This window comes from Glycine soja, chromosome 14 (assembly GCF_004193775.1).
Source record: "Glycine soja cultivar W05 chromosome 14, ASM419377v2, whole genome shotgun sequence".
In the NCBI taxonomy this organism is placed as follows: Eukaryota; Viridiplantae; Streptophyta; class Magnoliopsida; order Fabales; family Fabaceae; genus Glycine; species Glycine soja.
This window is the reverse complement of record NC_041015.1, coordinates 33060135-33132223: the sequence shown is the minus strand read 5'-3', so window position 1 is coordinate 33132223 and position 72089 is coordinate 33060135. Positions and strand designations below refer to the sequence as shown.

Sequence of the window (72089 nt, the reverse complement as noted above, 5' to 3'; positions counted from 1 at the left end):
ATGCTCAACATGGCCTCCATCATGGTGGCCATTTGGTCTTTCATGGCCTCCATGTCGGCCTTCATTTGTTCCTGAACTTCCTCTACCTCACTCATGATTCTAGCCTTGGCGCGCGTTCGATAAGGGTGTCGTAAAGTGCAATTGTTCTTTTTTGTTACTATGATTACTTTTTTATGACGATAATGACTGTTAAAAACAAAATGAAAAGAGTAATGCAACAACTTACTAAATGTAAATGCATGAGAATGATAAGTTGTTGAGGTATTGAATCCACACAGAACTTTCAGTAAAGACATAAGGTCGAATCAAATCCCATTTTCATTAAGAAACAACATTGTTTATCTTGCCAAAGAAAAAGCATAAATACAACACAAACGCCTCAACGATTCTTAATTATGTGGGTCATTAGTTCAACCATGTATTGGCAGTAATCGAAAAGACCATGAACTTCATCTGGAGCCGAGTACGCGTCGGCCATTGCCTTGGCTCTGGCTAACAACCTTGGGAGCTCTTGACTCCCATTCAGAGTGAGAGCGAACCTATTCATCCATTTCATAGCTTCCTCGTGAAATGATTCTATCACCCTCTCTCTTGCTTCCCTTTCAATTTGCAGAGCTGATACCTTCGTATGTTCATCCTCCAGCCTCTGCCTATGACTAGCAGCTAGGTTCATCTTCTCCTTATATTGATCAATAATTGTCAACATATTCTCTTCCATTCTGCTCAGTTGTTCTGTCAAACTTCTCTTCGACCTTTGACAAGCCTTTAACTTATCCTCTAACACCATGCTTTCCATCCTTGACTCGTCCCTCTTGGCCTTTCTAAGCTTAAGCCCGTTGCCGTTGTCCCATAGATCCCCTCGGAACTTGTTCCTGCTCCATTCTTCCTTTCGGGCCCTATTTGTTTCCCGCTCTAATTCTTCTACCGTAGTCATGTTGACATCTCTCAGCATATCACACTCTTTCCTGACCCTAGTGACTATCATCTTTAGCTTTTCCTTGACCACTCTTGTTTTTTCAAGCTCCCCTTTCAAAGCTTGCACTTCTTCGCTTTCCTCAGGGACTTCAACTTCTTTCCCACTTAGGCCTTTTAGCTTTGGGAGCCAAGTTATCCCTTACGTCCTAGACTTCAACCACTTGTGATAGCCGCCGATGACGCCATTGCTACTTCCCCTAAGCCTCTTATCTTTCCTTTCCACTATATTCCATGCTTTACGAATTCTCTGAAGTATCTTCGCATTGGCTTCATTGAAACCTCGTGCCACGAAAGGCGTGATGATGTCCTCCGACGGTGCACCTCTCATAGGGTAGCCTAGTTGTCTTATGGTCAGCATGGGATTATAATTAATACAACCCCTTGTTCCCATCAAGGGGATGTTTAGGAATCCTTCACACGAGCATAACACTCATGCCCCTCCTTCTTTCCATCGGGGGAACCAGCTAATGGACGCTCCTACCATACCTGCCAACAGTTCTTCCCAATTTGCTTTTTCCTTTACGACGCATATGCGATGAACTTGTAGAGGACAGACAAGCCTACCTTCATGATGAAAAATGTGGGAGACCAACCACACATAAAGAGCAGGCATACAACAGACAATCCTTGCACTGCTCTTCTCGCATCTCAGGTCGAACGTATCGTATGCATCGGCCAAAACAGTGATGACCGGGCTTTCCTTGTTGTGATGATAAGCGAGAAAGGCATCGATCACTGCTAAGTCCACTAGCCCGTCTACATTTGGAAATAGTATGGTTCCAAACACCAACAGTGCTAAGATGTCAATGAACGAGGTCCACTCCCCTTGATATCCCAACTACCCCATTTCTATTTTGCCTTTGCCTTCTCCTCCAAACGCTTCCTTGGTATCCCAACTACCCCATTTCTATTTTGCTTCAACCTGTCTAGCTCCTGTTTCAAGATCTTGACCACTTTTGCTATTCTCGCCATAGAAGGATAGAACCCAATAAAAGGTATGGCATCCTTCCTCCTAGCGGGCATCCTAAGATCCCTTCGAACGCTTATATGGTCGGTGCCAACTGAAAATCCCTGAAAGTGAAGCATCTGAGCGACTGGTCATAGTATTAAGCGAGGGATGCGATGGCTTCAACGGACACTTCTACCATGGCCAAATCCCAGATTTTCCCATACGCCTTGCTGAAGGCTTGACATCAAACTTGATCCATCCGCTATCCTAGTTCTCGCAAGCTAGCTAGTTCTAGGTTCTTGACTTTGACATGATAGAACCTCCTTTTAAAAGAGGGCGCTTAGTCCAACCCCATGTTTGTGGGAATGAAAGTTCTGATGACCAATATGTCAACAACCTATCATAGAGGATGTATGATGAATGCATCAGGGCATGTTTATGCTATGCGTGACAAACGCGTTTATCTACAGATACAAAAGCTCGGAAGACCACAAGAGCTTGGAAGAACATCTCTTCTTTCCCACAATGTATTGGGTATCATGGTTCGTTTGCAGTCATTACCATGGTGCCCAATGCATGCAATTAAGAAGGTGATGTAGACTTTCTGGCTTCCCATGACGAAGATGACGAAAACAAATGCAAGGCATGAGCAATGACACAACATGAGTATGCATGCATGAAAGTAATGACTAATGACAACAAAGATTATGTGGTTGGCAACACAAAGAGAACATGCTAAACAAATAAGAATGATCACACAATGACTTAATGCCAAAATGCCATGTGTGAACATAATAACATGGTAAACACAGGAATGATGTACACAATCACGACATCATAAAGATATGCATGACTAGATCAAGGAAACAAAACATAGTGTGTTTGTTCTGTGTCCCTAATTTAGGAACTTAATGGAAGGGATTAAAAGTTTGCTATTTAGTGACAACTCCCAAGGGTGGTCGTACATAACTTTCAAAGGTTTCTAGAGATATTATCCTCTTTGATATCAAACATTGTGGTGGTAGAGTCTACCAGCGACAACGTATCATCAAAAGACGAAAACTCTAGATGAGGCTTCACTGTTATCAAGCGAGTCGGAAACCCAGCATGACTACAGATCGACCTCCACTTCCTATGTCTCACATAGACTCGGGTATAGGGCCTAATAACTCATTGTGTGTGCAAAGGTGTAGGTGTCATGTGTGCATAGAACAAATAAATATTTCTAATTATGCATGTAATAGGTAGACAGCCACACACCAAACATAAAAGCATAGAAAAAAGGGTTATGTAAATATAGAAAAAACAAGAACATAAAAGAAAAAGGGAAACTAAATTAAGAAATAGTCACGATAAAAATGCACACTAGTCAAATGTCTTAACTCTCTAACACGTCCCCAATGGAGTAGCCAACTATCGTAACCTACCCTTGGTGGAAGGGTGAGGCGATATAAAGATGTGTGTCTTCCAAAAAGGAGAGCACACGAGAGTCGTCACCAATGTTTATTCAAGGAAAAACGTTAGAAAAACCAAAAAGAAAGGTCTGCGAATTTCAAAAATAAGGGTTCAGGAGTTGTTTACGCGCGGGAAGGTATTAGCACCCCACACGCCCGCCACAAGGGACGGTAGCCTTTAATCGAGTGTGCACAACGTGACTTCAAAATTATTTATTTTCCCTTTTTGTATTTTTTAATTTTTTGGGGTCAACAAGGGTGTTGCCCTTGCTCCTACGTATCCTCAAGTGTGATGAGGAATTCAGACCTACGTGGTTCTTTAAAGTGAGAAAGTTGGGTGTTGAGTTGATTTTAGGCTTTTGAAAGATTCATTTTTAACTAACAAGAACAAAAGAGGCTGCTAAGATGTTGGACCTTGAACGATCTCAAGTGACTTTAATGGAGAAAAAATCAGTTGTATGTTGATTTTATCTTGGTTTTGTTCATTAACTTTCAATCTCTTTAAAAAGATTATTTACGGCACAAACGATCGGTTGAAATTTATTTTACAAGAAGAATAGAAATTACTGATGATAAAAGAAGGAGATGAAGATGCACAAAATAACAAAGAGGAGGGTGCATAGATCGTATCCAAATCCTAAAAACAAAAACTAACCGGATGACAAACGAAGGACACCGAACAAAGAACGATGTAGAAGTTGATTACAGTCACAATTCCGTAGCACCGCGACCTCGTTTTTCTCTTCTTTCTTCTTCTTCTCTCTGATTTCTCTCTAAAACCTCCCAATGTTGAATGACCAACCCCTTCCTTAGCCTCCCTCACACATATTTATAGGAAATAGGGGCATTTGGGACTATGGCAGCTCACCCAGGTGAGCTGATGCTTAATCCTGAAGAAACTGGCTCGCCCAGGTGAGTTGGTTCCTTCAGCCCTAAGCAATTTGTGGGGCCAGGCGAGCCAGGGTCCAGAAAATTGCCTAAAATGAAATTTTTCCCCTCCCCTTAGGTATTTTTCGCATCCTTGACCAAAACATCGAACGATCTCACGCCTTGTGTAGAAACTGGTGTCAACAACACCTTTCAATTAGTGAGAATCAAAACATCAGTGAATAATAGTTCCCGGACGAAATTAGGGTCTAACAGTATTGACTTGTAATATATATGTGCATTGAGATGTTGTGTGCATTGAGTTGTGAGCTATGAATTGTAGCACAATCACACGACTATAAGACCCTTTAAGGGCGACGAGTTAATGCGTGACGAGTATTGCGATGGGAACCACTAAGGGGACCCGACGAGTTTAATCACAAGCGCGAAGAGATAAAATTATTTTGAGAATAATTGAGGAGTCGTGTGTTTTGTACAATTCATAGATAGAGTCTGTGTAATAAAATGTTTTCTGGGTTGGACCTGAATCAGGAGGGAGAGGCCCTGACGGACTCTTCGGAGTGTAGGCCTTGGGGGTAAATACACCTGGTTTGAGTGCTCCTTTAAGAATGTGCCAATCCCACATGGTTGAAACATTCTCGCAAAACAGCGTGACCCCAACTGGTCTCCCTATGATTTTACCTAGTGAGAGTGACCCGACTTACTAGTGTGTGGTTTGTCTTCTCATGTACTCCTAGGCGTCCGACGAGGTTTTTTACTGACATGGTACCACATTGCATATAGGATTGAGTCTTAGTGTATCTATTGCATAACGCTTGTGTATTGATCAATATTAATTGATTTAGTGATATTGTGTTTTGATCCTTGAGTACAGGAATGATGTGAAAATGAATGAGACATGTTGTGTTGTGATGTGATGTTATGCGACAAAGTGATGGAATGACGTGAGCTATGTTTAAGTAAGTTATATTTCATTTATATGATATGTATATCTACATGTTGTCTTGTTTCTCTCTATTAGCTAGGAATATGATAACTTACTCCTCATGTGTTATTTGTGTTTGGATCTTGTGATGATCTCAAACCTTGTGTTCGTGGGAACAAATGGTTAAGTGGATGACTATGAAGAACCTCATGCTAGAGGACATGGGAACACAATACTCTGATAGGATGTGACATTGGGGGATAAGTTTCTATATTAATTGCATGAAATCTTGGACGGCTTTGTTTTGAGCTGAGATGATTTATTATTTATTTGGAAAAGTTTTATTATGATGTTAGAAAAGTAAATGTGAGTCTTTTACCCTTTTGAAAGGCTTGTATTTAAATGTTTTTTAAAAACTTTTAATTAATTCTAATTTCTTATTCCTTTTATTATTAGTACATATATGTGAGGGGTAGAGGGCGTCACACTACACACACTCCTCTACTAAGCTAAGCTCACCTCCTTAAGATGAGAAGTTAGAGCTTAGCTACACATACCCCTCTAATAGCTAAGCTCACCCTCATGCCAAAATACATGAAAATACAAAAAGTCCCTACTACAAAGACTACTCAAAATGCCTTGAAATACAAGGCTAAAACCCTATACTACTAGAATGACCAAAATACAAGGCCCAAAAGAAGGAAAACTTATTCTGATATTTACAAAGAAAAGTGGGCTCATACTTAGCCCATGGGCCCAAAATCTACCCTAAGGCTCATGAGAACCCTGGGGCCTTCTCCTACATCTATGGCCCAATTTTCTTGGAATCTTTTATGTAATGCCCTTGGGGGGTAGGATTGCATCACACTACAAACATAAAATGGTCAAAATACAAGACCCAAAAGAAGGAAAACTTATTTTAATATTTACAAAGAAAAGTGGGTTCATACTTAGCCCATGAACCCAAAATCTATCTTAAGGCTCATACGAACCCTCAGGCCTTCTCCTGCATTTTTGACCCAATCTTCTTGGAGTCTTCTTTCCAATGCCCTTGGGGGTAGGATTACATCACTAATTATAATCGATTACACAATTCAATTGAGACAATGATTGGTTTTTCAGGAGTGAGACTTTAATTGATTACCAAGTGATCGTAATCAACTATTTTGTTATTAAAAGTGTTCCTAGAAGTGATCAAGAATACTTTAATCGATTAAATCAAGAATTTAATCGACTATATTGTTCTTGAAAGCTTTCTAGGTGTAGGAAGAACACAGGAAAATATGAAGAGGCACGAATCCTAAGGAGATGAAGGGAGCTCACTACATTGTGTGGCACTACAACCAAGAAAAGGAGGAGGGACCTCTAGATATCCCCTTATTCCTTTCATTTCATCTCTTTGTTTCTTTCTTCTTTTTTTTCCTTTACTCTTCCTTCCTTCCCTTATCCTCTTTCTTTTGGTCTTTTGTTTGATTCGTTTCAACTCGTTGATGAACCCTTGGCCACTGGTGAGAATCTTAGATTTTTTTTTTAAATATTTGTTGTCCATCTTTTTTTATAATACAAAAAAAATGAAAATAGAAAAAAAAATTGCTATAACACCACCTTTTTCACATATACAGTTTTTTTCCTTTCATTTTGGGTCTAACCCATTTTCAAAAAATAACTGTACATAAAATAAATATCACTAGTCACACCTCCATTTACACGCACATCCCCACTCCTTTTGGGCATAGCCCAAATTAAGTAAAAACTGCTATTATACCACTTTCTTTTTTGGTTTGGCTCTATTATTCATGTTTAGTTTATCATTGTCTGGTTAGTTTGTAATGCATTGTAAATATTCCATCACTTATTCATTTTCCCAATGTTTTAACCTCGCACCCTTAATTATTAAGTGTATTTCTCACTTCTATTATATCCCTTTCTATTCCATTTGATTTATTTGTGTGTGTCTCGTCTATTGATTACTTAATGCTATGTTAATCATTTTGAAATTCTATGTTAGTACTCTTTAGTATGCGCTTACATTCTGTGCACTCCATGCTGGGTCTCCGACTTGCTTGGTAGTATTTCAATAATGTCTGAGTAAATTTTGTGAATGCCATGCTAGGTCTCCGGCTTGCTTGACTTTGCAAAGTTTACCGCAAACCCAAATTTTTTTTTTCACAATCCATGAACTCCATGTTGGGTCTCCAACTTGCTTGGTAGAGTTTCAATAACGTGTGAGTAAAATTTCGTGAAAGTCATGTTGGGTCTCCAACTTGCTTAACTTTACAAAGTAAACTTGAGATTCTCCTTTTTCTCCACAAACTAATAATAACTCAATTCTTCTTCTCCTCCACAAAAATTGCACATTACTCGAGATCATTTCAAGGTCCAATGCCTTAAGCGATTCTCTTCGTTGTTTTCTTAAAATTCAACGTTGTTTCAAGGTCCAATGCCTTAACAACTCTTTGTCACGCAATTAAAACAAATCTTTCAAAAAAAAAAATCAACCCAACACACAGCTATTTTTTACCCAAAAAACTATGTGTCTAATTTCCTCATTGCACCCGAGAATACGTAGGAGCGAGGGCAAATCCCTTGTCGACCTAAAAAACTAAAAAACATACCCTTTTTGCGCTTTCCTTTTCTAAATAAACAAAAAAAAAGCATAACTCATGTTCTCAAGGGAAGATAAATAATTAAAAAGTTACTTTATTTTTTGTACACTCGATTAAAGGTTGTCGTCTTTATGATGGGCGTGTGGGTGCTAACACCTTTCTCATGCGTAAACGACTTCCGAATGCTTTTACTCAAACCATAGACCATTCCTTATCTTTTTTGGTTTTCTTGACGTTTTCCTTAAATAAACGTTGGTGACGACCCCCCTAGTTTTTTTTTGGGAAACTATCTTTTTATCTCTTTATTATTGTCATCCCACCGTGGCTCACATTGCGACAGGAAAAACCGATTTTAACATGAGTTTGTTAACATTAGATTTTGAAAAACTGATGTTAACGAACTCATGTTAACATCGATTTTTTCAAAAATCACATTATTTATAAATATGCCACTGTATTTTTATTAACATCAATTTTATAAAAAACCGATGAGGGTCAAGTGCTTATCTTGAGCAGCATGAAGACTCTTGGTTGATGTCAACTATTATCGCGCAAACAACCCATTAAAGCCTAGGCTGAATCAACATGTGCGCGAGGAAGTGGAGCACTAGACCTTCTTCAAGTATGGCGTGCTAAGACACATTGGGCTAAGAACAGGAACATAGCATTCTTTGGGGTGAAGCATAAGTATCCCAAGTTTGACATGTTTATTGCAGCCGAAAAAGAATTGGATCCACAAAATTTGTTCTCTAGTGAGAATGGTGAGATGGCATACTTTATGGGAGGGAATCAGAAAAATTTGAAGGGTGTGCTTTGGAGGGGCTTTGCATATGTAGTGAAGATAGACATTGTAGCCCTTATAAAGGGTATTACTGAAGCCATGGCCATGTCTACAAGGAAGCTAGAGTCTGTAGATATTTGCCACGCTCCATACTATATCATCCACAGCATGATCATGTGCCTTTATTTCATATCATGATTTTAATTTATGGGTGTAATTAAATAAGAGATTTAAATATGTTTAGAGTTCATTGAATTTGAGATATTTTTAGTTTGCTCCTCAATTAAATTTCTTTTAATCCTTCAAATTTAATAATTATTATTTTTAAGTCTCTCGACTTTATTTTGAATGACTAAAAAGAATAATAAATTCTAATCTATTAAAATAAATTTAAGAGATTAAAAATAATATTTTATAAATTTAAAGGACTAAAAAGAATAATTTTTTAATTGGAGAATCAAAACTAAAAAGGTGTTTGAAATTTAACGGACTAAGAAAATAATTAATCTAGCCATGAATAAATTATGTCAAATTATAGAAAAATAATGTAGTCAATATTCACTGCGGGTTGCTACATTTCAAAAAACTTCTTCATTCTTGTTTCCATAACAATCCATCCGATAATATATAATTATGTCTTCTTGTGAATGTTTACTTGTCAGTGTATGCTCATATTTAATTTCCCACAAGTGGACATGATATATATATATATATATATATATATATATATATATATATATATATATATATATATATATATATATATATATATATGTATATATATATATAAGAAGTATATATTGAGTTAGGCTGCCTAGCTAGAAGAAGAATTTTTTTTTTTTATCTACATGCATGATAAATATTAACTCCTACTTTATCTTATACTCCTACAAAATGGTGCTTGTGTGCGTTTACTCCCCAATCACGCAAATTAAATCTCATGCACCTAGGCCACTACAGGAAGCAATGCTATTTATTAGCAGCGATCATTGTTGTTGGTAATATCTAAAATGTCGTTGCAAAAATAATTTTCACCAGCTAGAAAATAATTTCCAGAAACAAGAAAACAAATCAAACTGCGTGCTTGAGATTATTTAAGTGGAGAAATTATTACATAGTGGCGCTTGTGGAACAAAAGGAGAGAACATACCGAGAAAATTATTACATAGTTCTCAACTATGTAGATAAAAAATAGGATAAAATATATTTTTAGTATTTAAATTATTTAAGATTTTCGGTCCTTCAATCACACATGTTATTCGGTTTTGTTCTCCAAAATATTTTTTCTCACTTTTCATCTATACCGTTAAGTTTTTCTGTTAAATGATGAAATAATAATTGATATGTGATAAAAAAAAAAAAAGTTTCGTACAATTTTTAGCCCTCATTAATTATTTGGTGAAAATATTTTAAATGTGTTGAAGCATTTTATCGCGCTTAATAGCCTCCAAAAATTGCTTTTATTTCTTCAACATGAAGGACAAATGTATGGTCTACCAACTGAATCAACCAATCAAAATTTTCCAACGCACGCTACAACATACATTGTTCAATTACAACAATTGTTGTCGACAACAATAGTTTAATTGCAAATTAATTTTTGAACAATAACACTTCAAACGCGAATTAAGAAATTTGGAGAAAGATGAGCACGTTCCTGATCTTGAAGAAATCTAGAACAGACGTGCGAATCTGACTTAGATCTAACCGGAAAATATGAACAGATTGAGAGATGAGGAGATCTGGAAAATATGAAGCGAGGTCCTCTCCTTCCCCCTCCACTTCCGAGACCTCCCCCCTCCTTCGCAACCACTATCCCGTCCTTTTTGTCTCCGCCGGCGCCAACATGAGGTCGTCGTGCTCCACTGCCTCGGACTCGACACCGTAATCAAATCATCACTGCTCGTCCGCCTCCGTTACCATCAACGTACACAAAGTGAAATTATGAGAGGATTGTCGAGAAAGTGCAGAAACTCTAGGCGAGGTTGCAGCAAAAGTGGAATTGCGATTTGTGAAATTGTTCCACCGCTTCAATAATTAAGAAATTAAAAATATATTTTATCCTAAAAAAATATAGTAGTTCTCGGCCATCACATGACAATAAGTCCTTGTAATTGCTTTTTAAAATTTAAAAACAGATGACAAACCCTCCCAAATCGAATAATACTAATAGTCAAATTGTACATGACACATATTACAAGATTTTTTATTAAAAAAATCAATTATATATCACTGAGAAAAAAATAGCACTAACAACTGGATTAATCTATTATGTGCCTTTGTATTTAACATTAGATAAACCACATATAATATGACATAGTTCTATCCTATCTTTTATTTTATTTCTTTCACAATAATCACAAAAACTTTTTGAATTATGATACAAGAATTCAAATTCAATAGATAATTTTAACATTTAAAGAATTTTTTTCAAAATCTTATTTTCTAGTTATTAAACCCCTATTTTTTTACTATGTTCAATATTGTTCGACAACATGATAATTAAGATTATATAATAATTCTTCTAAAAGATCAAGATGGCGTATCTAGCGGACCAATCACTAAGTGGGGATGCTCCCTCCAGCATGAGTGAACCTTTTTGAAACTGGCTAGGAATGGGCGTCACTATCCCAGCCCTGATCCAGCCAGGTTCTATTGATCATGTCCCCTTTCCCCTTGTCTTGGGGCATCTTTGGCTTTACGAGAGAAAGCCCGCCATAAAAAAAATGTGGTATTCATTCTCGTTTGGCTCTTGGAATCACATGATTCTTTTGATGTCTTCTTTAAATTTTGTAAATGTTTTCAAAATGAAAAAGAAGTATGAATTACTTCAATCAGAAGTCACCATGGAGGAGAATTTGAAAACAATAAGTTTCAACTTTTATGTGAAGAGAATGGTATTCTTCACAATTTTTCAACTCTTAGAACAACTTAACAAGATGGGGTAGTTAAAAGAAAGAACAAATCTCTACAAGACATGGCCAAGACCATGCTCAATGATAATTCATCGCTTAAGCACTTCTAGGCTGAAGTAGTGAATATTGCATGTTATCTCCAAAATAAAATTTACATAAGAACTATTCTTAAAAAGACTCCTTATGAATTGTGGAAAGGACGAAAATCCAACATATCATACTTCCATCCATTTGGATATAAATGTTTCATTCTCAACACAAAGGATAACTTGGGAAAGTTTGACTCGAGAAATGATAATGGAACATTTCTTGGATATTCTAAAACATCTAAGGCATTCAGAGTTTACAACTCAAGAACATTAGTAGTTGAAGAAGCTATTCATGTGAATTTTAACAAAAATAAGTCTGATAAAGATTTACTAGAGCTAGATGAGTCCTTTGTAGATCTCAGACTACACAATGGCACAACAGAAACAAGTTCATCCAATAAGAACCCAGAAACAGAAGACTCCACTCAACAAGAACCCCAAGAAGTGGTAAGGGAACCCAATGGACACATCATGAGAAGAAATCATCCAAAAAGTAAAATCTTGAGTTCAGACAAGATCATCACTTAGATCACGAGGGCATACTGTTTTGATCTTTGAAGTGGAACCCAAACATATTGATGATGCAAATGCAAGATGATAATTGGATCAAAGCCATGCAAGATGAACTTGATTAGTTTTAGAATAATGATGTTTGGAAGTTAGGAAAACTACCAAAAGGGAAGAATGTCGTTGGAGCAAAATGGGTCTTCCAAATAAAACTGGATGAAAATGGTAAAGTTGTGAGATACAAGGCAAGGCTAGTTGCCAAAGGATATCACAACAAGAAAGTATAAATTACAAAAAAACCTATGCACCAGTACCTCGTCTAGAGGCAATACGCATTTTACTTTCATTTGTGACTTATAACAATATGAAGCTATATCAAATGGATGTAAAAAATGCATTCCTTAACGAATTAATCCAAGAGGAAGTTTATGTTGAACAACCTCCTGGATTTGAGAGCGAAGCTCTTCCACATTATGTTTTTAAACTCAGCAACGCCTTATATTGACTCAAGCAAGCTCCAAGAGCTTGGTATGAAAAGCTAAGCTCATTTCTCTTGAAGAATGGCTTTTAGAGAGGAAAAGTTGTCACAACGCTCTTTTGCAAAAATTATGATTCTCAATTTTTATTAGTACAAGTATATGTGGATGAAATTATTTTTGGTACTACTAATGAAATGCTCTATGAAGATTTTTCTAAGCTAATGCAAACAAAATTAAACATGAGCATGATGGGAGAACTGCAATTCCTTCTTGGACTACAAATAAAGCAAACAACCAATGGTATCTATATCCACCAACCAAGTATATGAAGGAACTTCTGGAGAAATTCAACATGAACGATGGAAAAGAAATGAAAACATCCATGCATCCTACAACATACCTTGGACTGGATGAAGAGTCAAGAAAGGTGGATGGGACTCAATATAGAGCAATGATAGGATCACTGCTTTATTTCACAACATCCAAACCTAATATCATGTTCAATGTATACCTTTGTGCGAGATTTCAACAAGAACCAAGGGATGTCCATCTAACTGTAGTTAAACACATTTCTTGATATTTAATTGGAACTTCTAATCTTGGTTTTATGTTTAAAAGAAGAGAAAATTTCAAGTTCACAAGTTTTTGTGATGCTAACTATGCTAGTGACAAAGTTGAAAGAAAGAGCACAAGTGGAAGTTGTCACTTTATTGGTGGTAACTTAGTTACATGGATGTGCAAGAAGCAAGGTTTGACTACATTGTCCACTGTTGAAGTTGTATATATGTCGGGAACAAGCTGTTGTGCTAAACTTCTTTGGATAAAGAACCACTTTGAGGACTACAACATCCATGAGAGTAAAATTCTCTTCTATTGTGATAACAACAAAGCTACTATTAGTCTTTCTAAAAATCCAACATTGCATTCTAGAGCTAAGCATATGGAAATTAAGCACCATTTCATAAGAGACCATGTTCAAAATGGTACAATGGATCTACAGTTTATACCCGTTAAAGATTAGCTTGCTAACATTTTCATAAAACCCTTAACTGAGGAAAGGTTGATTTTGCTAAGAAATCACCTTGGAATGGCATTTATAAAATGAATTAATTAATTTCCATATGTCATCCAATGTTGCATCAAAGGCCATGTTATCCAATGAGTCTTAACACACACCTACAACGTTCAATATATGGACGCTCACTCATGCATTTATAGTTATTAAGTAAAATGCACCATCTTTATATTAGAACATTGTAACGCTTTTTTCCTAAGTTGCCTCCTAAATGTCGGGCTTAATGATTGCATTTCAAAGCACATAATAAACCCTTAAAATAGCAGAGCCTCTTGGTATCACTCTCACGCTACCTTTGAAAATACTTCAACTTCCTCTCTAAAACCAAACCCTATCTCTAAACTTACTCAAAACTCTCTGCAATGGCAACTTCAAACTCATCTGTTGTTGAGATTATTCCAGCCATAGAGATTATTCCAATCGTAGAGATGACTACCATCCATACTAACAATTAGCCCTCTATAAACCTTGAACACTTCTTTGACATCCAACAACTTGAGAAAGTTGGTCTCAAACTCAATGAGACCCTTCTCTTCTGTGGAGTGAGGCACTTCTTCAACGATCCTCAGACAATCTATCCAAAAATCACTAGAACATTCTGGAAAGAATGTTGAGTTTGCAAACCGCAAAGTGATTGTGTCCAAGGTTCTAGGAACCATTCAATGATTTGATTGCCAGGGCCATCAAGTGCCTTTGTGAATGAAACAACTATCAAGAAGGATGGGAGAAGAACTATGACTCCCATGTTGCAAGGGCTTTATACAAGGAAGATGTTGACAAAGTTGGTTATTAGAAGATTATTGTCTACAATCTGATGTTTGAGAGGACCAACATTCTTAACAAGAGTGTTCTCCACAAAGCAGGGTCCAAAGACATCACTATTAGATCTCCACAAGTTTGTGCTCTTCCACTTGATGGAGAATCTTCCATTTTACTTTCCTCACACTATCTACATCAACATCCTGAGGAATCTGAAGGGCTTAGGTGGTATGGACGACATCTATTATGCTGCCATAATCAACAAGGTATTTTGGGATCAAGGTGTCTATCGCATCTTTGACAAGATGGACGATGACTCTAAGTACACCATTATAGCCAAAGGTCCAGTTGTTTCTAAACAATAAAAATTCAGCAAAACTAACCTATAAGCTATCGAGGTTCCCTTAGAACAAAACCTTAAGGAAGCTCCTCAGGTGGACTTGGATGCAATAAACAAGAGGAAGTAGAAAAGGCTTGCCAAGGGCATCACTAATGAAAACAGAGGTCTCAACAACTTTGGCATTGCCAATAAAATTTAGAAGATCATGAATGAACAACAGAAAAAGGAAAGGACAAGAAAGCAATCATGGAGGGAAGAAGAAGAGGAGGAGTTAATTGCAAAGGAACACAAGACCAAGAAAAAACACGAGCAATTTGATGCGTCCAAGGTGATGAGGACATGTTCAAGAGCAAGGGCAAGGATCCACTTGAAGGACTTGGAGGACCTATGACAAGGGCTAGAGCAAGGAAAGCCAAGGAAGCTCTTCAACAAGTGTTGTCCATACTATTTGAATACAAGCCCAAGTTTCAAGGAGAAAAGTCCAAGGTTGTGAGTTGTATCATTTGGTAATCAGAGCTCCGGTTCTAGGATCAACACTTCCTTTGCTGGAAATATTGGGTAACATCCTTCTTTATTCTCTTTGCCATTTATATTACCTTCTTATTCATATATATTTTTTTAGGCTGAACCATTGCAAAAGTTAAGCCTTTTGATCTCTTTGTTATAAAAAAAAAAAAAAAAAGAAGCAGAATTTCGTATAAGCAAAATTAAAAAAAATAAAAAATTGGGCTGAATGGTTCATGCTTGAAGAACTTAAAAAAAAATCTCTTTAAGGTAATATATTGGTTGCATGAAGGATTGTTACTTGAATTCCTAAATTCTGAATTTTATTTCCTTCATTTGTGCCTAAAAACATTGTTAGCCTTTTTCTTGATTAACCTTTTCCTTGTCTCTCTAGCCTTACCTTACACATATTGGTGAATTGTTCTTTGTTGTGGCCATAATCTCTTGAATTGCCTAAGAACTCAAGGGGAATTAGAGTGGTAAAAGGCAAGAGTGTTTCATTAGAGAAAAGCCATAATTGTGTGATACACTTGAGTGGGTGAGGTATTCAAACAGCAACTATAATTGTCTTGTTACGTTTGATTTGTTTGTTTGAGATGTCAGGTACTAATCCTAATGATGGAGTGGGGCTTTCGCAATTCCAAATGCAAGCTTTGATGCAACATTTGGAGAGGTTAATGAAACAACGAGATGATGCGCTCCATGAGAGGTTGGATCAAATGGAGAATAGAGATCATAATGAAGAAGAAAGGAGGAGAAGAGGGAATGATGGTGTTCCTAGACAAAACCGAATTGATGGTATTAAACTCAACATTCCTCCATTTAAAGGAAAGAATGATCCGGAGGCCTACTTGGAGTGGGAGATGAAAATAGAGCATGTTTTCTCATGCAACAACTATGAGGAGGACCAAAAGGTGAAGCTTGCCGCCACGGAGTTTTCCGACTATGCTCTTGTGTGGTGGAACAAGCTACAAAAGGAGAGAGCAAGAAATGAAGAGCCAATGGTTGATACATGGACGGAGATGAAAAAGATCATGAGGAAGCGGTATGTGCCAGCTAGTTACTCAAGGGACTTGAAATTCAAGCTCCAAAAACTAACCCAAGGCAACAAGGGGGTTGAGGAGTATTTCAAGGAAATGGATGTGCTCATGATTCAAGAAAATATTGAAGAAGATGAGGAGGTAACTATGGCTCGATTTCTTAATGGTTTGACTAATGATATCCGTGATATTGTTGAGCTGCAGGAGTTTGTTGAAATGGATGATTTGCTTCACAAAGCAATCCAAGTGGAGCAACAATTAAAAAGGAAGGGAGTGGCTAAGAGGAGTTTTACCAACTTTGGTTCTTCTAGTTGGAAAGACAAAGGTAAGAAAGATGGGGCTGCTACTTCTAGCAGTTCCACACCTATCCCATCAAAAACTCGCTCAAAGTCCCAAGAGGAACCCTCTAAAAGGAGTAGAGATGTGAAGTGTTTCAAGTGCCAAGGCCTAGGACACTATGCTTATGAGTTCCCTAACAAAAGGTCCATGGTTCTTAGAGATGGAGAATATATAAGTGAATCCGATGTTGAAGAGGAAGAGGAGAGTGAGTACGTAGAGGAAGAGGAGACTCCGGAGGGAGATTTGTTGATGATTAGGCGGTTACTTGGTGGTCAATTGAAGCATGAGGAGGAGATCCAAAGAGAAAACATCTTTCACACTAGATGTTTAATCAATGGCAAGGTGTGCATGGTGATCATTGATGGAGGTAGTTGCACCAATTTGGCTAGTGCTAGATTAGTGTCAAAGCTAAATTTAGCTACTAAACCACATCCTAGGCCATACAAACTTCAATGGCTTAGTAAGGATGGGGAGGTGCAAGTGAGGCAGCAAGTTGAAGTGGACGTTTCCATTGGGAAATACAATGATAAGGTACTTTGTGATGTTGTTCCTATGGAGGCCAGTCACTTACTTTTGGGGAGACCATGGCAATTTGATAAAAGAGCCAATCATGACGATTACACCAACAAGATCTCTTTCATGCACCAAGACAAAAAGATTGTGCTCAAGCCATTGAGTCCACAAGAAGTGTGTGAGGATCAAAAGAAAATGAGAGAAAAACTTCTTCAAGAGAAAAGAGAAAAAGAAAAAGTGAGCAAAACACTTGAGAGTGAGAAAAAGAGGGAAACACTTGAGAGGAAAAAAAGTGAACAAAAGAAGAGTGAAACACTTGAAGTGAGGGAGAGCTATTTAGCCACAAAAAGTGAGGTCAAGAGGTTGTTTCGTGCTAAACAGTCACTATATACCTTGTTTTGCAAAAATCAGATTTTGACCACTAACACTTTTGATGATTTTGAAGTGCCTTCTAGTGTTAAAACTCTTTTGCAGGATTTTCAAGACATGTTTCCACCAAATGTGCCAAATGGACTACCACCTTTGAGGGGAATTAAGCATCAAATTGATCTCATTCCGGGAGCTTCTTTGCCCAATAGGCCAGCCTATAGAAGTAATCCACAAGAAACCAAAGAGATTCAAAGACAAGTGGATGAACTCATTAGCAAAGGTTGGGTAAGAGATAGTATGAGTCCTTGTGCTGTCCCAGTGATTTTGGTCCCTAAAAAGGATGGGACATGGCGCATGTGTTCCGATTGTAGAGCCATTAATAACATCACCATTAAATATAGGCATCCTATACCCAGGCTTGATGATTTGCTTGATGAATTGCATGGTGCATGTTACTTCTCTAAAATCGATTTAAAAAGTGGATACAATCAAATTAGGATTAGAGAAGGGGATGAATGGAAAACTGCTTTTAAAACAAAATATGGTTTGTATGAATGGTTGGTTATGCCTTTTGGCCTAACTAACGCTCCTAGCACTTTCATGAGATTAATGAACCATATCTTGAGAGAGTTCATAGGAAAGTTCGTTGTGGTGTACTTTGATGATATTCTTATCTATAGCACTTCACTTGATTTGCATATTGATCATTTAAAATCTGTCTTGACTGTGCTTAGAGAAGAACAATTGTATGCCAATCTTGAAAAATGCATCTTTTGTACTAACCATGTTGTGTTTCTTGGTTTTGTTGTGAGTTCAAAAGGAGTGCAAGTGGATGAGGAGAAGGTTAGGGCTATTCAAGAATGGCCTACACCTATGTCTGTGACCGAGGTGAGGAGTTTTCATGGCTTAGCAAGTTTTTATAGACGATTTGTGAAGGATTTTAGCACATTGGCAGCACCTCTCAATGAAGTGCTCAAGAAAAATGTTGGTTTCAAATGGGGAGAGAAACAAGAAGAAGCTTTCAATGTTCTTAAGCAAAAGCTAACTAATGCCCCCATACTTGCGTTGCCAAACTTTCAAAAATCTTTTGAAATTGAGTGTGATGCTTCAAATGTTGGGATTGGGGCTATGTTGATGCAAGAAGGCCATCCAATTGCTTATTTTAGTGAAAAGTTAAGTGGTCCTACCCTTAACTATTCAACTTATGATAAGGAGTTGTATGCCTTAGTACGGGCTTTGAAAACATGGCAACACTACCTTTATCCCAAGGAATTTGTCATTCATAGTGACCATGAGTCCCTCAAATATATCAAGGGGCAAGGCAAGCTTAACAAAAGGCATGCGAAATGGGTGGAATTCCTAGAGCAATTCCCTTATGTTATCAAACATAAAAAGGGAAAAGGTAATATTGTAGCCGATGCTCTTTCTCGGCGTCATGCATTACTTTCTATGCTTGAAACAAAATTGATTGGTCTTGAATGTTTGAAAAGCATGTATGAAAATGATGAAACTTTTGGAGAAATTTTTAAAAATTGTGAAAAATTTTCAGAAAATGGTTTCTTTAGACATGAAGGCTTTCTTTTCAAAGAAAACAAATTGTGTGTGCCTAAATGTTCTACTAGAAATTTTCTTGTTTGTGAAGCACATGAAGGAGGTTTAATGGGGCATTTTGGGGTCCAAAAGACTCTAGAAACATTACAAGAACATTTTTATTGGCCTCATATGAAAAAGGATGTGCAGAAATTTTGTGAACATTGCATTGTATGTAAAAAGGCAAAGTCTAAGGTAAAGCCTCATGGATTGTATACTCCATTGCCAATTCCGGAGTATCCTTGGATTGATTTATCCATGGATTTTGTTTTGGGGCTGCCAAAAACAAGCAATGGTAGAGATTCCATTTTTGTGGTTGGTGATAGGTTTTCTAAAATGGCTCATTTTATTCCATGTAAAAAAATTGATGATGCTTCCCATGTGGCTGATTTGTTTTTCAAGGAGATTGTGAGACTTCATGGTTTGCCAAGGAGCATTGTTAGTGATAGGGACTCTAAGTTCCTAAGCCATTTTTGGAGGACTTTGTGGAGCAAGTTGGGCACTAAATTGTTATTTTCAACCACTTGTCACCCACAAACCGATGGGCAAACGGAAGTTGTTAATAGGACTTTGGGAACTTTGCTTAGGACAATTTTGAGGAAGAACTTAAAAACTTGGGAAGCTTGTTTACCCCATGTTGAATTTGCTTACAATAGAGCTGTTCATAGCACCACTAATTGTTCTCCTTTTGAAGTTGTTTATGGTTTTAACCCACTAACTCCTCTTGATCTTTTGCCTATGCCTAATGTTTCTGTTTTTAAGCATAAAGAAGGTCAAGCAAAGGCGGACTATGTGAAGAAGCTTCATGAGAGAGTCAAAGATCAAATTGAGAGGAAAAATAAAAGCTATGCTAAACAAGCCAACAAAGGGAGAAAGAAGGTTGTCTTCGAACCCGGAGATTGGGTTTGGGTGCACATGAGAAAAGAAAGGTTTCCGGAACAAAGGAAATCAAAGCTTCAACCAAGGGGAGATGGACCATTTCAAGTGCTTGAAAGAATCAATGACAATGCTTACAAAGTTGAGTTTTATTCAGAAAATTAGAGTTTATCTCTTTTATCTTAGTGAGAGTGATTCTCCTAAATTCTTGAGTGATTCAAGAACACCTTGGCTGTATCAAAGGACTTTCACAACCTTTGTGTGTTGCCCTTGCTGGAAAGAGTGATTCTTTCCTTCCTTTCATCATCACCCTTGTTCTTTCAAACCACAATTCCAGAAAATCCACCTCTGCCCAGAATTATCTCGTGGCCATAACTCCCATTTTACGCACTCAAATTAAGTGATTCTTGAGCCTAAATTGAATTTCAAAACGAGACCTTTCACCTCGTTTTGGAATCACCTCATTTGGAGCCCTGTAGCTTCAGTTATTGTCATTTCTATATTTCTGTCCAGCCACCACTTAACCTACGTTTTACCATCCCATTCATCCATTTTATGCCAAGAACCACCTTATTAAGACCCACGAAATTAGCCACCTTATTTTCCATCCTTTCCTTAATCAATTTCCGCATTTTCCATCAAGGTTTAATCCTAGACGATCCTAAGTCAGCCCTTGTGCCATGTGGGTTCATATCACAAGGGAAGAAAAGACAATACCACAAAGGTTGAGAGAGCTAAGTGAAACTGATAAAGAGTTCGAGGGATTTGTGCAGGTTGCTCTTCAAAAGCGAAAGGCTACTACCCAAGTTGCTCTTACCCCAAAAAGACCAAAAACAGTCCAACCAACTCCTGCAATTAGAGAATCTGTTATTCCATCCACTATCCCTAAACGTATCAAGACACGAGCTACAAAAGCTAATCCCAAGTTTGGTGAGAAGGAATGGACCGTCTCCTTTACTGGCAACAAGGAGAATTTTGCTTCATCCTCTTCAAACAGTGAGTCCACGGATGAAACTCTCATCTCCCCTCTCCAAAAGTGTCCAGTTCCCATACCTAAACAATGTCCACCTCCATCCCACATTCACCTCAAGAAGTTTACCAGATCAACACTACAAAAGGAACCCTTGACAAAGGCTTAGAGGTTTCCTCTAGCACTCATTGAAGGTAATTCATTATTTGTATCTTCCATCTCTAAGATCATCCACACAAAACCCATTCTAAGAGATTACATCACAGTGCAAGCACTAGCATAGACGAAGCATGACTATGTGCACACACCATTTGAGGCCTTCAAAGCCCTTTCATCCGATGCCATAGTTTATTTATAGCCTCCTCAATGGACACGTCTAGTGTATCCATAAGTTATCAAGATGCAACTACACCGGCTCGCACCTAGCACCCAACAATGTTTTCGTTCATCTACTAAAGTTACACCAGTCGTGGCTTGGAGAAACCTTCATAAATGCAAAGACAAGAAGAGCACTCAAAAAGTATCCCTAGGGGTCTATTTGAAAAGCACAGGAGGGACCCTTCACAGGAAGTGGATGTTGGATCAAGTGGCCTCAGAATAATTAAGAAGGGGGGTTGAATTAATTATTAATGTGTCTTTACTAAGTAAAACTTATCCTTCTTAATGTTACTAGATTCAATTAGGCTTTTACTACAAAGTTAAGAAAGTAAAGAACAAAAATAGAAACTTAACCAAAAGTAAAAGCGATAATTAAAGTGCACAGTGGAAATTAAAGAGTGTAGGGAAGAAGAAGACAAACACAAGAATTTATATTGGTTCGGCAACAACCCGTGCCTACATCCAGTCCCCAAGCAACCTGCGGTCCTTGAGATTTCTTTTCAACCTTGTAAAAACCTTTACAAGCAAAGATCCACAAGGGATGTACCCTCCCTTGTTCTCTTTGAACAACCAAGTGGATGTACCCTCCACTTGAACTGATCCTCAAGAGATGTACCCTCTCTTGTTCTCAGTTATAACAACCCAAGTAGATGTACCCTCTACTTGTACCACAAAGGATGTACCCTCCAATGTGTTAAGACAAAGTTCTCAGGCGGTTAGTCCTTTGAAACTTTGTAAAGGGGAAACAAAAGATATCTCAGGCGATTAGTCCTTTGAAATCTTTTGTTTAAGGGAAAGGGAAGAATCAAAAGAATTCTCAGACTGTGTCCTTTTGAATTCTTTGAAAAGGGAGAAGGGAGACACAAAAGAATTCAGGCGGTTAGTCCTTTGTTCTTTTGGAAAAGGGAGAAGAGAGACACAAAAAGAATTCAGGCGATTAGTTCTTGTTGAATTCTTTTTGGCAGAAGGAGAAGAGAATGAAAAAGATGAATAGCACAAGTTTTTGATCAAAGAACTTTTATTGAAAGAAAAAGGTTTGAGTTCAAAACTTTTAGAAAGATGAAGAGAAGATGAATCAGAAAAAAATCTATTGAAAGAGTTGAATGATGTTGAGAGAGAAGATTGAAAGGTAGATTTCTTGATTGTTATTAAAATTCATGCCATGGTCACATATTTATAATTTCTTGATAACTCAAGTCAAAGTTTGTGACTCTTGGCAATTTCTTTTAAAACTAGTTACTTAGAAAAGTTGTGACTTTTGAAAGAATCTTTAGAAACAAGTCACTTGAAGAATTGTGACTTTTGGAAATGTATTTTTCGAAAACAGTCACTGGTAATCGATTACCATTAAGGTGTAATCGATTACACATCAACAGATGTGACTCTTTATTTTGAATTTTGAAAATCTTAACGTTTTAAAAACACTGATAATCGATTACATGTTTATGGTAATCGATTACAACTTTGTAAATCCGTTTGAAAAACAATGCTGACTACTGGTAATCGATTACCAGAGAGTAAAACTCTTTGATAAAAGATTTTGTGAAAACTTCATGTGCTACTCAATGTTTTGAAAAACTTTTTTAGTACTTATCTTGATTGAGTCTTCTCTTGATTCTTGAATCTTGAGTCTTGAATCTTGATCTTGATTTTTCTTGAATCTTGATTCTTGAAACTTGATTCTTGAATCTTGAATCTTGATTCTTTAAACTTGATTCTTGAATCTTTGGATTTTGCTTGACTCTTGATTCTTTGGCATCATCAAAATAACCTTGGAAGGCATTGCTTCCACAGTGGAACCACCTAAGAGTGAGTTAAAAAGAAAGTTGTCGTTGCCATGAAGGACTCAACTCGGTGATGCTCAAAAAGAGAAGAAGGCTTGAGAAGAAGAACAATTGGTTGTTATTGCCATGAAGGACAAGGCTATCTCTACCCAAGATGAAGCTTCTACTAAAGTTGTGGACAATATCATTGTGCATGGGGGTTACTAACACTGGTGTCATGGACGAAATTATGGAAGCGTCCAATGAAACCATAGCTGATGAGATTATCCCTCAAGGCAAGGAACCTACCTCCAAGCAATCTACAACCTCTAATGAAGCTACATCAAGAGAGAAGGGTGAATCTGATGTTGTTGTTGTTTACTCCACAAGCTCAAGACCTACCCCCCTTGAACTATGCGCCCCCCCCCCCCACTGCTATAACCAGAGATTAAGTGTAAGACATGATTGTCCAAGCCATGGAATCTTTTGTTGAATGACAAAGGCAAGAAAACAGATAACTACCCATGCAAAACAGATAACCAGAGTTTAGACTTTCCATGCAAAATGGATAACTACCCAGTTTTTCAATCTTGGTGTTGTTCTTTTTCAAAATCTTCAACATGCTTAGATGACTATGCTTGAAGCTATTGCTACACCTACACCCACGCCTCACCTATACCCCCAACACCTAAGCCAACACCACTATCCATTGAACCAACACATCCACCTGCACAACCTCCACCACCACCACCTCAAGTTTAAGATTGACTAAGATGTTCGTCATCATTTCTCTCTTCAAACCCACCATCCTTTCGTTTATGACAAAAGGGGGAGAAAAAGAAATTTTGGTTGAAAGAAAAACATGTATTTTAGTTATGAGCTCATAATAGTTTTTCATTTTGAACTCACATTAGAAACCTTTTTAGTTTCAAAGAAGAATTAAAAAAAAATTAAAACCCCAATTCAATCCCCCTTCTTGTGGTATTTTGGTCACTTCAAAAGATTCTCTATTCATCAACAGTGGGAAGTATAATGTAAGCTCAAGTTTGTACTTGTCCCGACATAGGATTTGTTGTAGGAGTTTGAGGCAGATACTTGAGTGATCTTGGAATGTAGCACTAGAAGGAAACAAAGCGCATGATGCATTCTTCAAGAGAACAAAAGGGTATATATGCTTACTTATCAAAAGTCTGCTCACTTGTCAGAAGTCTAATAATAATCTAGATATCATTAGGTACTCAGACTCTAATTTTGTAGGATGCCAGCACAGAAAATGCTCCATATTTGGATACATATATGTTGGCCGGAGGAGTTATCTCTTGGTAGTCTACTAAACAAACTTAGGTAACTTCTTCAATCACGACTATGAAGTTTGTTGCTTGTTTTGAGGCATCCAACCAAGGAGTATGGTTGTGAAACTTTGTCAATAGTTTGCATGTGGTCGATTACATTGAAAGATCATTGAGAATTTATTGTAATAATAACTCAACAATTCAATACTTCAACAATGATAGGAGTGCAACCAAGTTAAAATTCATTGACATCAAATTTTTGGTTGTTAGGGAAAGAGTTCAGAATAGACAGATTTTCATAAAACATATAGGAACTGATTCCGTACTAGTTGTCCTACTTACTAAAGGTTTGGTATCTAAATTTTTTCATGAGCACACTGCTAATAAGGGTGTAGTTCCTAATAGAATCTTATTGTAGTGGAAGTCACATTTATGTTCTATATCCTATGTTTTTCCAAATATTTGTATTGTTTGAATGCTGAATAAAGTTGATGTTTATCATTATATTCTGAGGTTGTTTTGTGTGCAATATTTATGTTGCATTAGGATTGATCTCTATAAAGAATAAAGTTTGGACTAGTTGAAAATAAACACGATTAAGATCACATTGCTTGTAATTTTCATGTCGCTTATCCATATTTGATCTATGTTGTCAAGTATGAGTGATAGTGGTAATCATTGTGGCTTAATCATATTAGATTGTGATGAAAACAATAGTGGCTCCTTGTTGCTATATGAGAGGGACAAGATTGTTTAAAGAGGAGTCCAAAAGTACAGTTAAAACTCTATAAATTAATAATGTCAGGACCAAAGAAATTTATTAATTTAGAGAGTTATTAATTTATCGATAAATTAATAATTATTAATTTAAATAGTTTTTAAGTAAATATACTGTACATACCAAACAAAAAGACAAATTAGTCTATGCCTCTTAGAATTACGTTGCAGCGAATCTTGGGACTCAACGTAAATTAGTAACTACTGTGTTCATATGCATTGGAAATCAATAACGCAGAGAACAATGCAGAGGATGACGACGAAGATGATACGGTGTCTTTGGAGCCTGTTACGCAAAAGGAAGCACTTATGGCGTCGAACACTCTTCACAAACACTCTTCACAACTTTAGGATACAATACAAAAATATAACACCTGAGCTATTGGATGCAATAAGAAAAGTTAGAGATGAGCTTCAAATAGACTTGAACTTTAAAGGAAAACAAACAACTATTGAATCATATTTCAATAGAGTGTAATATATTTTTTTCAGTTTCTATGAATTATTAATTTATGATTTTCTTGGGACCGAAAATTATAAAGGGATCTCACGAAAAATTATTATCTTATTATTTTATCAAGTTTTTCAATTTTTTACGTTGGCCCAAGTCGGGACCGGACAAATTTATTATTTTAGAGAGTTTATTAATTTATCGAGTATTAATTTAAAGAATTTCTACTATAAATAACATACAGTTGTGTGGTTAAAGAATTTTGTGGTATAAATGTTTAAGGTTAATATGAAGTTCAAGTGGGAGATTGTTAGTATTTTTTTATGTCCTAATTAAAAAATATGGGCCACATATTATATTATCATTTATATTAGTTATTTATATTTAGATGGACCCAACATAAGTGATCTAATTTAGTGATCTCATTAGTCTGCCAATAGAAAACTAATATGGACTTAATAAGCAGAAACTGATTTGGCTTATTAGAGTGATAATAAGAACCCTAATAGGTTCAAACTTGAGGGGCAATTATGACTCCTATCAAGTTTAATAAGTGACTTTTTTAATTCCTGAAATTTACATTTTAATTCTTGAAAGATTCTGTCGTTAATTTTTTTTAATTCCGTTAGTTAAAGAATTTTAATAATAAAGACCTTCTGAAAATTAAAATATAAATTTTAAAGATTAAAAAATCCGCTTATTAACTATATAGATTAAAAATGATAAATTTAGAAAAAGATATAAATGGGTAATTAAATAATAACTAATCTACTAAGTACTAACTGTTTCGTTTATTTTTATTTTTGTCGATTAATATAACCAAATTCCGGACAGGTTCTCCTGAAGCTCGCAAGTCGGCTAAAATTCGAGAATCATCTATTCATCGTCTAACTCTAATCCGCATGCTTTCCCTCCTCCATTCGTGTGTTGCTCAGAGAAGAACAAAGAATAAAAAGGCCCGAGTGTGAACGGTTCTTTACTAATACGTATTAGTCAAAGAAACATAAGATAAGATATGGGTCGTTTAGCAGAGTCGAAGTTGGTGCAAGAGTTGGTTCTGTATGCAGCAAGCGCAGCACTGAGCTGCTTGGTCTTGTTCGTGGGCCTCCGACAGCTCGACCCGAATCGCGAGGCTTCGAAAAAGGCCTTTCAGCACAAAAAAGAGATTGCCAAGCGCCTCGGTCGTCCTCTAGTTCAGACAAACCCTTATGAGGTAAAGTACCCTTTCTCTCCCTCCCTGTGAAGCACCGACACTTTCCTTGTTTAAAATGTTGCTGTGTTGGACATGTTTCTGACACAGACACACGGAAACTTGTTTCACACTTGCTAGGCACTTTTTATTAGGTTTTCAATTTAAAAATAATTTTTTGTTGGTTTCATACTTAAGCATATACGTTTACACAGTTCATATACTAAAAAACATAAAAGATTGATTAATATACCATCAATTTAAATATTTTGTTATATGTTACTCATTTTATTTGATTAGAGTCTCTTTGTAGGTGTATGCAGTGTCGCCATGTTCTATATTTTAGACATTAATCGTGGGTGTCGTGGCCGGTGTCCGTGGTAGAGTCTGTGCTTCATAGTTCCCTCCCAATAATATCCCCATCTTTCTTATCATTCAATACTTTAACTGTAAATTATTATATAATTTTTTTTAATTATACTCTTTTTTTGCTTAATTTTTAATCATTTTACACATGTATCATAGACAAGAATATGCATTACTGCTTGATAAACTTCTTCCTATAAAGTGATAGCGGCTAGAAATTAGTTAAGAAGTAATTAGGAATTAGTTATTATGCCAACTGGCTTATTTAGTAAGTAATTAGGAAGAGAGGAAATAAAAATAATCTCATTTCATTAGCTAAAATTAGCTTATACTTATGCTTATGCATAAGCTATTTTTGTAAAAGTTCTCTCATATTAGCTTCTCTAAATGCTGATTTTTTAACTTATGCATGGACTAATTTTACCTTATGGAAAAATTTATTTCATTTTATTTTTCTTAGTGTTTATGGAGAAGAAGTTTATCTAAACGTGACATTATTTGTCAAATTAGTTTCTTTATCATTGCCAAAGGGCAATAGATAGCAAAATCAATTCAACGAATGTTTGTGAGAAAGCATGGGCTAGGTTATTCACGTTTATGCAACTAATTAATTCTGTTTTAATTGATTCTTTATTTATTATGCACTGGGATTGGTGTGTTATTTGATTCCATTGCTTGGCAATTTGCAGCCCGTGCCATTATTTCGCTAAGGTATTTAAGGCATAAATATAATTGGGGTAATGAAGAATCCTGTCATCTGTATTGGGACATATTTGAATTTGTTGTTACCGGCTTCAGTCTTGTTGGATGTGCCAATCGGTTACTTTTATGTATCATACAACTGATACTAGTTTTTTTTTTCATATTCTCTACAGATTAGTTATGCAATCTTTATCTCAGTTCCACGATTCTGTAGCTGTACTATGTGGTTTGTGAAACAATTTCCCATTGAATGCCTAATAGGTGCATGGGTGGGAAAGGTCTTGTTGCATGAGAGTTGATAATGTATGTGTAATGTATTGGATAGGTGGTTCTATTTTTGTTAAACCACTGCCTGGAGATCAGAAATCATGTTCTAAGCTTGGATTTGCATTGAAGATGCCTTCCGAACATATTTAAAAGCTGATGATTCTACAAGTCAGAACATAATTTTGATAACAATAATTGGAACGGAATAATGTGCTCTTATGTTGCTAAGCTGTAGTTTTGACTTAAAATATAACTGGTGGTTCTGATATTATCTTATCACTTCTATTATCAGCATTTGCAATTCCAAGTTGGATTTCTAGTTTCATGAGCTACTTTTCTGAAAAGTTTTCTGGAACTAGTCTTTTACTATTGTTGACCAATTTCTGTGTGTAAGAAGGAATTGGTTTGAAAACAGAATTATATTAAAATACATAAATTAAAGAAAAAAAAATACTAGTTCCTTTACTTCCTTACATACCTTTGGGGATTTATTGCATTATTTTATTTCAAAAGAGCTATTTTCTTGTTTTCTGTTAAAAGTAGGGACTACGATTAATATTATTTTAAGTTTGTGCCCTTTATCTTGTACAGGATGTCATAGCATGCGATGTTATCAATCCTGACAACATTGATGTGGAGTTTAACTCTATTGGGGGACTGGAAACTATTAAGCTAGCTCTGTTTGAGCTTGTTATTCTGCCTTTAAAAAGACCTGACTTGTTTTCTCATGGTAAGCTTCTTGGGCCACAAAAGGGTGTCCTCTTGTATGGACCACCTGGCACAGGGAAGACCATGCTTGCCAAAGCTATTGCTAAGGAGTCTGGAGCAGTTTTCATTAATGTCAGGATATCAAACCTGATGAGCAAGTGGTTTGGAGATGCCCAGAAACTCGGTGTGTACACAATGTTTTTTACCTTCCATTCAATACCCAATGATTATTTTTCCTTCTGTATAAAACCTTGTCATTCAGACTATTGACTTTGCTGGACATGATTTCTTTTCAAGTTTGCTTAATATGAGATGAAACACAATTTGGGCCTTTGATGCGAACCTGAGTAGGAGCGGATCGTTTGATACAGGCTACGAAGGTTTGGATGACGCCACTTCCAGTGAAGGAAGATAAGTCATGGTAGACGCCACTTCCAGTGAAGGAAGATAAGTCTGGGTAGACGCCACTTCCGGTTAAGGAAGATAAGTCAGGGTAGACGCCACTTCCGATGAAGGAAGATAAGTCTGGACAGACGCCACAAGGATTACCTTGATAAGTCTGAGATTGGTTCAACAAGGAACCCAGAGAGAAACTCTCACCAAATTTTATCAAAATGCCAAAAGTTTTTTTTTATTCAAAACAAAAACCAATACTTATAGTGTAGCTGAACAAAAAGATAAAAATAGACATGGGCCTTCTAAACAGTTTGGGCCAAAATTAGAATAAAAATAAATTATAACTAAAAATTTATTTAACTTGAGCCTTCAAATTAGTTTGGGCCTTCAGCAACAATTAATAGTCTTAATAGTGTCTCTGCCTCTGGGCCTTCATCCTTCTCCACTCGGGGGCTTTGTCCTTCTCCACTTGGGCCTTCGTCCTTCTCCACTTGGGCCTTTAGCCTGTATTAGGCCAGTTTCATGATTCTCATCATTCCCTCCTTCTTGGAAAACATTTGTCCTCAAATGTCCAGGATCATCACCGGGTTCAAGTACCACTTCCTTCCTTTTCTTGTTGGCTTGCTTGGCATAGTTTTCATTCTTCTTTGCAATTTGCACCTTCACTTGGTCATACAATCTTTTCACATACTCAACTTTGGCATATGCATCCTTACATTGAGTCTCTTGGGGATTGCTTTTGTAAGTTGGCCTGTTAGGCAATGAAGCTCCGGGGAGAAGATCAACTTGATGTTCTATGCCTCTTGAAGGTGGTAGTCCATGAGGAATCTCCTTAGGAAAGACATTTTTAAATTCCTGCAATAATGGTTGAACACTAGGAGAAATAGAAATAGTAAACTCATTAGAATTATCAGTAGAAATTTTACTGTCTTTGCAATACTGTAGATTGAGTGGTTCATGAGCAGGTAACACTTTCCTCACTTCACTCGCCTCTGCAAAATAATTAAATTTTCTCTCATGTGTATCACTCTCTCTCTCTTATGTGTATCACTCTTTTCCTCTGGTGTATCACTCTTCTTTTTCATATTCCTTTGTGGTGCCTCACTATTTTCTTTCTCTTGTTCTCTCTTTTCTCTCATTCTGATTTGGTCATCACACACTTCTCTAGGGGATAGAGGTTTAAGAGTAAACGAGGAAGATTTGGCTATTCGTCTGTAGGGCTTTTCTTTGTTACGGTTCAACAAATGTTGCATTTGTGTAGTCCACGCGTCCAGAAATAAGCGTTGAGATTCGTCCAGTTGATGATATACACCACCATTGTCACCAGCTCTTGCCATGATTAAGGAACAAAGAATTTTGCAGTAAATTAAAAAAAATTCAGGACCTCACCACACTCTACTCACGTGTTTCTCTCTTTAATGGTAGTTCACTCGTGTTTGATGCTCTCAATATAGGCTTTTGTGTGATGTTTTCACTCTTGCCTTTTACCACTCACTCCCTCTTAAGTTCCTGGATGGATCGAATTAGACACACAAGGTAATATAAAATAAAAGGAAAGACAATATAATTATCAGAGTAACAAATTTGATTTGGGATAACAACTTGGACTTGATTTGGATAGCAAATTGGATTTGATTTGGATAACAGATTAGATTTGGATAACAAATCTGATTTGGATAAAAAATTTGATTTGATTTGATTTGGATAATAGATCAGATTTGGATAACAAATTAGATTTAATTTGGATAACAGATATGATAACAAATAAGATAACAGATAGGATAACAGATAAGATAACAGATATGACAAGTAAACTTCAAATGCTCATAACTTTTGCTACGGTTGTCCGTTTGAGGCCCACTATATATCAAAACGCTCAGAATTCAGAGGAGAATCTAGATAAGGGGATTTGGTACACGATTTTCTGCCAAAAAAAAAGCCTCTAACTGCCTCAATTTCGTGTTCAAAGATCAAACACCCACTTTCTCTTTTTTCTCTTCTTTTCTTCTCTTTTTTTTTTTTCAAAATTTCTGCAACTTTTTTTTTTTTACTTGAAACAGAACCCAAACAATTTTTTTTTATGACACAAAGTCTGAAAGACACTAGAAACAAGAACAACAACAAGAACACAAACGTGACAAGAACAAGAACGAAACAAAGACACAAACAAGAACGCAACAAGACGCAAACAAGAAAAACAAATAACAGAACAAGGACAAAACACGAACCAGGACAAATTACAAAGAAAAATAATAGGATAAGATAGAACCTGTATCAAGAGCCGAAGCTCTGATACCAGATGATGCGAACCTGAGTAGGAGCGGATCGTTTGATACAGGCTACGAAGGTTTGGATGACGCCACTTCCAGTGAAGGAAGATAAGTCATGGTAGACGCCACTTCCAGTGAAGGAAGATAAGTCTGGGTAGACGCCACTTCCGGTTAAGGAAGATAAGTCAGGGTAGACGCCACTTCCGGTGAAGGAAGATAAGTCTGGACAGACGCCACAAGGATTACCTTGATAAGTCTGAGATTGGTTCAACAAGGAACCCAGAGAGAAACTCTCATCAAATTTTATCAAAATGCCAAAAGTTTTTTTTTATTCAAAACAAAAACCAATACTTATAGTGTAGCTGAACAAAAAGATAAAAATAGACATGGGCCTTCTAAACAGTTTGGGCCAAAATTAGAATAAAAATAAATTATAACTAAAAATTTATTTAACTTGAGCCTTCAAATTAGTTTGGGCCTTCAGCAACAATTAATAGTCTTAATAGTGTCTCTGCCTCTGGGCCTTCATCCTTCTCCACTTGGGCCTTCATCCTTCTCCACTCGGGGGCTTTGTCCTTCTCCACTTGGGCCTTCGTCCTTCTCCACTTGGGCCTTTAGCCTGTATTAGGCCAGTTTCATGATTCTCATCAGCCTTCTCCTATTGTGTTCAGAATTGATTAGAATAGTTTCAGCTTAGTTTCTTTGCTTGAAAAATATATGGTAGATAGATTGGATTATTATCAAATGTGTAATGTGTTCTCTTAGGTGTCCAATTCTTTGAAGAAAATAAAGTCCTTTATAGTAGTTTCAACATCTGATATGTTAGAATGGTGTGACAGACAGAAAATGTAAAAGTGAAAAAACTGTATAATTGATTATCTGAGTAAAATACAGTATGCAAGGGAGCTCTCTATATATATCTGTCATAACATCATTTCTAACTAATTGAAACGGAAAGGTAACTAACTTCTAATAGTAACAGCTAGGGGTGGCCAAAACAAACTGAACTGCACTGAACTATAGTTAACTGAATCAAAATTAATTGAAAAAACCTGAACTGTTTAAATAAAAATTGAACTGAACCATAAAACTGAACTGCTAAAAAAAGCAATTCAGTGCACTCCCAAACTGATACTCATCAGAGTTGGAAAAATAAACCCCTCTCCACTCATGTTAGTAACTCCTGCTCCACTCCAACATACAATATTCCACCTTACCCTCCCATTACGCGAAGAAAAGCAAGAATCACACCAATCAGGAGAATGAAATAATGCCACACATTTGTTTCTTCATCTTTTTAGTATATATGAACCACATGTAGATCAACCTAAATATGACAATTAGTTGGCCAAATAAGATGCAACACTTAGAGGCAAATAGTGTCACGTGTGGCCTCAATAAGCAATTTTCAAATATGTTGATCATAAATTTAAAAACCTATAATTTAAAAAATGCTCAAACTTATCTTTAATATTTTGTTCATAGCAATTTGAAAAATCACAATCATATAAAAATTCATTAATTATTTATTCAAACGCAAATCAATGTAAAAATGAGAAGCCAAACTAAAACAATGTGGTATTTTTTTAATTGAAAGCAAAAAAAAAAGTAATTTCTACAAAAAAGGCCCCTTAAAAATAGTTTGGTGCACGTCAGAATAGTTTGGAGCAGTTCAGAACAGTTCATAACAGTTCAGTTCGAACTGGTTCAATCGAGTTCAATGCACCTTTAAAACAGTTGGGTTCAGTTTGCCTGAACTGCTTGACAGTTCAGCTCGGTTCAGGGGAACTGCATTTGCAGTTCAGAACAGTTCAACACTGTTCAGTTTGAATTGAACAGCCCTAGTAATAGCTGTAACTGACTCAGTGTAAAGAATGGAGTTAACATTAATATACTCAAATTCCCCCTACTAGCTCAGGGTGATTGTTGAACACTGAGAACTTTGAGCTTGTCTCTAAGAGTAGTGAACCTGAGCTTCAAGAGTGGTTTGGTAAGGACATCTGCAATTTGGTACTGACCTGGAACATGAAGAACAATGAGAGACTGAGCTACGACTTTCCCCGTGACAAAGACGTCCAACTCCATGTTCTTTGTATGAAAATGCAACACAGGATTGTGTTTCAAAGCCAGTTGTCACAGTAAATGGTAGTTGTTGAGCTGGCAACCTGTAATTCTTTGAGCAAGGATTGGACCTCTGATGCAGTGGAGGCGAGGCTTCTGTACTCAACCTCAACACTGGACTTTGCAAAGAGAGTCTGCTTCTTAGACCACCAGGACATCAGATTTGACGCAAGAAACAACACACTAATTCTAGATGTGGATATGCGATCATCATCGGAACCCCAGTCAGCATCATAAAAGGCATAGGCTGTGATACTATCTTTAGAAAGAGAAGATGAAGAACATAGGAAGAAACTGTGTATCCGAATTATGAACTGGGTGATATCATATATAGTTATAAGTAAAAGGAGTTACTAATATCCCTAATTACTAAAAAAGTATTTACACAAAGACAATGCCTAATTATCCTCCTTACATTAAGAAGAAGAAATTATTTCGACTATGGGAAACAGTTTTAAAGATGTCTTTTTCATATCATCGCCAAACTTATAGCCAAATTGAAGTTGTAAACCACTGATTGGAAACTTATCAATGTTGTTTTGCATTTGAACAACTGAGGACTTGGTCTATTTGGCTACATGGGCTGAATTATGGTACCGCACAACCTTTCATGCATTGACTGCTACTACACCATTTCAGGTGCTCTATGGAAGAGCACTTCCTGCTATTATTCGCTTTTGGAAGGAGAAACAAAACTGGAGACTGTAGCCAAAGTTAGAAGACCATAATGAAGCACTCATCTTAAGTATCATCTAGCTAAGGGGGTATTATAGGGAAAAAAATACTGAAGAAGTTTTAGTTACAAACTAGAGGGTTCTGATATTTATAGCTGCCTTGATTACAAGGCCCCAATGACCTAACTATTAGGCCCAACACGATGGTGATCTAAAGCTAACTAACAACAGTTAGAAACTAAGCTTTCTTACGTGATACTCTAATACCCATGCAAGCTCAAGAGGTGTGTGATGCTAAGGGATCACCTACTCAGCTTGAATCTAAAAGCAGTGAAGTGAGTGGGAGAGACCGAGAGAGAGCCCTGGTGAGGATGTTAGCACATTGCTCAGTGGCTGGCACATGAAGAACATGAAGTCAGTTGCTTAAGACCTTCTCACAAACAAAAAACAGATCAAGCTCCATGTGCTTTGTGTGGGTATGCAAAATGGGATTGTGAGCAAGAACCACTGTACTCATTTATTTATATTATCAACGAAAAGGCAAGGAACAAAATGATTGATACCTGGCTCAGTTAATAGAGTTTGGACTCAAATAATTTCAGCAGTGGCATCAGCCAAGCTCTTGTTTTCAGCCTCAGCACTGGAGTAGGTGACATCTAGCTACTTTTTTTACCACCAGGAAATTAAATTGGGTGCCAAGATAGACACATGCACCAGAGGTGGAGCGACCACCACCAACATTGGAGGCCCTGTCAGCATCACAGTAAGTGTCATGAGACATAGGAGAGTGAGGAAATGCTAGCAGAAGGTGAAGACACCAAGAAAGAGTTTCCTTGAGGTAGCAAAGAATGCACTTCAGAACATACTAGTGAGCTTCAAGAGCCTTAGACATAAAATGGAAGTCTTTGTTCCCTTCTCCTTATATCCTAAAAATCAACCTTGTCCTCAAGGTTGGAATTTGAAAACTGAAATGACACACTTCCTCAAGTTTTCTCCTTTCCATCTGAAATTTCCTTTGCTCTTCAGCCTTTCACTGGGCTTCCTCAGCCAATGCAACCTAACAAGCAAGTTCTTGTCTCTGTCTTATTTGCTGCTCTTCACACTCAGCTGCTTGAAGATGAACTTTAGCAGCCAAAAGTAAGTGGTTGCAGTATCCTACATGAGTGTCAATTTTCTTCCCATCAAACCCATGAATATGTAAGTTGGAAGCTGAAGACAACTGACTAAATACACGAACAATATTTTGCAACTCAGCAACAGTTGCTCTCACCTTGTCTGCAGTCCTCTTTGCCTTTTGTAGTGTTGATGCTAAAACTTTTGCATTGCAACCCCTGCATCAAACCTTAAAGTATAGTTCGAGTGTGTCAAATGCATGGCTCTCCGTAGAGTTTTTGTACAGTCTAGTCACTGTTCAGCCTCATAATGTGTATGAGCTAAATATAGAAGTTTGTGTACAGTCTAGCCACTGTTCAGCCTCATAATGTGTATGAGCTAAATATAGAAGTATTGAGAGTTTGTGTTATTTCCGCAAGCAGTTTTGATATATTTTCACGGCCAAAGTAAAATTCCCTTGAGCAAAACAAACATGTGCCAGATTTATCCTCACATCAGGCATCTGGACAAAAACACTACCTCTGGCAGCTTCTTGAACCTCTGTAAAGATATCCTTAGATGCATCAAAAAATGGCCCTTTTCCACTAAGAATACCTCAGCACCATTGGCAGCATATAAATTAGAAGAATGCTGAATCAGAACTCTGGTATAAAGTTCTTTGGCCTTTTCCAAATGAGTAGCTCTAGCTTTGGATTTCTCTTCTCATTGTGAACTGCTGCAAAGTAGTTCCTGTTTTCCTGTAGTGACTCTATTGCCCTTAGCATCTCAGAGTCTCAGACGATGATTTACTAGTTGTTGCAAGTGGGTTGGTGTCTAGCAGTTTAGCTGACATGCCTAAATTCCTTAACTTTGTCAACAAAGAAGACCCATCCCTCTCCTTGAGAAGTTGTAGCTCTGCTGATGACAACCCATTAAGGATCGTATGTGAGCTTGCATCTGAAGGGTCTAGTGATGGTGTAGGCGCAATCAGTTTCCATATAATCCCAATTTCCATGGTTGTGGGTTTCATAAAGAAACCATTATCACCCTCAACTTCTATGACATTTACTACCCAAGAATGAAATTTTTTTATGATAATTGAGAAATCCCCTTCTTGTTCCTGCATTTTCTGCTGCAAATTCTCAGTCTCTTCCATCTTGATCTCCTCTACTACCTCGGCATCAATGGTTTTTGAGTCTTTGTCTTCGACACCAAGCTCCTCCCCACGATGGGCGCCAATTCTCTTATTGGCAAAACACTCAAGGGCTTTTACTGAATCACTGTCTTGCGGTGACTTTGTTACCCACACACCCAACTGCAAAGTTGATATTGTCTACATGGATTGTTTGTCCTCTTTTTCAAACTCAAGACTGATTCCCCTTTTCTCGATCAACAATTGTAGCATCTGTTTGGCCTCTTTAATTCCCTCAATGGTTTTCTTGATCTTGATTTTAGAGGGCTGCTCCTCCTCCATGCTTTCCTCCCTTTTAACCTCAAGAATGTTTTTTGAACTTTTTAGTCGTCCATGCTTTAACTCTGAAATGCTGATTTTGTAAGAATGATAATTGGGTTCCTCTTCCTCACTGTCCTCTCTAGACCCATTATTGTCACTGTTCTCTTCCGCCTTCTTGTCTCTGTTGACCGAGTTTTCCCCACCATCCGAAGGCGTCTTTCCTTTCTTGAATTCAAGAAGTAATTCCTTGATTTGCCTCATGTCCAGCAATCTTTCTTTTATGAGATCCATGTCTGTTTTTAGGTCTGTAATCACCTTTCCTGCTCGCTGGCCAATTTCTCCAAAGTGCTCACTTTGCTCTCCATCGTACAACTTGGATCTGGCAGATCGGACCAATTGTTAGGAACCAAGAATTGAAATGACAAAGAAAAGAAAGGATTTATTGACTAGTAAGAAAAAAACAGAAAATAGGAGAGAAAACTCTCCTTCGAAGGTTTTCCCTTCATAGAGGATTTCTCCTTTCACAAAGAGCTAATGCTCAATCTACAAATGATAAGATCTCCCTCTCTCCTATCCTTCTTCCCCTATTTATATCTAATAAACCCCTCTATCGAACTAATTAACCCCTTAACTAACTGATCAATATCCTAACTGTAGTAACTAACTTATTAATGGTCTAACTATGTTAAATAACTTTCCCTTCTCCTTATATCCTAACACGGGAGTTATGATGGCATATTGTAAGGCACTGACACTGGATCTTTAAAGAGTATCATCTGGTAAAGGATCTGAAACTTCCTTGGAGAGTTTGCTGCTGGCAACCACGGGAGAAGAGATTGCTTTAGCCTCTGCCATGTTGTCTTTAGAGAAAATCAGATTTATTTGTTGTAAATGGGAAAATGTTCCCATATTTGTTGTTTCTGTACTGCATCTGTTTATAGGGATAGAATACAAGTTGGAAATCAATTTTCAGACAATTTGACATTGAGTTTCCTTGTTGTGGGTGCTGCTTCTCAATTGTGTCCCTTCAATTTTGTTCTCATTATTTCCTGCTGGGGTTTAGTGTTGTATTGTTATTCTCTTTGGTTGGTTAAAACTTGGAATCCTTACTTTTGTTATAAGGTTTGTGCATAATCATAAATTGTGATTTATTGTTATTATACTTTATCTGTGTTATTGGTTACGCACACACATTCATGAATATAGTTTTCTGTATAAGTAGAGCCTTATGTCATGATCTCACTATTTCCGGATTCTCTGTTGTCTATTTAGGATCTGAGTTTGACAACTTTGGTGGACGTTGTTGTATTATTTTGGGCATATAATTAATACCGCTGAGAGCCATATTGAGACATTATCAGCCACAATCTGAATTATTATGTGAAGTCTTTGATTTGTATTACCATTGATGTGCTGCTGCTCTTTTGCAGTGACTGCCATATTTAGCCTAGCTCATAAGCTCCAGCCTGCCATCATATTCATTGATGAAGTTGACAGCTTTTTGGGTCAGCGTCGTACAACAGATCATGAGGCTTTGTTAAACATGAAAACTGAATTCATGGCTTTATGGGATGGCTTTACTACTGATCGTAAGTTTTAAACGTGTTATATACTTCTCTTCTGAGGCATAATTATTTAGAATATGCTGCAAGATACCGTGAATTGATGCAGCTCTGTTTAGCATTATTCTCTGTACTTATTAGTCAAAAGTTTTTAATTGTGATGACTTATAATTTACTGTGTGTAGAGAATGCTCAAGTTATGGTCCTTGCTGCAACTAATCGTCCTTCAGAACTTGATGAAGCAATACTTCGACGTCTTCCTCAAGCATTTGAAATTGGTATTCCAGACCAAAGAGAGAGGGCTGACATATTGAAGGTTATCTTGAAGGGTGAGAGGGTTGAAGAAAACATTGACTTTGACCATATAGCTTACTTATGTGAAGGTTACACTGGTTCGGATCTATTTGACCTCTGCAAGAAAGCTGCCTATTTTCCAATTAGAGAACTGCTGGACGAAGAGAAGAAAGGGAGAAGTTTTTCTGTGAGTGATTCATCGTTATCTTCTTTCTCCTTTACCTACCTCAACATTTTCATTTTTGTAACATTGGGTACTATGATATCTAGAGCTGAAATGTCTGGAATGCATATTCATATCTAGTTTTCTAACTAAAGAATAAATCTATGTTGAATGTTGAGTATATCTATTTTAAACTATTCTATGAACCTCAGCCTGGAGTCATGTTTGCATGCATGGACTAGCGTGTCTGGTCAATGAGATTGCTTATTTGTGCAAATATCAATTGATGTCAGCTATTACTATTATATTTCTAGTTTTGAAGAAATATCTTTTCTTCTTTACTTCTAATTTGCAATTAAGTAACCGGTGGATGGAAGTGGCAATAGCAGTGTGTTATCCGTAAAATGAAAATGAACAGTTGTATTGATGGCTGCTTCTGACAATGACTACTTTTTCATGGTTCAGGCTCCCAGACCATTGTCCCAGTTAGACTTGGAGAAGGTCCTTGCCACTTCCCGGAAGACTACCGTTGCTGCATTTGAATACAATGGATTGAGTGCAGATGCTCTAAGATGGTCAGGGCAGGGGGAACAAGATGATTATCAGGTTCAAGCTGCAATAAATGAACTCAAGTTTGTGGTTTCTCACATGATTAACCGCCAGCCAGATGCCAAAGATCTTTAAAATGCTATCTTTCATAGTTTCTTTAGACCATTCTTTTACAGTCGTCTAGCTTAGTCCGTCTTGTAAAGGCACCGATCTCATAGTTATACACTTGTATACTAATGCTACAACATTTGTTATGAAGCATCATATTTTAAGGTTGGTGAGTTTTTTTTTTTTTTACTCTTTGATGCAATATGATCATTTGTGGATCAGCATTTAATATTCCTTTTAAGAAAAATTTTGTTGATTACTGTTTTGTTGATCCAAATATATATATATATATATATATATATATATATATATATATATATATATATATATATACTATCTGATTTTATTGATCACTTTGATTATTTATTAAATTGTCAAAATCAACAATAAGATAATAAAATAATATATATTTTTATATATTATAAAAGTATGTATTATGTTAATTCTGATGAATGAGATGTAAAATAATTTTGTAAAATATAATTTCTTAAAAAATAATCTATTTAAAAGGTTTTTTTTCTTATTAAAATGATATATTTTTAGACAAAAGTTACCTAACTAATATTTGTTAGTTTCTTTGATAGGTTATCCATAGAAGGGACGGCTAAGTACAATATCTACATAAAAAAAAAACGTGAGAATTGGATTTTATTTTTTTATCAACATATAAGTGTTATACATTTGAATCCTGTACCACCAAGGGAAGTTGAATGGACAAAAAATGTCCCTAAAAAGTAAATCGTTGATTTGAAGCTTTTGTTTGAAACTTCTCGCGTGACTATTTTGGAATAAGAAAATTATTACTCGGAAATAACTATTTCGGAAATATACATGTATTTTGGAACAATTGTTTTTGGAATAGGAAGAGTTCTGAAAAAATTACTCTGGAATATGGAATGAAACTATTTCAGAATATATATACACTTTCAAAATAATTATTTTATAATAAAAAAAATCTCATTCTAAAATAATTTTTTGAAAATAATTATTTTTTATTATGGAATGATTATTTCAGAATATATATATATATATATACACTTTAGTAGTAGTAGTGGTGTTGATTGGGCGGGTACGGGCGGATTCGTGCTAAAAATGGCTCACTCGTGAAATGTGAAATCTGATCATTGTTTTTCTTAACCAAATTCGACCGATTGCTTCTTTGGATAAGCAAGATTTCGGATTATTAGTAGGTTACGGGTTTCGACGGTTGGATTTAAATGGGTAGAAGATACCAACAAGTCAATTTTAAACTTTGATTCACTCCGACAACCGCCATTTTGCCACCGTGTCGTAGCTTTTGACGCCTTCATCACCGAACTCAAATACCACCACGAGGACAAGCGGTAGGAGAGAAACATTCTTTAAATGGAAAATAAGGAATGAGCAAAAGTGCAAAGCACACGCTGGTCTTGCGTAACTGAGCTAATAAAAAATTGATAGAGCCAAACCAAGCTTCACCATTTTATATTTGATTAAAATGAATAAAAGAGTCACTAACACCAAAAGAGCACGTAATTTCTGCAAATGTCTACGCAATTATCTATCAACTCTAACAACATATTTCTCTCTCTTACTTTCAATATTTTAATAGTATTTGTCAGGTACGGTTATCATTGGTCTAAAAAATTCAACCCCTACTGCCATCGAACCCGTTTTATTATGAAATTTTTAAGGAAAGTTAGGTGCACCCATCAATTTAAATAAGTGATAAAAATGTTTTTTTACTTAAATTTTAAAAATATTTTCTCCTTGTACAGTTTGTATGTCATTCTTACTGTTTTTCTTCTTCCTTCCTCGAAGCACTTCTTCTTTCTTTGTTGGTGCTCCATTTGTGCTGCCCTGTCGCTATTCGATACTTTCATTGCTGGATTTGAGGAATTGTCCACCACCGCTGTGTGGTTTCTGTCGTCAAGGTAAGCTTTTATGGGCTTTCGTTAATGGGTGTGTATTATATGTTTCAATATCACTCATACGAATTATATAATCCATATTTTATTTTTTAAATTATTAAAAGATGAATTACATTTATTTTTTAATAGTAAATTTTTATTTTTATAAAAAAGTATAATTTTGTTTTTGTTTTTAAATAGGTTTTTTTTTCTGAAATATAAATATATTATTTTCTTATTTGTTTGTAAATAGTTATTGTATATTATATAAATAAAAAATTGTTTATTACAAATTATGTTTTTAAATAATTATTTCTTTTAATTCTAAATATATTCATTTTGTTTTTGTTTTTAAATAGTTTTTTATGAAATATAAATATATTATTTTCTTATTTGTTTTTAAATAGTTATTATATATTACAAAAATAAATATTTTCAATTATGTTTTTAAATAGTTATTTCTTTTAATTCTAAATATATTCATTTTGTTAATTTTAAATATTTTTTTTATGAAATATAAATATATTATTTTATTTTTTGTTTGTAAATAGTTATTGTTTATTTTATAATAAAAAATTACTATGAATTATCTAGTTAAATAGTAATTTTCTTTAATTGTAAATATATTAATTTTAATTTTTTTAAATACGTATTGTTTGTTGTTTTAATACCGTTTTCATTTGTGTTTTTTTAAAAAGCTTATGTTTTATTTTTAATTATAAATATTTATAATTATTATATATTTTTCTTTTATGTAAGTAATTAATTAGTGTTTTTTAAGTTGCTTTGTAATAAAGATGTTAATTCACTACATAAAAATAATTCCAAAGAAAATTTGAATATATATATATATATATATATATATAATTGTTTTATTTACGAATGATTGTATTATAATTGATTTAAGTATTGTTTGAATTTCAACATAAATTTGTATGTATGTGCAAATTTGTAGATTATGGTTAGAATTAGAGGTTTAGGTCATGCCCTAAGCAAAGTTATAGGAAGAGCCCTAGGGAGAGAAGATAATCGTGATTCAGATGATGCTCCCGGCGGCGAAAGCTCACAACATCCGCTCGTAGGCAACTGGAAGCTACCGCTATTGCAGAGGATGCTCCTTAAGTGGATGATGCAGCTAAAGAGCTATTCCAACATGCTGAAGAAGCTCTTGATGATGCCCAAGATTTTCCAAGCGAGCCGTGTGACACATCAATGCTAACTGCCTATGCTGATCATGTTGTAGTCATTGATGTTCAACTAATGACTTCACCAATTTATGATTGTGACTCCCACACATTAACTTCACCATCCAACTTTGGCCTCTAACCACTGGTTTCCCATGAAGCTTAAAGGGACACCCACATTTCCTATTGTCAGTATCTCTTCTAACAAAATCTTTCTTCCTAGACCTGTACTAACCACTCTTTTCACAATCAATTAACACAAATGAAGTCCTTCCTCTCATACCAGTATTTGTGTCTGACCTCATAATTGCTGCGAAAAATTCAATTTCATAAGCGACTGATCGAGCCCACTCCAAAACATCATCTTGGGTAGCAAACACCAACAATGCAAGCCACATAAGTTGTCTTCAAAGGGACATTCATTTTATTAATTTAATAACAATAAATCACACTATTATCTGAGAAGTATTAAATGCATCAGAATAATCAACATGTTCTTCTTCATTCACACCGACTTCATCTTCATTTTCATTATTCATATCAACTTCCACTACTAGAAAATGTAGATTTAACATCGTCAGGTTAACATCGGTTTTTGGTAAAATCGATGTTAACATAAATGCGGTGACATAATTGTAAATAATGTGCATTAGTTGACATCGGTTTTGAAGAAAACCAATGTTAACGTAAGCTCGTATGCAAGTTCGTTAATATTGATTTTCTAAAAACTGATGTTAACGTAAGTTCGTTAACATCAATTTTCTTTAAAATCGATGTTAACATTTGATGAGTTAACATCGGTTGGTTAACATCGGTTTTGTATTGAAAACCGATGTTGAATCTATATTTAAAAATATTTGAACCCGAGCCCTATTTTCCTTGCGCTCTCTTCTTCTCCATCTAAGGTTCGTGTTCACGACTCTATCTCAGCATCTGTAGCCCTTGTGACAGCGTGCGACCATGTTATGTATGTGTAAGTAGGTAATGTCGTGAATAGTTCAATACAGATTCCAAAGCCTTTTAGTTTCATTTTAACTTGGTTTGCCGCTATCCCCTTTATTTTGTGGCTGGCTCAATCACTTACCAGGGAAATTGTACAAGAGTTTTTATTTTTATTGTAAGTATATTCTCTTCAAGTTTGTGGTTTCCTTAATGGTATTATGGGTTTTTGTTAATTATCTGACCACTGTAAAAAGAACTTATACTGTTTAATCTTGTTGTCATTGACTCAAATTGGATAGCTTTGGATTTTGGGACATTTCTCTTCACACTAGAAGGAAGGAAGAAAATAACTAGCAAAAAATAATTTAACACAATCTTTCCATTTGATAAAAAAAGAAGGAAAACATGAAAAAGCCAGTTCTGTACATATTAAAAAAAATATCTGAGAATGGGTGTATCTTCCCCTTTCTCCATTTATTCCTTGCTGCTACATTAGCACAAATGATTATCTTTATATGATACATTAATATTAGTATATTAATATAAACACTACAGTTCCTAACACACACACACACACACACACACACACACACACACACACACACACACACACACACACACACACACACACACACACACACACACACACACACACACACACACACACACACACACACACACACACACACACACACATATATATATATATATATATAACTTATTCAAAAGTAGACCTTTAAGGTACAAATATTTATTGAAAATTGTCATACATGGGATATTTAGCATTGACTTTAGCATTAGGTATAATCATTTGTTGGACCTTTTGCTTCCATTTTGCATATGCATGATTGGGAAAAAGTAGATGAATCATTGTTGAGAAAATTATTTTAATGCGGGAAAAAGAGAATAAATACAAAGATAAAATCTTTGACTTCTCAATCTTTGTTCGTGTATCACGTGAATCATGAACATAAATAGTATCTATACTATCATAACTCAAAAAGTCTACAACACTTCTTTTTGGTAAATTCCATATAAAATTCACATGTGCTATACTTTCATTTCAAATTTTCTCTAAAACTTTTCAATTAGTTCTTATGATACTTTTAGCTAATAAGTCACAATACTTTTGCTCACTTGTGTTGATGATTAGCTTGGTTTTTGAATTGCATTATTTTCCTTGTTATGAATACATAGTTATTGAAATATCATGCTACTTTCTAGTCATAAATTACAGAAGAAAGGTTAAGAAATAATTTTATTTCTCAGCCATTCTTTAGTTTCACTAAAATTCATTTCACAAATTTTAAGTCTACAATTCATCTAGCATAGGTATAAATTTTTTACACTAATAAAATTATTTAGTATAATATAATAAATAAACTTTATCATTTGTATCAATTATTTAGTATAATATAATAAAGGCGAGCTCGAGGAAGAAAATAAAGCATATAAGGTTAGTTTTGAAATTTATCAATTTATTGTTTGTTATAGGATCTGATTTCGTAGATAATTAGTCATAAGAAGTTGATCGAGTTTAAATTCTATGTTTACATTTATTTAGTTGGGTATATGATTTATATTAGAATAAAATTAATATTTTTTTTGTAAATTACTTTTGGTTGGTTCATTATAAAAACAAATAAATATTTTAAAAAATTGCAAAAAACAACATCGGTTGGTCTAAAACAAATGTAGAAAATACCTTTACAACATTAGTTTTGGTCAAAACCAATGTAGAAAGTGCACTTTCTACATCAGTTTTTGCCATAACTGATGAGAATCCTAAAACTGCCTAAATATAGGGACCTATGACCAAGAGTAGGACCAAACAGTCAATGGATACCCTCTAACAAATGATAGTAGACGTACTTAACAAGGCCCAAGTGAAGAAGGATGAAGGCCCAGAGACAGAGACACTACTAAGAATAATTATTGCTGAAGGCCCAGACTAATTTGAAGGCTTATGCCAAATATGTTCTTTTTTTATATTTATAATTTTTTTGTTGTAATTTTGGGCCAAACTGATTTGAAGGCCCATGTCTATTTCTATTTTTTCGTTCAGATACACTATATGTATGGATTTCATTTTCAATAAAAGCACTTTTGGCATTTGATAAAATTTTGTGAGAACTTCTCTCCGGGTTCCTCGCTGAATCAATTTCGGATTTATCAAGGTAATTCTTGTAGCGTCTATCCTGACTTATCTTTCCTCTCTGGAAGTGGTGTCATCCAAAATAATGTAATCTGTATCAAGCGATCCACTCCTAGTAAGGATCACATCATCTGGTATCAGAGCTTCAGCTCTTGTTACAGGTTCTATCCTATCCGATTTTTTTTTCTCTTTGTAATTTGTCTCAGGTTCGTGTCATGTTCTGTTATTTGCGTTTTTGTTTGCGTCTTGTTGCATTCTTATTTGCGTCTTGTTGCATTCTTATTTCCTATTCTATTACCTTGTGCATCCAATTTGATTCATCCAGGAACTTAAGAGGGAGTGAGTGGTAAAAGGCAAGAGTGAAAACATCACACAAAAACCTATATTGAGAGCATTAAACATGAGTGTGCTTCCATCAAAGAGAGAAACACGTGAGTAGAGTGTGGTGAGGTCCTAAAACCTTTGTTTAAAATACTGTAGATTTTTTTGTTCCTTAATTATGGCCGGAGTTGGTGATGGTGGTGGTGAATATCATCAACTGGATGGATCTCAGCGTTTGTTACTGGACGTGATGACTACACAAATCCAACGTTTGCTAAACCGTAACAATGAAGAGCTCTATGGACGAATTGAAGGATTGAAGAACCAACTGAATCAGAATGCTGGAAGACATTTTGGTGGGAATAGAGGGGGAAATGATGGACCCAGGAAAAATAGAATGGAGGGGCAGAACAAAATTGAGGGAGTAAAACTCAATGTACCTCCTTTCAAAGGCAGGAGTGACCCAGATGCCTACCTTGACTGGGAGATGAAAATTGAGCATGAATTCTCCTGCAATGATTATACTAAAGAGCAGAAAGTGAAGTTAGCAGCAGTTGAATTCTCAGACTATGCCCTTGTTTGATGGAATAAAAATCAACGAGAGATGATGAGAGAGGAAGGGCGGGAGATAGATACATGGACTGAAATGAGAAGGGTTATGCGAAAGAGGTATGTTCCAACTAGCTACAACAGGACCATGCGACAAAAACTCCAGAGGCTATCCCAGGGAACTTTGACTGTGGAGGAGTACTACAAAGAGATGGAGATGGCACTAACGAGGGCCAACATTGAAGAGGAAATTGAGGACACAATGGTTCATTTTATGAGTTTCCTAAATCCTGACATTAGAGATGTTGTTGAATTACAGGAGTATATGGAATTGGATGACTTGCTGCATAAGGTAGTCTAGGTTGAACAACAGTTGAAGAGGAGAATTGCAGCAAGAAGGAACTCATCCAACAAGTTCAACCAGAACTAGACCAACAGATCCAAGAAGGAGGGAGGAAACTCGTCTAGTCCACATGGAAAGTCAGCAGTGTCCAGTGCTGAAACCAAGCATAATTCTGCCTCATCATCCAAAACTGGTACCAGAAACATAAAAGGCTTCATATGCTTAGGCAGAGGACATATTGCTTCTGACTGTCCAACCAGGAGGACCATGATCATGAAGGCAAATGGAGAAATCACCAGTGAATCTGAAATCAATGAAGAAGAAGAAGTGGAAGAAGAGCTTGAGGAGGAAGCTATGCAGGGTGATATGCTAATGGTGAGAAGGCTCTTGGGAAGTCAGATGCAGCCACTGGATGACAACCAAAGAGAAAAAAATTTCCACATCAGATGTACAATTAATGGTAAGCTTTTCTCTTTAATTGTTGATGAAGGAAGTTGTACCAATGTTACAAGTTCTAGGTTAGTGTCCAAACTGAATTTGGATACTAAGCCCCATCTTAGGCCATACAGACTTCAGTGGCTTAGTGAAGACGAAAAGGTAAAAGTGACTCAGTAGGTTGAGGTGTGTCTCACCATTGGAAGATACAATGATAGGGTGTTGTGTGATGTGGTTCCAATTGAGGCAACTTATATATTGTTGGGAAGACCATGGTAGTAGACACCAAAGCAGTGCATGATGGCTTCACCAACAAGATTTCTTTCCAGCACCATGACCAGAAGATTATTCTTAAACCTTTATCCCTTAGAGAAGTATGTGATGACCAAATCAGAATGAGAGAAAAGAGAGAACAAAAGAAAGAAAAGAGTGAGGCAGCAAAGAGGAATAGGAAAAAGAAGAGTGATACACGTGAGGAAAAGAGTGATACACATGAGAGAAAGAGTGATACACATGAGAGAAAATTTAATTTTTAATCAAAGGCGAGCAAAGTGAGGAAAGTGTTACTTGCTCGTGAGCCGCTCCATCTATTGTATTGCAAAGACAGTAAAGTTTCGGTTGATAATTCTAATGAGTAAACTATTTCTGCTTCTCCTAATGTTGAACTCTTATTGTAGGAATTTAATGATGTCTTTCCCAAGGAGATTCCTTATGGACTGCCACCTTCAAAAGGCATAGAACATCAAATTGACCTCCTTCTAGGAGCTTCATTGCCTAACAGGCCAGCTTACAGAAGCAATCCCCAAGAGACTCAACATAAGGATGCATAGGCTAAAGTTAAGTATGTGAAAAAATTGCATGAACAAGTGAAGGCACAAATTGCAAAGAAGAATGAAAGCTATGCCAAGCAAACCAACAAGAACAGGAAGGAAATGGTACTTGAACCAAATGATTGGGTTTGGGTACACATAAGGAAGGAGAGGTTCCCTAAACAAAGGAAGTCCAAACTTCAACCTAGAGGAGTCGGACCTTTCCAAGTACTAGAGAGGATCAATGACAATGCTTAGAAGATCGATATTTTTGGTGAGTATGGAGTAAGTTCTTCATTTAATGTTGCTGACTTGACTTCCTTTGTGGTAGGTGATGATTATGAAGATTTGAGGGCAAATGCTTTCCAAGAAGGAGGGAATGATTAGAATCCTAAAACTACCCAAATACATGGACCTATGACTCAGAGTAGGACCAAACAGTCAGAGGATACCCTCCAACAAATGGTAGCAAACATATTTAACAAGGCCCAAGTGAAGAAGGATAAAAGCCTAGGGGTAGAGGCACTACTAAGAATATTAATTATTCCTGAAGGTCCATACTTATTTGAAGGCCCATGCCAAATATGTTGTTTTTTTATATTTATAATTTTTTTGTTGTTATTTTGGTCCAAACTTATTTGAAGGCCCATGTCTATTTCTATTTTTTCGTTCAGATACACTATGTATGAATTTCATTTTCAATAGAAGCTCTTTTGGCATTTGATAAAATTTTGTGAGAACTTCTCTTCGGGTTCCTTGTTGAACCAATCTCGGACTTATCAAGGTAATCCTTATGGCGTCTACTCTAACTTATCTTTCCTCTCTAGAAATAGCGTCATCCAAAACTCTGTAACATGTATCAAGCAATCCACTCCTAGTAAGGATCACATTAATAACCGATGTAGAAAATATATTAATTTTATTCAACATCAGTTTTTGCCATAAACGATGTCGTAAACACATTCAACATCGATTTTTTGAAAAAACTGATGTTGTGTATGATTTTCAACATCGGGTTTTTCATAACTGATGTAGAAAATGTTTCAGAATACACAATTTAACGTCAGTTTTTTTTCTAAAACCGATGTTGTGAGTGCACTAAAACATCGATTTTTAATTAAGCCGATGTTGGTTTTTGCATATTTTACATTTTTTTTTGTTTATTTCTTATGATACAACATCGGTTTTTAAGAAAAACCGATGTTGTATAGTGTATTTTAACATCGGTTTTCATAACTGATGTTAACATTAATACTTTTAACGTCGGTAGTTTCAACATCGATTTAAAACCGATGTTAAATGCTTTTTTTCTAGTAGTGTTCTTTAGACATTATACTGTCATACATCCATTGATTTTCGTCCATCTTAACAAGACATTTAAAATTTGCAATATCACAAACAAACAACTCCTAACCGCACCATACATATACTATCACATAAAACCCTACGTAATTTTTTACTACATACCATTTTATAAACATTAAAATTGATAACCCTATATATATTAAAAACCAATAACATCAATTTTTTATACTTACAATTCATAACCATATAATACATAAAAAATTATAACCGCGACATATGTAGTCAAATAAATTATTTTATTCAACTTAATTCTAATTCATCAAATTATTACAACACAAAACAATCAATTTTAGACCACAAAAACTCAAATAAATATCCATAAATTACAACTATAAATTATCTTACAAAGCATACCATTTTCAAAATATAAAAAAAAATTAATTACAAATTAATTATCAATCTATACTTCTTTAAAAAAAATTTAAAACAATAATACAAATTATATTTCAAATAAACATATAAACAAATAATTTTTCTTTACACATTAAATTAATATTTTTAACGATCACAATAACATATTTAGAATTTAAAAAAAAATAAAAATTTAATATTTCTTTTTATTTTAATATAATAATTAAAAATTCGTATAAACCATATTCGTATGATTTATGCAAATTAGATAATCTGTATGTTTTATACGGATTATGTTGGACAAGTGGCCTCAATAACTTAAAAGGGGGGGGGGGTGAATTAAGTCTTCTAAAATTTTCCACTAACAAATTTTAACCCCCTTTTAGATGATATTTGATAGGCTCGGAATGCAGAAGAAGAAGAAACAATTAATTTAATAATGTTCTTTTAAATGCACAAGACAAAGTAAACTGCAGTAAAATAACTGAGATAAGGGGAGAGAGAAATGCAAACTCAATTTATACTGGTTCGGCCACTTCCTGTGCCTATGTCCAGTCCTCAAGCAACCCACTTGAGATTTTTCACTATCTCTGCAAATCCTTTACAGACTTTGAGCACACCTTGGGATCCCTCACCCTTGTGTTCAATATCTTCACAATCCAAGAGACAACCAGTCTCTTGATTACAACTAAGTTAATGAGATGAATAGAAAGATTTCTCTCCTTTAGAGTAGATGATACAAATTGAAGATCCTTGAAGAATTCTCAATGGATTTGCAAGTGTTTGCCCAATAGTTGTTGAGAGAGCATTTGACAATTAAGTTTTCTTAGAACATCTCTTTCTTTCTTTTTGAAGTCAGACACACATATATATAGGCTCATCGTGCCTTTTCAAAATGCTTTGAAGAGATGTGTCTTTTCAAAATGCTTTTCTGAAGTTTTCTCACTGGTAATCAATTACAGGTTTCTGGTAATCGATTACACAGTTATATTTTGAAGGGTCATGACTTTTCAAAGCATTTTCTAAAGTGTCATTACTGGTAATCGATTACAAACATTTGGTAATCTATTACAAGATTTAAAATTCAAATTTCAAAACCCTTTTGAAAAGCTCATTTGAAATCTTGTCTTCTGGTAATCGATTACACTGTCCGGTAATCGATTACAAGATTCAAAATTCAAATTTCAAAACCCTTTTTGAAAAGCCCATTCGCAATCTGTCTCTGGTAATCAATTACAATGTCTGGTAATCGATTACCAGTGCCTGTGATATCTTGGAAACAATTTGTTTGACGCAAAATCTGATCAACCAATGAGATTTTTTTAATCTTGTTTGCTTGACCTTGAATTAATCTTTAAGCAATCTCCGTTTTCTTAACCTTGAATGTTTCTTGAAGCAATCTTGTTTGATTATACTTTGGCATCATCAAAACTTGTATTCATACTTTTACAAATTATGTAATCTGTAAGTTATATTGGAACTTACAGATTACATAATCTGTATGTTACGCAAACACAAATTTTATAGCGTACCTCCGATGTAGAAGCAAGCTTCATGATGATGATTCAAGTATGAATCAAGTAGTTTTGATGATGACAAAAAGCCCAAAATAATGATTTCAAGATTGAGTCAACAAGTTCAAGATCAAGATTAATTTCAAGATTCAAGAGAAGATGAATTCAAGATTCAAGAGAAGAAATCAAGAAGACTTCACAAGGGAAGTATTGAAAAGGATTTTTTAAAAACCAAACATAGCACAATTTTGTTTTACAAAAGATTTTTCTCAAATTTTTCTAAGTTATCAGAGTATTTACTCTCTGGTAATCGATTACCAGTTTCTTGTAATCGATTACCAGTGATAAAATTTGATTTCAAAAAGCTTTTAACTGAATTTGCAACGTTCCAAATGATTTTTAAATGGTGTAATCAATTACAATATATTGGTAATCGATTACCAGTGTGTCTGAACGTTGAAATTCAAATTCAATTGTGAAGAGTCACATCTTTTCATAAAATGCATTGTGTAATCGATTACATGATTATGGTAATCGATTACCAATGACAAGTTTTGAATAAAAGGTCAAGAGATGTAACTCTTGACATGATTTTCTCAAGGTTATAACTCTTCCAATGGTTTTCTTGACCAGACATGAAGAGTCTATAAAAGCAAGACCTTGACTTGCATTCAATAATCTTTTTTAAACATCTTCTCGAACAAACTTTTGAGAAACCTTTACTACCTTTACAATTCTTTCCTACTCATCTTTTTTTCTTCTTCTTCCTTTGCCAAAAAGCTTTCTAAGTTTCTTTTTTAAAAATTGTTCTTTTGCGAGTGAAAATTCTGCAGAAAACAAAAGTGTGCTATATCTTTTCATTCTCTTCTCCCTTTGCCAAAAATAATTCAACAAGGACTAATCTCCTGAATTTTTTGTGTGTCTCTCTTCTTCCTTTTCCAAAAGAACGAAGGACTAACCACCTGAATTCTTTTATGTCTCTCTTCTCCCTTTCCAAGAGAATTCAAAGGACCCCGCTTGAGAATTCTTTTGATTCTTCCCTTTTCCTTAAACAAAAGATTTCAAAGGACTAACCGCCTGAGATATCTTTTGTTTCCCCTTACAAAGATTCAAAGGACTAACCGCCTGAGAATTTTTTGTCTTAACACATTGGAGGGTACATCCTTTGTGGTACAAGTAGAGAGTACATCTACTTGGGTTGTTGTAACTGAGAACAAGAGAGGGTACATCTCTTGTGGATCAGTTCAAGTGGAGGGTACATCCACTTGGTTGTTCAAAGAGAACAAGGGAGGGTACATCCCTTGTGGATCTTTGCTTGTAAAGGATTTTACAAGGTTGAAAGAAATCTCAAGAACCGGTGCTTGGGGACTGGATGTATGCACGGGTTGTTGCCGAATCAGTATAAAATTCTTGTGTTTGTCTTCTTCTTCCCTACACTTTTTAATTTCCACTGTGTACTTTACTTTTACGCTTTACTTTTGTTTAAGTTACATAACTTAGTAGTAAAGCCTAATTGAATCTAGTAACATAAAGAAGGATAAGTTTTAATTAGTCAAGGTACATTAATAATTAATTCAACCCCCCTTCTTAATTATTCCGAGACCACTTGATCCAACAAGTGGTATCAGAGTAGGTATCTTTTAGAAAGTGTCACAACTTCAAGATTCATGGCCTCCTCAAATTTTCTATTTTCGGAAGGAAACTCCATCCATAGGCCACCTATCTTTAATGGTGAGGGTTACCACTATTGGAAAACCCGAATGCAAATCTTTATTGAAGCCATAGATTTAAACATTTGGGAAGCAATAGAAATATGACCTTTCATACCCACCGTAGTAGATGTAAGCACTAGTACCACAACACAAAAACCTAGAGATAAGTGGACTGATGAGGATAGAAGAAGAATCCAATATAACCTTAAAGCCAAAAACATTATCACTTCTACCCTAGGAATAGATGGATATTTTAGAGTGTCAAACTGTTCAAATGCCAAGGAGATGTGGGATACACTACAACTTACTCATGAAGGCACCATTGATGTGAAAAGATCTAGAGTCAATACCCTTACACATGAATATGAATTATTTAGGATGAACCCCAATGAGAACATCCAAAGTATGCAGAAAAGATTCACACATATAGTCAATCATCTTGCCTCCTTAGGAAAAACCTTTCCTAATGAAGATTTAATTAATAAAGTTTTGAGATGCTTAAGTAGGGAATGACAGCCCAAGGTAACTGCCATTTTTGAAAGTAAAGATCTTTCTTCTATGTCTCTTGCCACTTTGTTTGGAAAATTGCAGGAACATGAAATGGAACTTCAACGACTTAATCAGAATGAAGAAGCCGACAAAAAGAAAAGAAACATAGCACTTAAAGCCTCCTCATCAATGCAAGAGGAAAATGAAGATGAAGAATCAGAAGATGAAGAAGACTTCTTACTCTTTGTGAAGAAGTTTCAAAAATTTGTCAAGAAGAGAAGAATCGAGAGGCGTCAAAACTTCAACAATGGAAAAAGATCTCAAGAAGACTCTCAAATTCTTAGATGCTACAAATGCAACCAACTTGGTCACATCAAAGCAAATTGTCCCTTAAATGAAGAATGGCCTAAGAAGAGCGATAAGAAAAGGTATGAAGAAAGAAGGACCAAGAAGGCTTACATTGCATGGGATGACAATGACTCATCCGATGGTTCAGAGAAGAAGATCAACCTTCTAACCAAGAACTATGAGAGCGATGAGAACATCTCTCAAGAAGATTAAGCAAAAAGAAAAAATATGACTTCCATCTTTGAAGATCTAGGCACTTAAATCATGAAAAAGGTAACATCAAAACCATTCTCTTTTAAATTAATTTGGTTGAAACTTTCCTTTCAATTAACTTGTTATATGATGACTAACAAAATTTTATTTGTTTGTGTCCAACATGGGGTCCAACATTTTCATTTACAGCAAGTGAGGATCTAAATAGAGCCTTAGATAACTGAAATCTAGTCATCCTGCTTTGACCACCGTACATCTTCTTAAGATGTTCGACAATCTCATATGGGTCCATGTCTTGATGTTGCCTCTGGAGTTCTGAACTCATTGATGCCAAGATAATGCACTTAGCAGTAAGGCATTCATCTAGGTACTTTTGAAAAACCTTGGTTGCTTTAGCATCACTCAGATCAGGTGCTTCCATGGGAGGCTTATCAATAGTGTCAATAAGCTTCTCATGCATGAGAACAATTCTCAAGTTGTGGTACCAATCATCATAATTGGCTTCAACTAGTTTTCTAGGTTCAAGAATACCACAAAGCGATAAAGAAGACATACTGTTATCACATAAGTTTCTGGTTGTCAGGCCAATCCTATTGATATCAATAAATTAATTTTACTACTTCTCTAGGTTGTCTAGGCGCTCAGTCTATAATTAATTTCAAAAACATGCATCTTATGCAAGAAAAAATTAGCACAAAAAAAATAATTATTAATTATAAGTCTCCTGTTCTTCAGGTCGTTCCTCATTATTAAACAATTTAATATGTAAGGTAAATCATATAAGAAACATATTTATTATTTAGATATATAACAATTATATAATTACGCATATAACATATAATTTTTTTTCCTCTCAAATAATTGAACGAGATACAATGCTTGAGGTGCATATCTCTTTGAGAATAAAATAAAAGAATTAATAACAAATTGCTCAAAATTGAAGGAAAGGTTTAATCTTTTAAAAGGAATCCAAATAAAATAAAAATCTTTATTCTCCTTTATATAAAAATACCAACGTATATGATATGGAACACCTCCAGCAATCAAGCACCGTATTAACAACCAATTGCAAACGATCCACCGATTCAAAACAACATCCATGTAACAAGATTAGAAATTGCACAAAAAAAATAATTTGATTTGACAATGTAATCATGCAATCATAACCGACAACATTACGTGTAAGTAAATAAAAATTGAAACTTTTTCAAATTTTATTAAATATAATTTAAACACAAAAGACCCATGGCTCTGATACCAATTGTTGGAAAAAGGATGTTCATAAACACACATTGCGGACTAAAAGAATCTATTTTGTATTTAAATTATATTATAAATATATGATATATTAAAAAATATACTTGTTGATGAACTCTTGAAGCATAAAAATTATTCAATAGTGTGAAGACTCTACGTGTATCCACACCACTGAGACTGACCTTTATTCGTCAACAACTTTGACAAATGGAAAAATAAGAATAGAGAAGTGATTTTGAGATAATTTCAACGTGTAGCCCAAGGCTCTATTTATAGCACGCTAAGGCTATCAAATTTCTGATTAAATCAAAATCATTATTGATAATATCCTTTTTTAAACTATATTATTTCTTGTTACCTTTTATTGTTAATCATTTAGCAATTAAAATTGAAATAATAATTGACCAAGTCAAACTTGTATCTATATTGATAGTATCCTTTTTTAAGCTATATTATTTTTTGTTACCTTTTATTGCTAATCATTTAACAATTAAAATTAAAATAATAATTGACCAAGTCAAACTTGTATCTAACTACCTTTTCAACCCAAATTCCAAATACAAAATCATACATGTTTGTTTATCTTCTTTTACCAAATCTTTCATATTATTTATATTTTCAGTGCTAGTAAAAATATAATAATATTTCACCTTTTTGAAATCAATTAATCATTTGATCATATTAAATTCTCTAATTTAATTAATCATCAAATATTAAAATAATTTTTTTAACAGAGATTAGAACACTCGTTTGTGTGTGACCCTGTAGGTTCAATACAAGTTGGTAATATATTAATAAACTTAATATACTAATCAAGATAGACGTCTAGCAATACTCCTTAACGCATCTGGATAGCATGAAGTAACATTTTACTTTCAAGAACCATTAGAAGAGTAGTGTAATAATTTTTTTCATCTTTACAGCTTTGGGTTAACTCTAGAGTATGATATTATTGTCAAACCCTTTTTGAGTTAACTCATTATGAATTAAGAAACTCATTTCTTCTTTCATTTAATTTTCTTCGTAGGATATAATTTTATTCATAGAACTCAAACTCATTACCAAGAGTTGATGGATTCCTTCTTGATTAATCATTAATTCTACAGGTATTTAATCATATCCAATATTCATTCAACAAGTGTTCTAAAGCATTAGGTGTCCGGAATCAAAATACAACAAATAACATGTTAATTACTATGACAATCTCAGGTCAAAGAAAGCTATTATACCTCTTCTTGAGAATTTTCCATTGACAGTTTATGATAAATTTTAACCATTAGAAAATTTCAATTGAATCAGTTCAATGATCACATCAACATGTAACTCATCTATATATGCAAATTAACAAATAAAATCTATTAATATTTATCCAATAAATACTATCACATATATATATTAATATATCCGGATTATTGATATCTTATTTACAATAATCCTATGATCAAGAACGATTTAGATTAAAATTAGAACAAACTTATTTTTCATTATCATAATCTCTATTATAATAATAAGTCTTTAATTTTAATCAAGGACATTATCAAATGGATCATTTAATCAAATACTGAAATATGATAATGAAAATAAAATAATACTTTATTATTAAAATTAGAATTGATTATATGATAACTTGGATCGTGGATATACAAATTTATTTTTCAATAGAGAAGTATCTTATGCATTTGAGAGTATGAAAATGGAAGGAAGTCAATTTGTACTTGGTAGTTCAGATTGGGCACTACCTATACAAAAGGTGTTTGTATAATTAGAGAACTCTTGTTCCAATCAAAAAAAGTTAAACAACATTATTTAAATTAATTAAACAACTCATATAAGTGTTCCACGAAAATGTTTTTAGGTACTACTATTTGGTTAACTTATACATTTTTTTATTTATAAATCCTGAAATCATAGAACCAAATGCAAACGAAAAACTATAAAATTGGCCAAATTAATTAACATTGGAATAAAGAAGACCCAGATTTGCAGAAAGCAAATTATGGGCCACGAAAAGAGAGGAAGTTTTATTCCATGTTTATTTAGTCATTCCTTACATAACAAACAAAGCCTAAAGGGGGCTTTGCCCATTGGAGAGAGAGCTTACATGCATAACACTTGTTCATTAGTAGTTTTCCTTGTCATCCTCACTGGGCTTGCAAGGTTCATAGCAGAAATCCGTTATGTCAACACAAAAACACTGTGCAGGATACGATAATGCGCAAATACAAGATTTGCAAGCTGAATGGCACGAATTCAGCCTCATATCTGAACAGCGGCATTGAGGAGGGTTTGACTTTGTGCATGCGCATTGATCACAGCATGGTTTTGAAGAGTCATCATCATTTGAGTGTTGATGATGATCACTTTTCATGAGCAGGCCAAGCTCACTCAGCCTCAAGCTGGCACTAGTAGTACCCCCCACAAGGAAAAGTAGCACCAAACACACCTTTAGCACCACCATGTTGTTCTTCAAACCCATCTTCTTCTCTTTTTTCTTCTGTGAAGAGATTACTTAAAAGAGCCACTGAAGTGGGTTATTTATATTAAGAGGATCATTTGCATGCAGATGGAAACGTGATGACTTGGTTCTTTTCTGAGTCATGGAGCAGTAGTGAATAGTGATATCTTGGTTCTTTTCTGCATTGCATTTCAAAGGTGGCACACATGCAGGATATCATGACTGACTTTGCTCCCACGTTGGGCTAGGCGTGTCTATTAGCATTGTATACAGGGAGAACTGGATAAGAGGTTCAGGTGTTAGCCTAGTATTGTCATTATATATATATATATATATATATATATATATATATATATATATATATATATATATATATTGAAAGTTTAATTTAAAATTTCTTAAAAATATAACACCTGTGAAGCATTGCGTTGTAAGATAATGCTCTTACAACATGTGTAATACACGACTTTGGGGGTTTGGAATTGAGACTTCTTTTATAAGTATTTATATAAGCATTAAAGCTTACAAACTGTAAAAGTCTAGTATTTATATAAGTTGAAATTCTACGCAAATATTTTAGAACTGACTCAAATATATTTTTAACATATTTTAATTTAGAAGTATGAGTCAATTGTCTACGCCTTTAATTATATGTTTGTGGTTAATTTTCATAACATCAATTAAACGGGAGATCCAATTAAAATCAAAAAGTTTAGAGATTCAATTAAAAAAAACTCAATTTAATTAAAAATTTAGTACAAGTATAGGGACCACAGAATAATTAACCTTTTTAGTTTTAAATTTTTATATTTTAAAAAATCAAAATCTTTTTTCAATTTTTAATTTTGTAGTTTTATTTTGTTTCAGTTTTAAATTGTAAGCAATATTATAATTTTTTTTAATCACTAAAAAGATGTGAGATTCTTCACAATGTTGTGATGAAGGAATTTGGAATGATACCATAAAAAAATATTAAAGTTTTTTGTGGGCCAAGTCTATATATATCATGCTATGATCGTATTTGTGATAAAAAAAAAACAAAAAAGATAAGATCTAATTTGTGCTTAAAACTTAAAGTCTAGCTGAATCATATATTTTATCAAGTGGGTTCTAATTGAGTTGGTCACGAGTCCAATGTAAGTGACCACAAGTTATTGTTGGTCCTACAAAAATACTCTAACTCAAGGTTATGATTAAATGAGGAAAAAATCCGAGAAAACTTGATTTGTACCACATAACCTAGCCTAGATCAAGTCATGATCGATGTAGGCTGTTAAAATCCCATATTAAATTTATGATCAATAGCCTAATCCTAATATATATTTCATCCAACAGGTTAGAATTGAGATGACAGCAGGTTTGGTACAACTTGAATTTGTCAGATTCCACTTTCTCTTTCACGATGTAATTTGATAACTGACATATGAAATTGATGAATAAGATTTCGAGTAATTGGTTATAGTATGGCAAAATGGGCTTAAAAAGGCTAAATTCAATTAAGAGTTATAAACTACGACCTATGCTTTTAATTACTAGATTTCTACCAACTTATTTCACTATATATTATTGTTTTTTAATTATGGCTAAATCTCCTAAAGTCGCAATTTAACATATAGGAACTATCAAGTGGCAATATTAATTTAGACAAAAAAAGGTAAAAAAAATATAAAATATATGGGAAAGGTAGGTCAAAATTACAATGGCTGAAAAAATGTAACTTGGTTTGCTCACCCTGCAAGAGAAAATTGTTACAAATTAAGCTTAGGCCAATACATATTTTGATTGAATGTTTCTTTATGTTCTAACTTCTAATTAACACACACACACACACACAAACGGTTGATCAAATCTGTCCTTCTTGGCAGGTCTCTATGTACCTGTGTTGGCTTCTGAACGTTTACACTTTGATTCACACATGCACTTAATCAACCTTTACATCACTACGTGTATATTTTTCAGAAATTCAAATCTTGGATTAAGAGAAACTGAAAAAGATGAAAGGTTCAAGTATATATATTAATTCATGATGTGGTGGAAAGACTGAGAAGTTTTTAATGGCCTCTCCCCTTTCTCTTACACTAAAAAGACTTCTTAAAACCTTTTTCCACCCCACCCTCTTAAAGAATGCGAGCCCCTTATCTCAACTTTTAAATGTTTTTTCAATTTAATACTTTAACTGACTTTGCTGATAATTGGATGTATGATTGTTCATGCTAGCTGTATTATTTGAATTTGTATATAGCTACATATTAACTCCACCTAATAATTTTGCTTACATATAAAGCTAATTTTCATGTATTTTAGTAATGTATATTGATGAAAATGGTGAAGGGGGCCATAAGAAAAGAACAAAAAAAGGGGAGGTACGAAATTAACATAAAAACTCACCACTTCTTTTTTATTCCACATATTCTTCAAGAACGGCCTCAACGAGTTGATGAAGACGAAACAATGACATCAACAAAGGATCAAAAACACGATCATTAGGCTTCACCTTCACGTGGTAATTTTCTCCTCTTTCCTTTCCATTGATCTTTTCTTATGTTAATTATCTTCTTTAAAATCCATGATATGCATTGCCCTATTATTATGTGTAACATAGTTTTTCGATTCTTCTGTTTCCGTTGATCTAATTAAGCTACATTTTTCTTCGTTGAGATATATGTGAGGCTAGTTTAATTTATCTTCGTGTTACATGATTCATCGTCATATCACAAATTAATCCCTGCAATTCATTACCCTCACTGAAACGGTAGTCAGGATTATTATTAGAGTAAATTTGTTGGAATTGATTTTATTATATTATTGTTAATTTGTTATTATTATCATTTGTTTTGTTTTCGTCATGTGTTTCTAGTTTAGAATCCTAATTAAAGATAAACATTATTAAATTGAGAATCTGAATTAGAGTTGAAATAAGGAAGGCTTACAAATTCCTTATACTGTTGTTATTTTAGATATATATAGTTTAGCTTCCAATATTTATTAGATTCAGAATGTCTTTTTATAGCTCTACTTTAACCTGTTTATATTTTTTAGTTGGTACTAAAACTAGTTACTTTTAGTAGTTGTTACATGTTGAATTCAAACAATAATGGTTGGAAAACTAGTTTTTATGGAGACATTTCGATTAAACGCAAATGATAATTAAATTTAAATGTACATATTTGCAGTAGATCATGCAATATCTGAACAAGTTTACCCTCTCAAAAAATTTGAACAAGTTTATTAAAAATGTCAATAAGAATAAGTTTGACTACACTTTTTCCTTCAGCATCTCACTTGTAGCAATGAAGATCCTAAAAAAGATGACCAGCATGGTGACCGTGAATTCTTGGCAGAAATTGTGATGCTTGCCACTTGCACCATAGAAATTAGTTAAAAGTATAAAAGCACATCAATGGAGGTTGGGTTTAGCAGAAGGAATTGTCTATTATAATGTGATGAATTAAAGTTTGAATTCCCGCATTTAATTAGTGTCCCATTGTGTTTCAAAAAGAATAATTGTCTCTAAAGAAGAAAGAAATATGTGGAAAAACAAAAACAAAAAAGTATAAGCACAAAGAAACAGACTTGCTACCTGCGGTTACATTTCTGAACAAAGCCCCACATCGAGTGGTACTATAATAGCAAGTGAACTGTTTACACCATAAAATGAAAGGCCTGTTACACAACCATTTTCGGAACCGTGTGATGAACACAAAGCGAATTATTCTTTCGCCTTTTACTAAAGAATACCGTGTGTTCGTCACTCAAAGCGGTATACGCCTGTTTTTGGAAGAGCCTTCGATTATTGAGGGCTGTGCAATTTCAGTTCAAACTTCTATATATTCTGCTTTTATCTGTACGTTTCAGTTCAGCTCTTTGTTCTGCTTAGAGTGAACCATGCCACGCTTCACGTATTTTTGAACGGTTATTGATTCTGTTTTTGTTGAACTGCTATGCAAAAGATTAAACAGATCAGTACCCTATGTTCGCTTGTATTATCCAAAGCCTCACCTAGAACTTTTGCTATTGAAATGTGTGTACTTGTAATGTCTTGTGTTCCTCATTCTTCAATTATGCAAACTCTCTTCATACAGGGATTTGAGGAGGGGGGCAAAAAAGAGTGAGTCAATTTCGATTCAGGAGCATTCATGAATTTCTGTATTGAAAAATTCAAGATTCAACACATTAAACAGGACAACTACGTTGTGGAATTATGATTTCTCTTTTTCGTGCAGAGCAAGGACATGCAATCTCAAAACCACTTGTTATTGCTGTTTCTTTTCAATTCACTCGTTAAATTAATTACTAGTGTTTTATTGAACTAAGTACATTACTAACTCCCACATTGGTGAGAAGAGATAACAATCACTTGATGTTTTATCATAAAATATTCTATTTTTTGGCCTCTATGTTAAGATAAGTGTAGTATCTGTTTTTATGTTAAATATCTTATATGTAGCTTACAACTGTGGGTCTGGCCCTATAGCATGGGTTGACACACTTTATTCTAGGTGTTGATATCTAACTTATCTAAAAATAAAAATAAAAAATTATATAAAATAATACAAATTGATTTTTTTTTTGTTTGAATGATTTTTCAAAGCAAATTGGTTTGTGAGTTGTGTTTCAACTAAACCTCCAACACTTATATTAATCAATATAATTACTTTAGTATTATATATTTTATCTCTAACACTTATATTAGCATTTATAATTATACACTTATATTAATCAATATAATTACTTTTAGTATTATATATATATTTTATCTCTAACACTTATATTAACATTTATAATTATTTTAATTATTTTAGTGTTATGTATTTTATGTGTATATCATTTAAGTTATATTAACACTTATAATTACTTTACTATTATATGTATATTAATTATTTGAGTTTTACGGTGTAATTGAAACTTATAAAACATATGTTACTTTTTTTAGAGTATTCTTTTTAGGTGTAATTGGTTTAAAATTGATGAAAATTTGATAAAATTTTATTATATAAAATCAAACATATTAATAAGTTTTATAGATTAATATAACCAAGTTTTTTTAATATAATTTAATTTAAAAGATCAAAAGAAATTATATAAATTTTAATAAAAAAATATTTTAGTAAAAAAATACAAAAATATAATTGAATTAAACCGTAAAAGTTTGATTTGTTTCTGATTTTATTTTAAATGAAAATTAAATCAAATATGTTTTATAATTAACTTTATTTTAGGCGATTTTTTTTTTCATGAAAAATGGAATCTAACAAAGTGATAAAAATGACCAAAATTTGCCAAAAGCAAATTACTGGCCACTGCGAGCTTTTTATTCCTTGTCTTATTTGTCTCCCTTACATAAAAGACAAAGAAAGCCTAAAGGGCTTTGTTCATTTGAGAGAGCTTTTGTTGATTAATTCCTAGTCATCATCTTCATCACTGGACTTGCAAGGTTTGTAGCAGAAGTCGGTGGTGTCAAGGCAACGACACTGGCCTGGCATCGAGCGTGTGCACGCACAGCGATCACAAGCTGAGTGACATGAATTCAACCTAATATCTGCACAATGGCATTGAGGTGGCATTGAGGCTGTGCACATGCAGAGATCACAGCATGGTTTTGAAGACTCATCATCACTTGATGAGTGATCACTTTTGAAGAGGTTCAGTTCCATGTGTGCATTAGTAACCCCCACAAGGAAAAGAACCAAGAAACACACCTTTAACACCACCATGTTGTTCTTCAAACCCATCTTTACTGTTTTTCCTGTCAAGTGTGAAGAGAAAAGAACCCGTGATTTGAATGTGATAAGTGAATTACTTGCTTAAAGTTCTTTCATAAAGTGTTTTAAAAAATTTAATGTTATATATATTTATTTTTTAAAAGTATTTTGGTTTTCATTCAAATCCATTTTACACTTAAGAGTCATTCAGCATTTAGTTTGGCTAAAATGCTCTCTGGTAATCGATTGCTACAATAGTGTAATCGATTACAGACAGTCGGGAAGAGTGTAATCGATTACCAAATGCTGTAATCGATTACAACACGTCCTTGCTCCTATATATTCAGATTTCAAAATTAGAAATCTGCAACTCTTCATTCCTCTCGCGAACCCTCGTTCCCAATTCATATTTCTGTCATATCTTGCTCATTTCTTGTCCAAATCAAGTCCCACAAATCCCAAAATTCTTTTTTCATTCTCTATCACTTTAACCGATTGAAATTTCAAATAACTCTCTCAAATGGAGGAACCATAAAAAAAGCACAAGGGTTCTTCGAGTCGAAGCCAGCGGCACTTCGAGGCTCAGGAAACATAGATTCCCTCCTCCATTTCCTCTTCCTTGCTGTTCTCATCAGAAGAACAACGGATACGGTACACAAACCTTTTCTCCTCTCGTTCCATTATCGATCCTAAATTCATAGACATGGATTTCTTTTCCAATGAGAGTTTTGAATGCATTCAGGCATTTCAGAACTCAAATCTCACTCCTTTTATGTCTTTGAAATTGCTTGTTTATTCTGAATTAGTTAAAGCTTTTTCGAGGTGAGAATAAAAAGCTTTATCCCAAAGGTTTGTGTCAAGTTCACCTTCACTAGATAATTGGGTCAAGTCATAGAATAGGGATTGGTCAATGACCATTTTTATCCCAAAGCTTAATTTCAAAGTTCGAGGTGAGAATAAAAAGCTTTTTGTTGATGCCAAAGGGGGAGAGAAAATAGGGATTAAATCAAGAACTCATATAATTAAATAACTTAATTTCAAGTGAAGCTTAAACTCAAAAACAAAAGGGGAGAATATGGAGAATTAAGTGAGTGGTCGACTAGGAAAAAGAATGTATATGTGTTTCTTGATTTCAGGATTGTCATCATCAAAAAGGGGGAGATTGTAGAAACAAACTTTATGATGATGATTCAAGTATAAATCAAGTAGTTTTGATGATGACAAAAAGCCCAAAATAATGATTTCAAGATTGAGTCAACAAGTTCAAGATCAAGATTAATTTCAAGATTCAAGAGAAGATGAATTCAAGATTCAAGAGAAGAAATCAAGAAGACTTCACAAGGGAAGTATTGAAAAGGATTTTTTAAAAACCAAACATAGCACAATTTTGTTTTACAAAAGATTTTTCTCAAATTTTTCTAAGTTATCAGAGTATTTACTCTCTGGTAATCGATTACCAGTTTCTTGTAATCGATTACCAGTGATAAAATTTGATTTCAAAAAGCTTTTAACTGAATTTGCAACGTTCCAAATGATTTTTAAATGGTGTAATCAATTACAATATATTGGTAATCGATTACCAGTGTGTCTGAACGTTGAAATTCAAATTCAATTGTGAAGAGTCACATCTTTTCATAAAATGCATTGTGTAATCGATTACATGATTATGGTAATCGATTACCAATGACAAGTTTTGAATAAAAGGTCAAGAGATGTAACTCTTGACATGATTTTCTCAAGGTTATAACTCTTCCAATGGTTTTCTTGACCAGACATGAAGAGTCTATAAAAGCAAGACCTTGACTTTCATTCAATAATATTTTTTGAACATCTTCTTGAACAAACTTTTGAGAAACCTTTAAAACTTTTCTACCTTTACAATTCTTTCCTGCTCATATTTTCTTCTTCTTCTTCCTTTGCCAAAAAGCTTTCTAAGTTTCATTTTTAAACCTTGTTCTTCTGCGAGTGAAAATTCTGCAGAAAACAAAAGTGTGTTATATCTTTTCATTCTCTTCTCCCTTTGCCAAAAAGAATTCAACAAGGACTTATCGCCTTAATTCTTTTTGTGTCTCTCTTCTTCCTTTTCCAAAAGAACGAAGGACTAACTGCCTGAAATCTTTTGTGTCTCTCTTCTCCCTTTCCAAGAGAATTCAAAGGACCCCGCCTAATAATTCTTTTGATTCTTCCATTTCCCTTAAACAAAAGATTTCAAAGGACTAACCTCCTGAGATATCTTTTGTTTCCCCTTACAAAGATTCAAAGGACTAACCGCCTGAGAATTCTTTGTCTTAACACATTGGAGGATACATCCTTTGTGGTACAAGTAGAGGGTACATCTACTTGGGTTATTGTAACTGAGAACAAGAGAGGGTACATCTCTTGTGGATCAGTTCAAGTGGAGGGTACATCCACTTGGTTGTTCAAAGAGAACAAGGGAGGGTACATCCCTTGTGGATCTTTGCTTGTAAAAGAATTTACAAGGTTAAAAGAAATCTCAAGAACCAGTGGTTGCTTGGGGACTGGTGTAGGCACGGGTTGTTGCTGAACCAGTATAAAATTCTTGTGTTTGTCTTCTTCTTCCCTACACTTTTTAATTTTCGCAGTGTACTTTACTTTTACACTTTACTTTTGTTTAAGTTACATAACTTAGTAGTAAAGCCTAATTGAATCTAGTAACATTAAGAAGGATAAGTTTTAATTAGTCAAGGTACATTAATAATTAATTTAACCCCCCCTTCTTAATTATTCCGAGGCCACTTGATCCAACATCTGATGTATCTCTATTAACAATTGAACCAACCACTGCAACAATCACCACTAACAAACCTCCGTAACACTGTCACTCGACCAAAGCGGCACCTCTCTCAACAATAAAAAACCAAGAGGAAAGGGAGAAAGTGAACAAAGTGTAACTAAAAAGACCTTAAAAATGAACTTAAAAAGGAAGAAGAAAAAGAAGCAAAATTCCCCCAGTGATGTCCTGTAGCCTTGTAGGATAGTTTGGAGATATTTCAAAAGGGGAGGTGTAGGATTCAATTGGCTAAGTGTTTATTATAATTAATTTTAAGACTGCTAAATGTAGATTGTCCTAAAACTAATTAATAATTAAGAGTAAAGTAATATTATGAATAATGTAAAAAAATATAAAATCAAACTAGGTTCAAGTAATATATTGTACAACTAATAATAGATTTTTAAGGATGCAAGTTTTAATTTTATCATTGACATTAGAATTTCATTGATAGAAATTTATAATTTTTTTTAAAAACTCTTTCATAAAAAATGTGTCTTAACACTCTATTAACTCAGTTCATTTTCGATGGAGACATTTTGATGAGGAAGTGTGCATTTGAAGAAAACTGTTTTGATAAAATTAGTTTTGATGTTGTCTTACACAGTTAAAAGTTGTTGTTTTGATGAAGATGATTTCAATAAAATTACTACTAATTAATATGGAGGGATGGTGTAACATCTCATTTTTGTAAATAAATTAAAATGACTTTTTAGTAAAACAAATAATAAAGTTTTAGAAAATGGTGAGGTTTTTATAATTAAATAAATAAAGAGAAATAATTGTATTAAAATAATGATTTGAAGAAAAAAATATATTTGATTTATTCATTTGATAGGAAATAAAATAGAGTTCCTTTTTAAAAAATAATAAAAATAAATAAATAGAGTAAATAATAGACTATGAGTATCCTATCTATAAATAGAGGCATCTTAGGTCAGTTTTCAAACTGAGGATACTCTCTACGCTACTTCTTCCTCTCAATTTTGTTTTCCCTTCTCCTCCTCCCAAAACCCTCTCTTTTTCTCGCATATCACCAAACATGTTTCAGAAAAATGACGATCTTGACTCATTCACCGTTGGATCATCATGAAATTTGAACACCAGGTTCAAAACTCAGTTCCGAACATTCTCAATGTAGGAATTAACAAATAAAATTTGAGCTAAGAAAAATACCCTTTGCATCGTAGCTTTTTCTTTTCCCGTAGAAACCCAAAATTGTCTTAGTAAAACTATGATCCCAGACTTGTTAACCGTTGGATTGTCATGAAGTTTTGATATGTGGTTCGCGTTTCACTGTCACACATCTCCACCGTTGGGATTTGCAGAATAATATTTTCGGAGGGAGAAATACTCATTGCACATAGACAGTGGAATGAAAGCTTCAATCCCTTCTCTTTCTCCCTAACATTCGGGAACCCTATCAGAGCAGTCAGAGGAAAAACTCAAGGAATCTCAAGAAACCGCTGGAGATACTGTTATAACTGTCACAGTACACACGTGAGCCTACTTAGAGGTAAGGGATGAGTTATCGCAATTGGGGTTAGAATGAATATGTGTAGGGATCCTTAGAGTATTATTAAGTTGAGGTTTATTTTGGGATTTTTATTGAATTATAATTTTTCCTTTACGATTATAAATACAATATTGTTGTGTTTTACGTACCAATTGATGTTCTTATGAGAATTGATTGATAAAGTTGAGTGCTCTTGATGTTTTTGTGTTTTGACCTATGATTTTGATATAATTGTGTGAGATTATTTGAGGGGGTTTTACTCCCCATGTTGTGATAAAACTTTTGTATAAATTGTTATGTGGAGATTATGAAATGGTGATTCAAATTGTGAGTATGTGATAAATTGAACCTCTGATGAATGGTGAAGTACATGTGTATTGAGATGAGATGTATGTATCGAGTTGTGAGCTATGAACTATGCAATTACATAATTGTAAAACCCTTTAAGGGCGACGAGTATTATGATGGGATCCACTGTGGGAACCCGACGAGTTTAATCTCACGTGCGACGAGTTAAAACGATTTTGAAAACAATTGAGTAATTGTGTGTATTGCATATTTGAAAACAATTGAGTAATTGTGTGTATTGCATAGTTCATAGGTAAAGTGTATATGATTCATGAGATATGATAACATGCTACTTTGAGATTATACCATTATGATTGAGACCGAATATATATGATAAATTGAGTATATATTGACTTGTAATATATATGTGTGCATTGAGATATTGTGTGCATTGAGTTATGAGCTATGGATTATGCAATCACATGACTATAAGGTCATTCAAGGGCGACGAGTTAATGCTAAGACCCTTTAAGGGCGACGAGTTAATGTACGGCGAGTATTATGATGGGAACCACTGTGGGGACCCAACGAGTTTAATCACAAGCGCAACAAGATAAAACTATTTTGAGAATAATTAAGGAGTCGTGTGTTTTGTACAGTTCATAGATAGAGTCTGTGTGCTAAAATATTTTTTGGGTTGGACTTGAATCAGGAGGTAGAGGCCCTGACGGACTCTTCAGAGTGTAGGCATTGGGGGTAAATACACTCGGTTTGATTGCTCCTTTAAGCCTATGTTGATTCCATATGGTTGGAGCATTCTTGCAAAATAACGTGACCTTGACTGGTCTCCCTATGATTTTACCTAGTGAGAGTGACCTGACTTGTTAGTGTGTAGTTTGTCTTGTCATATACTCCTAGGCGCCCGACGAGGTTTTTCACTAACATGGTACCACATTGCATATAGGATTGAGTCTTAGTGTATCTGTTGCATAACGTCTGTGTATTGATTGATATGAATTGATTTAGTGATATTGTGTTTTTTGATCATTGAGTACGTGAATGTCGTGAAAATGAACGAGACATGTGCGGTGTTGTGATGTGATGTTGTGCGACAAAGTGATGGAATGACGTGAGCTATGTTTAAGTAAGTTATATTTTGTTTATATGATATTTATACCTATATGATGTCTGGTTTCTCTTTTTTAGTTAGGAATGTGATAACTCACTCCCCGTGTGTAATTTGTGTTTGGATCCTGTGATGATCTCGAACTTTGTGTTCGTGGGAGCAGATGATTAGGTGGGTGACTATGAAGAACCTCATGCTAGAGGACACAGGAACACAATGCTCTGATAGGATGTGACATTAGGGTATAGGTTTTTATATTAATTGCATGAAGTCTTGGATGACCTTGTTTTGAGCCGAGATGATTTATTATTTATTTGGACAAGTTTTATTATGATGTTAGAGAAGTGAATTGAGCCTTTTACCCTTTTGAAAGACTTGTATTTAAATGCGTTTTAAAAATTTTTAATTAATTTTGATTTGTTACTTCTTTTATTATTAGTACATATATGTGAGGGGTAGAGGGCGTCACAGATGGAATGCTCAAATAAGAAATTTGAATTTGAATTCAAGATAAAAGTTACAACGGTTGGCAATAAAGGATTACTCGAAGACATTAGATGTCGTTAGATCTAAGTAGTTAGAAATATATTTGTACACATGTCGAAATCTTATAATTTGACCGTTATTGTTAATTAGAAGTCCATGAATAAGACCTCCGATAGACATTTTTTCTTAGATTAAATCATCATTACCACTCAAATCCTCAAATACCAACAACGTCGCACAAGAAAATGACTTTTGGTTGGAAAGTCGCAATGTATGTATTCATCTCACTTTTTTTAATAAAATTTATTTTGTTTACTTTTTAGCATTTCTCCAAACCCTTAATAACTCTTTCAAATCCCCATTCCTTCTCTAAACCTTTTCTCTTCAAAACCTTTACCTTTTTCAATTTCCATTTTTTTCTCTAAACTTTACTATCCAATTTCCATTTTTTTTCTCAAAACCTTTATTTTTGTCGATCTCTATTTCTTTTTTGAACTGTACTTTTATCCAATCTCCATTGCTTATTATTATTATTATTGAATTATTACTAGAACTGCTATAATATGCGTGACTAAATTTATGATCAATATTATTAGTATTGAAGAAACTGTTCTATCAAAAACCAATATAATTTGAATTACTATCGGAATTATACTTCAATAAAAATTGTTACAATGGATATTACTATAAAAATTATTATCACCATTTTTATTAATACTTAGACAATTCTCTTAATTTGAAATCTGTAGTTGCTTGTTCGCCTAAAAAGAACTTACAGCTGAAAATGAATTTTATATTTCATACTTAAAAAATTATTTTTTAATAGAATCACTAGTAAAAATTGACTTCTTAAAAATATAAAATACTTTCAAAAATCTATTTACAATTTTTATGATTAACAGTTCCCACATCCAATTTTCATCTAAGCTTTTTCTAAATAAAACTAATAAAATATTGTATACATAGTTTAAAGTACAAATTAGAAGAGACATTGCATTGAAGTTTCAAAATTTAAAGTGAATTAAAGTATTTTTTATTTTTCCTGTTAACGTTTAAAAATGTTATACTTAAAGTAATTTTCAATTTTATTTTCTTTAAGATTTTATTTTTTTTTTCATTTTAAGTCTATATGATTAAAAAAATGCAAATTTACATAGATTAATTAAAAATGAGCAAAATATATTTCAGAGACGAAAATTAAAAAAATATAAATTTACATAAACTAAAAATGAAAAAAAATAAGAAAAAAAAATTAAAAAGCATAAACTTACCTGAACTAAAAATGAATAATTTTTTTTAAAAAAAAACAAAATTGAAAAAATGTAAATTTAAATGACAAAAATATATTTAAGCATTTTCAAAATTAACTAGTTAATTTAGGTATTTTTTTTGTACAGAATTTAGGTATTGTTTAAAGAGGAGTTATATTTAATAGAAGTAGGAAATGGAGAAATCGAGATGCATACCCATATACATATAGTGCAGTGGTTTATGTGCATGGCATGGCAGTTAGTTTGACTTGACAGCTGCAACACTACACAGAGAAGGAAAACAGTTATAATAGATAGAGTGAGGGAAATGAAGTAACTGAAATAACTGCATAGAGTTAAACGTGCATTGGTAATATTTGTCAACTTTTGCACTTTCAACTCCAAATTATTTGCTCAATTTTATGCATTTTTAAGTTGATTTTGAATAATTTATTTGTGTGAAAACTTCTTTGTTAGTGGTGCAGTACCAACACCTAAAGAATGATTTGACTTTCTTCCTAATACCATGGCAAAATTTTCAACAAGTGGTATAGGAGCTTTTGAAATTTCCTCTTGATATATATCACCCACATTCTCCAAAGCTTTCTGTATAATATGGAAAAAGTATGTATAATTTTCATACTTACATTAAAATCTTCACATTATTAGTTGACAAATGGAAAGAAAAACATTTTACAAAAATATAACTAGATATGATATCATAATACAATTAATGTCTTTAATTCTAATATTGACACCAAGACTTTAAAATGAATTTTTTCTTTACCATGATTTCTTCTCCTTTTGGAATGCACCAAGTTCCATTAGATCTCATGTGTGTGGCCTTCCAAACTTCCAGAGCATATGGCCATTTACCATATTTTGAATCTTCTTTCTATTAAAATTAAATATAGTAAAAGACAAATTAAATAATATAATCTAATGCATGATGCCTTTATATAAATTTCACCAAACTTTCATATATCATATAAAAACAATCACAAAATAAAAAACTCGTTATTATTATATAACTTATAAGAAAATGAATATAAAATATTAAAAGATGTTACCATTTCAAATG

At 34.4% G+C, this 72089-nt stretch overlaps 4 protein-coding genes and 1 non-coding gene across 5 annotated transcripts; 2 read left to right on the top strand and 3 right to left on the bottom strand.

The window, feature by feature from the left end:
- The first annotated feature begins 26422 nt into the window (after positions 1-26422).
- Positions 26423-39774, top strand: LOC114385325 (ATPase family AAA domain-containing protein 1-like). Its single transcript, XM_028345356.1, has 5 exons — positions 26423-26817; positions 28720-29020; positions 38273-38431; positions 38590-38885; positions 39327-39774. Exons 1-5 carry the CDS (start codon positions 26620-26622, stop codon positions 39543-39545), a joined length of 1173 nt encoding a protein of 390 aa, XP_028201157.1. The 5' UTR covers positions 26423-26619; the 3' UTR covers positions 39546-39774.
- Positions 39775-54270: 14496 nt separating this feature from the next.
- On the bottom strand, positions 54271-54690 carry LOC114384003. The gene has a single exon (XM_028343687.1). It carries the CDS (start codon positions 54688-54690, stop codon positions 54271-54273), a length of 420 nt encoding a protein of 139 aa, XP_028199488.1.
- A 2823-nt stretch (positions 54691-57513) lies between these two features.
- Positions 57514-57870, bottom strand: LOC114384002 (Bowman-Birk type proteinase inhibitor-like). Its single transcript, XM_028343686.1, has one exon. It carries the CDS (start codon positions 57868-57870, stop codon positions 57514-57516), a length of 357 nt encoding a protein of 118 aa, XP_028199487.1.
- Positions 57871-61533: 3663 nt separating this feature from the next.
- On the top strand, positions 61534-61651 carry LOC114385590. Its single transcript, XR_003660957.1, has one exon. It is a non-coding gene; the product is annotated as a U5 spliceosomal RNA (small nuclear RNA).
- Positions 61652-63175: 1524 nt separating this feature from the next.
- LOC114382955 (Bowman-Birk type proteinase inhibitor C-II-like) lies at positions 63176-63616 on the bottom strand. Its single transcript, XM_028342504.1, has one exon. It carries the CDS (start codon positions 63579-63581, stop codon positions 63252-63254), a length of 330 nt encoding a protein of 109 aa, XP_028198305.1. The 5' UTR covers positions 63582-63616; the 3' UTR covers positions 63176-63251.
- Between the last annotated feature and the right edge of the window lie 8473 nt (positions 63617-72089).

Excerpts from the sequence above, each read along its gene's own strand:
- LOC114385325 (XM_028345356.1), top strand. The coding sequence starts at position 26,620 with ATGGGTCGTTTAGCAGAGTCGAAGTTGGTGCAAGAGTTGGTTCTGTAT. Across the intron at positions 26,818-28,719 it reads TTCAGACAAACCCTTATGAG|GATGTCATAGCATGCGATGT; the intron begins GTAAAGTACCCT and ends TATCTTGTACAG. Across the intron at positions 29,021-38,272 it reads TGGAGATGCCCAGAAACTCG|TGACTGCCATATTTAGCCTA; the intron begins GTGTGTACACAA and ends GCTCTTTTGCAG.
- LOC114382955 (XM_028342504.1), bottom strand. The coding sequence starts at position 63,581 with ATGGGTTTGAAGAACAACATGGTGGTGTTAAAGGTGTGTTTCTTGGTT.
- LOC114384003 (XM_028343687.1), bottom strand. The coding sequence starts at position 54,690 with ATGTCTTCTTTATCGCTTTGTGGTATTCTTGAACCTAGAAAACTAGTT.
- LOC114384002 (XM_028343686.1), bottom strand. The coding sequence starts at position 57,870 with ATGGGTTTGAAGAACAACATGGTGGTGCTAAAGGTGTGTTTGGTGCTA.